The sequence below is a fragment of the Schistocerca nitens genome, chromosome 2 (genome assembly GCF_023898315.1).
Source record: "Schistocerca nitens isolate TAMUIC-IGC-003100 chromosome 2, iqSchNite1.1, whole genome shotgun sequence".
Lineage (NCBI taxonomy): Eukaryota > Metazoa > Arthropoda > Insecta > Orthoptera > Acrididae > Schistocerca > Schistocerca nitens.
The window spans coordinates 407,492,220-407,564,308 of NC_064615.1; positions in this window are offsets into that span (position 1 = coordinate 407,492,220).

Below are 72,089 nucleotides of genomic sequence, written 5' to 3' on the forward strand. Positions count from 1 at the left end.
GTTAGTATTTCGACAAAGCATCGACTCAATGTGGACGCTGCAGCTAGCCTAAGCGAAATAACAATTTTGTTTAATTACTATACATCACGAGTTGTAATTTACCACGTATTACTCGTTGGATGAACCTACTTTCTACTCTGTTTACTGTTGCAGTTTTCGCGTTGTGGCACTAACACTTTTTCATTTATATTTTGCCCAAAAGTAGCGGAGCATCCGCCATGTTTTCGACCGACATCTTTCTTTACATCAGAAAATTACGTCTAAGGCCAAATTTAATTTTACTACAGTTTCTGAAAGTACTGCTAAAGTCAAGCTGGTATATAAATTAAATATTTTTAATTTAAGTTTCTGTCTAAGGAAAGTATTGAGTGCTACTTGCGATTATTTACAAAGTACATTAGTGACTTATTAAATAAACTACTTTGAGTATTGCAAAAAAAGTACACAACGTTTCATATAAAGGAATCAATGTTACATATTTTACTCAGTTCATAAATTTCACATGGTGGACTGACTAACAATGAGTAAAGGTTGAATGGCTCTGAGCACTATGGGACTCAACTTCTGAGGTCATCAGTCCTCTAGAACTTAGAACTACTTAAACCTAACCAACCTAAGGACATCACACACACCCATGCCCGAGGCAGGATTCGAACCTGCGACTGTAGTGGTTGCGCGGTTCCAGACTGTAGCGCCTAGAACCGCTCGGCCACTCCGGCCGGCAATGAGTAAAGGCAGAAAAAGTGACTTAACAAGATTCACACCTACTATATACATTGGATGAACTCACGCAAGGAAAGTAGAAAGTAAGTACGTCTGACGAGTGATGCCAGTTCAGAGCAAGCGAAGTACAGGATTTGAACAAAATTGTTATTTTCCACAAGCCACATTCAGCACTCAAGTTAGAGTCGATGTTTTTGATGATGTGCTTATTGAAGATTGAAATATGTATTACGCCAGTTGAAGATGGTTCAGAGCCTGAAACGCGTATTGGTGTAAACAAAAATACGTAAGTGGTGGACGGTTGCTGTATTCCTTAAAATAATATGTCACTATTTCAAACAAATATCTAAGTTCACAGAACAACTTTTTTGAAATAAAAAGCAGTACCGAACGCAATAATTCTTTGTTTCTTTACTTTGATAACCTGTTCCCGCCTGTAAGATCATCCTCAGACCGAAGGCTCCAGATGACGTGAGCAGCCGGTGCTCGGAGCTATTGTCTACTATCGACTGCCATCCGTCACGACTTAGCTTCCAGGCTCAGCAAATCTGAATGCTTAGCACTGACTGCATTTTCTCTCATTGCATGTTCACTGATTTCGCACCCATGGGTCCAATCCTTTAATTTCAGTGCATTCAATACGTTTCCGGTATATTAAGTGCCGTGGTAAAACAAGGTCCTGCATTGATTCCGTTCTTCCAGTGTTTCTGTTGCCATAAACACCGTAAAATGGTTCAAATGGCTCTGAGCACTATGGGACTCAACTGCTGAGGTCATTAGTCCGCTAGAACTTAGAACTAGTTAAACCTAACTAACCTAAGGACATCACAAACATCCATGCCCGAGGCGGGATTCGAACCTGCGACCGTAGCGGTCTTGCGGTTACGGACTGCAGCGCCTTTAACCGCACGGCCACTTCGGCCGGCTCATAAACACCGTAGAAAAGGTGTCTGGTAGTAATGTTCGAAAATTTATAGGTTGAAACATCAGTGACAATGAAATTTTGAGTTATTCCTGGAGGTGTACTCAGAGAGCCTAATTGTTAACGCCGCAGCTCGCGGTAAACAGAAATCCCATTTCCAGTCCAGTTCTGCCAAAATTATGGATTTTTTACTAAGTATTTTATTATATTGACCAAGCCTGCATCACATAATGCGCAATATGACCATAACTGCTTCTGTGCTTAATAATGGTGTACTAGTAGCGTAACAAAATCAAAGATGAAAAACCAACAAATAAAATATTCACACTTACTTATTATGAAAACTGAATAAAAAGGAGAGAAACAGCCCGTTGTTGTACAAACAAAATTAAAACCATATGGCACGGAAAGACAAAAAAAATCCTGTTTCTAGAAAAAAAAATTCGAAATATAAGGTGCCTATGTTTCCTTCAACACTGAACTTATTATGGTTAACGTCGTATTCCCCCCTTATCTTTTCTTCACTATCTGCCATAATATGGGGAAGCAATACACAAAACACATGAAGTTACATTGCAATATCAAACAAGTAAAAGGAAAGAGAAACAAACAAGGCGAGTAATGGGGAATAAAAGAAGAGGACACACACACACACACACACACACACACACACACACACAGAGAGAGAGAGAGAGAGAGAGAGAGAGAGAGAGAGAGAGAGGATTGAGCAGGTGGGGGAATGGCAGGGGGTCAGAAGGCCAGATAGACACGAAGAGGGAGAAATGGAAGAGCAAAAAGAGGGAAGGATGTATATGGACGAGAGACAAGAAAGGGAGAAGCGGATCTGTGTGTGTGTGTGTGTGTGTGAGAGAGAGAGAGAGAGAGAGAGAGAGAGACGGGGTGGGAAGAAGTGGGTGATATTAAAACAGTAAAATATTCTTTTTTGGGACATCTTTGAATCACGAACCCGCAATCAGAATCTGTGACGGTTTCACCCAGTACGTCTCCAGACGCACTCCAGGTGCCACAGATTCGAAGCGGCCACACTTTGGAAAAGCCTTCTCCGGCGACACCTGCAGCCGACTTGGCTCGTTCACTTGTTCCCAACAAGTTTGCGGGAGCCTGGAGCGAACATGCCGCTGGCAGACAGGCTTAGAAATTTATCGCTGCCACCTGGCGAGCGCGTAATGAAACTGACGAAGCGCAGAACGTGGCTGGTGAGGGGAAGGGAGGGGGGGGGGGGTGAAGAGGGGTGCGGCGTTTGCTTCACAGGCTGCTTGTCCCACAAACGTCACCCACAGGAGCACAACAGCGATTAACTGAGGTCGGCTGCGGCAGTTAATGCAGCTGACGTGCGCCTAATACAATGAAGTGAGCCTACTACACTCCGACCAACTTCAGAGCGAAACGAGCCGTCTAATGCTCCGACAGTATAACTGGCTGACGTTGTACCTTCTCACTTAGCTCTTCATTAAGCAGTTCCCGCGCCCTGCCTCAGCCGGCTGCAACTTGCAAATAGCTATGCATCCAGACGTGCGAGACACACTAGGAGTCCGTACACCTGTGCTCTTAATATTATAAGATATTAGTGCGATTTCTTTCTGTGGCAAGTAAAAGAGTTACTGCAAGCGCGCAATAGACGCTTTATAGCTTTCATTTTTTTTTCTCTTAACTGCAACATCAGGCAACTAAGTAGGAATACACTACTGACCATTAAAATTGCTACACCAAGAAGAAATGATGATGATAAACGGGTACTCATCGGACAAATATATTATACTTGAGCTGACATGTGATTACATTTTCACGCAATTTGGGTGCATAGATCATGAGAAAACAGTACCCCGAACAACCACCTCTGGCCGTAATAACGGCCTTTCTACGCCTGGGCATTGAGTCAAACAGAGCTTGGATGGCGTGTACAGGCACAGCTGCCCACGCAGTTTCAACACGATACCACAGTTCATCAAGAGTAGTGACTGGCGTATTGTGACGTGCCAGTTGCTCGGCCACCATTGACCAGACTTTTTCAATTGGTGAGGGATCTGGAGAATGTGCTGGCCAGGGCAGCAGTCGAACATGTTCTGTATCCAGAAAGGCCCGTACATGACCTGCAATATGCGGTCGTGCTTTATCCTGCTGAAATGTATGGTTTGGCAGGGATCGAAAGAAGGGTAGAGCCACGGGTCGGAACACATCTGAAATGTAACGTCCACTGTTCAAAGAGACGTCAATGCGAACAAGAGGTGACCAAGACGTTAACCAATGGCACCCCATACCATCACACTGGATGATGCGCCAGTATGGCGAAGACGAATACACGCTTCCAATGTGCGTTCACCGCGATGTCGCCAAACACCGATGTGACCATCATGATGCCGGCCGGAGTGGCCGAGCGGTTCTAGGCGCTACGGTCTGGAACCGCGCGACCGCTACGGTCGCAGGTTCGAATCCTGCCTCGGGCATGGCTGTGTGTGATGTCCTTAGGTTAGTTAGGTTTAAGTAGTTCTATGTTCTAGGGGACTGATGACCTCAGAAGTTAAGTCCCATAGTGCTCAGAGCCATTTGAACCATTTTTTTTTTTTTTACCATCATGATGCTGTAAACAGAACCTTGATTCATCGGAAATATGACGTTTTGCCATTCGTGCACCCAGGTTCGTCGTTGAGTACACCATCGCAGGCGCTCCAGTCTGTGATGGAGCGTCAAGGGTAACCGCAGCCGTGGTCTCCGAGCTGATAGTCCATGCTGCTGCAAACGTCGTCGAACTGTTCGTGCAGATGGTTGTTGTCTTGCAAACGTCCCCATCTGTTGGCTCAGGGATCGAGACGTGGCTGCACAATCCGTTACAGCCATGGGGATAAGATGCCTGTCATCTTTACTGCTAGTGATACGAGGCCGTTGGGATCCAGCACGGCGTTCCGTGTTACATTCCTGAACCCACCGATTCCATATTCTGCTAACAGTCATGGGATCTCGACCAATGCGAGCAGCAATGTCGCGGTACGATAAACCGCAATCGCGATAGGCTACAATGAGACCTTTATCAAAGTTGGAAACGTGATGGTACGCATTTCTCCTCCTTACACGACGCATCACAATAACGTTTCACCAGGCAATGCCGGTCAACTGCTGTTTGTGTATGAGAAATCGGTTGGAAACTTTCCTCATGTCAGCACGTTGTAGGTGTCGCCACCGGAGCCAACCTTGTGTGAATGCTCTGAAAAGCTAATCATTTGCATATCATAGCATCTTCTTACTATCGGTTAAATTTCGCGTCTGTAGCACGTCATCGTCGTGGTGTAGCAATTTTAATGGCCAGTCGTGTAGAATATATTTGGCTCTTGTGCTGAACCTTTATGTTTAAAGAAGTAAACTGAGCTTTATCTTCAAATTATTTTAGATGTCGTGAACCAATGTGTATTTTTGGTAATATGTAGCGTTATCAGCTTTCTGGAATAGAGCGCCCTGTCACTTAAGTAGACTCTAGTTCAGTCGCTGTGAAGCTAATATGGTGTACACGAGTGGTGTTCGATAAGTAATGCTACACTTTTTTTCTGAAAGCAGGTTAATTTTTTTTTATAATTCCGACACATCACAGTATTCCTGACTCTTTTGGTTACAAAACCCTACTTTTTATTTCAATCTCCGTACAATGCAACGGCCTTAAGCCGTCGGCTCACGGACCGTGCATCCGAACCTTGAGTGTGCCGAGTTTGACGTCATAGCGTCGAATAGCACGTTCGGGAGTCTTCCCGAACGTGCAGGGCAATATCTAGCAGGTCAGATATTCTGAGCGTGCGGCTGAGCGTTGACCAACGAGATGGCACAACGCCACCTAAGTCACATGCAACCCATCTCCCTTCAGCACAGAGCTGTGATGCGCCATATTGGCATTCGTTTCAAGCCCATACGTGTATATGCAGTTCATGAGTACGATCAAATTGAGAATCACTCGAAATCCCGTTGTTAACTGTGTGATTCGTTGAAAAAAAAAATAAAAAAAAAATAAAATAAAAAAAAGAGAGAGAGAGAGAGAGAAACATCTTATTCGTGTATTATTGTAACTTGCGTGTTATGAGAGTATATCATTTAAAGGCAACGAAACACTGAAGATCCACCAAAAACACATTTTTTCTTGGTACAATTTGTTATAATTAAATTTCAATTAATAGCATAGCTACGATTAGCGCTTTTAGCAACTGGTAATATATTAGGAGTGGGTATGAAAGCTTTCATGTCAGTTTATCGTAGTGAGTAGCATTACCGACTTCTACCTAAACGCAGAAAATGTCGTTGTTTCGCGTCTCGCGCTGTCTAAATTTTTTTTCCCCTCTAACATTCAGGTAATAGGTTCTGATGCATTATTATTAGTTTAATATAAGTATCTACCATAGTATTTGATGTTGCGTAAATATAAGTTCACCTTTTTTTTTTAGGAGGGAGTTTGTTCGATTGGCTTAATCTACAGGACAGCTTGCGCTACTTGTATAACGATATTTTGCTGCTTTTTCTTTAACGTTTCGTAATTCACATGTTGCAAAAATTCTGCTACTGGGTAGGAACAGTGATCAAGTAAGAATGACCTTATGGTTTTACTAAAATATGGGAGTGCTGAAGTAACGCTTATCTTATGTGGAGAACTATTGCAAATTTGTATCACACTGTTTGTAATAGAACTTTTATAAGCCTGTGTTCTTACTTATTTGACATGGTACTTTCCTTTTCGTCTTAAAACATGTACATGGATATTGAAGTTTTTATTTGTGTATATTACATATAGAACTACGTGACTAGCCTATGGGCAATGGAGGAAATGTGCGTTTTGATAGAGCTAATGTGGGAATTTTACACGCACCCATTTAAGTAAACAGTGTGATTTACGAGCTAGAAACATCCCGCAACTGCCTCAGGAGTGCGTTGTGATCGCGTATAGCACGTTGGGGCCCACGTACCGTATGCACAAGTCGCATAGTTTCTGAGCGTTCAGGAGCACGTTGAACTCAGCACGCTCAACGTTGACGTTCGACAGCACGGTCCGTGTGCCGATGGCTTTACGCTAGGTTACTGGTCGACTTCGGAACCAACGTGTAGCTGCGTCAATAACCTCCTCCTCCTCCTCCTCCTCCTCCTCACCGCCATCATCCCCCACATACTGCTTTCTGCGGAGTGCATCCTTAATTCTTTATGGTCTTCTGTTGGGCTGCGAGGAACCCAGCGGGTACAGACCTTAGAGTACCGCAACTCGTGGTCGAGTGTGTCAGCACTACCAACTGAGACACCCAGCTGAGCAGCGAGGTGTTTGTTTCTGATACGTCTATCGCCTCAAATGATAGCAACATATAAGAAATGATAGTGTCCCCACGTCCCAACATCGCAGAAGTCACAGCTGTATATTGCCGGCCGGCGCGTGAGAAAAGGAGTGTTTTATGCGACGGTGCTGGGATGACAAGACGCCTCGCCTAACGGCTCACCGTGCTTTAGTTGACTGCCAGGTCTGAGTAGATATTCTGCAAGCGCCTCTGAATATTTTCCATGCTCTGGTTTTCCACCAAAAGAAACTCTGGAACGCGCCTCAGTGACAGACGCCATTTTGAAGGTTACGAATAGTGCTGCTACCTATCGGAACTTCATGAAACTATTAGGGCTGAAGCGGGAATGTTCCACGATGCCCCACAACAAATTCCGCATCTTTTCAACCGAAATTGGCCGAGAAAAAAAATGTGTTGCATTACTTATAAAAAAAACTGGTACATGTTACTTCTTATCCAACCACCAAGGCAAAACCTTTCAGTGTCAGAGAGAGAGAGAGAGAGAGAGATAGAAGACTTTCTGCTGGCAAAATACTTGTGCCCAATCACAATACCCTTTAGTCACTACAAGCTATCAGTCAACCAGTATACATTTTTCTTCTTTTTTTGTTTATCCATTGTTACATTTGAGTTATCCTTTACGAAGCAGGGCCCTTCCGTCCGTAAATATGTCAGTAAAATCGTTTTATTTTTATGGCTCTGAGCATTATGGGACTTAACATTTTATTTTTATGACTTCCGACAAAGATCTTTAGTCCTTTCCCATCTGCATTGTTGCTGCTGAAGTATAGTCTTGTATACCCTGCCATCTTTTGGAACATCTTATTTCCGTCGCATTAATTCTACTTTTTGCCTTGCTTTTCTTATTCTTGTTTAATTTGTTTCAGCGTACTGGTTATAAAAATTTTATTTGCGTTTACTGCAGAGTCGATACAGAGTTCTTTTAATTGACCATCATATTCATGATAATCAGGCATCTTGTTTTCAATATCACTACAGTAGTTGGTGGTCTAACTTCACATCTGACAAATTTCAAATGCTGTATTCGATGTAGTGTAGCATTATCTGATCATATTTCTTTTTATTCTAGGCGCACACAGCTTTTTGTAATTGCTTTTCGATCATAACTTCGATATTTGTTTTTGACGTATTGCCGCGTCAAACAATGTGAATAGATACCCTATAGTGTCAAGGTTTTGTCTCTCGATATTTTCATACTTGCACAGCGTCTGATGATCCGCTAGGTTCTAAAACTGTCGTGGAAAGAAAGTGATCTTAAAATTCCAGCATCTCCAATTTTGGAGATTTTTCCAGTATTATTCATTTTGTTCCTCGTAAATGGTTCGGTACAATTTTTCCCGTGCACTTTTATTTCATTCGTGGCCGTGGTTTTAACAGTGTGAAGGGAGAAAGTAATTATTGTTCTATATGACGTGCATACTGTGGTGTGTGTGTGTGTGTGTGTGTGTGTGTGTGTGTGTGTGTGTTTTGCCTGACAGAATTCTTCAAAACGACGACTGTTATGGGGAGTACTATGTATTTTAGAACTTCATTGGTGGGCACTTCATTGCAGCACAATTTGATAATTTTCTTTTCAATTATTGCAGGACAAGCACAGTTCTACCATGAGCTGTTTCGTATAAAATTGAACACTAACTGAAACTAGGGAAATTTTCGGTGCTTCAGTTACAACAATACGCCATATTTTTTTAAAAATTTCGGGATAGCTATCGCTTTCCACGGACAATACGAGACTGGAATAGAAGGGAGAACCGACAGAGGTACTCATGGTACCCTCCGCCACACACCGTCAGGTGGCTTGCGGAGTATGGATGTAGATGTAGTAGATGTAGAAGCACTGGAAAGAAGCCCAACGCACTGGGTTATGATGGTATGTCAAAGTGAATATTTAGAACTGTTTGAATGAATTTGAGATGCAGGAAATCGACCGTTATTCACCAAGCTCTTTCTATACTAACAATGCTCATAACATCACGTTCCTTGGTTAAGTTCCTAGGTAAGCAGTAAACTATGGTTGCTCCTGTGCTTCATAGTAATGCAGCACAACAAACCGAATCACGGAAAAATAATCAATGAAATGAACTTATTTATGACGAAAGATAAATAGAAAGTTCAAAAATGGTTAAAATGGCTCTGAGCACTATGGGACTTAACATCTGTGGTCATCAGTCCACTAGAACTTAGAACTACTTAAACCTAACTAACCTAAGGACATCACACACGTCCATGCCCGAGGCAGGATTCGAACCTGCGACCGTAGCAGTCACGCGGTTCCGGACTGAGCGCCTAGAACCGCACGGTCACCGCGGCCGGCGATGTTGGTAGCATCGGTGGAATTTGGCATCTAAACGACGTGCTTTATTTTAAAAAAGTAAATTGATGCTTACTGTATTTCTGTGCCTAAAATTTATATGGAAAAATGTATTAGAAACACAACGCTTCTATCAAATGCCACAACGTCATTTTCAAATTTAAAATATATGTCAAAATACGTAAAGGCTGTTGGTGTTTCTATAGTAAAGTTAGTTGAGGTTATGTTACTCATGGTACAAAGATCGAAATATAAGCACCTGACGTTTTTAAGTAGTTTTTCAGCAATGCTTCACCTCACCAACCACCATTTTAGGGGGAAAGAATATAATGGATGAAGTTCTACTCTATAAAAATATTTCTGATGGCATTTACGGGCTGCAGTTCGAAAATCAGCTTCTAAATAATACTAAAATCTAACCGTAATCTGATAACTGAGATATAAACACACAACATAGCCAAAGACAAATAAATTGACCAAGCATCGTTTTAGGGAGGAACAAGGTGTTTTAATTTGTTGTATCACCTAAACAACATATTTCGCTGTTCACAAATGCAGCTTCATAATGCTCTGAATATGAGCTGTAAACATACCACATGACCAAAGAAAATGTTTGACAAAGGAGGAAAGTTTGATATCTCGAAAATATTATCTTTGATCCAATATAAAATCATTTATCGAAACAAATGCAGGTTGCTTTTCGTAATGCAGAAGTATAATTACAGATCTCTGTGAATGAAAAATCGATCTATGCACCAAATAAAATTATTTATCAAAATAGGTAATGATTACTGATACAAAACACACTTGGTACTACTGTCATAACTTAATCGTTCAATAATATTTTTAAAAAGTAGCATGGCAAGCGAATTAGCATTAGCGAAAAACGTTTCAGGCTAAGCAGCATTTGTCAGTGACTTAAAGTTCAGTACCTGCACCGCATTTTTCAAGGCACAATAGACCCCCAAAAAAACTATTTCTATAACTACTGTGTGTATTATTTGTGCAAATAAATTTCTCATTTACTGACAGACCTGAAATAACTTACAGCGTGAAGTGCACTTGTTGATGAGAATAGTTTGATCTTTATTCCAAAGCAAACGCTGTTATCCCCACATCTAAGTTGTCTGTATTATTTGTCAAAAACATGGCTGTTCAGGCATTTATTATAGTGCCTCTCCCCCCCCCCTCCCCCCCAAGCATTAACTTCATCTGGCAGTAAAAAAGTTTGTCATCTGCTAATACAGTAGTACTAACTTACGCTGTCACACATTGGAAACTAGATAACACTCTGATGAAATAATATACTGAACGTAAGGAATACACATGTGTACAGTTATGAAATGGTGATTGCTATGCTTCTGGCTTCCCACTTTCATAGTCATCCAAACATTATAATTTACTCCACACTATGGTACTAACTTTACCTTCCAGTACAAAACGTTTTTTCTTCTTCTTCTTCTTCTGCTGATGCTGCTAACGCTGCTAACTTATGCTGTTGACATCGAGTGCGCGTATGTTGGTCAGTTTAAAGGGTGGGGCAATGACACTTTACACGGTGGGGCATTGATAGTCAGTTCATAGGGCGAGAACCATTACTCTGGCTACTGCTCGGTGGTGCAACATCACTACGTTTACACAAAAATTTAACAAACTGTGCTATACGTCGGCACCTACGCTAGTTGAGAGTTGTTCTGGTACGCTGCGTCTTGTTTCAATCAGTAAAACGCTTAGCCAGATTAATGATGTCACATGTGCAGGGCAGTACCCCACATTTATGACATCGCAAGCCACACCCCTTTATACTATGATGTTACCACGATGTCGTCCAGATCATTGACTTTGACTGCATGGTGTTGAAATCCAAGATGCAGAATACATGACGTGACAGTCACGTATGTTTTAATAAGCCTTTAAAATTTTGCACTGTTATTGATTATTTTGCTTTCATGGCTGTATAACGCCACCATGACATCATGGGTTTTGTCACTCTGGATTGTGATGTTATGTGGGCAATGGCAAGATCAAGGATAAGTTAGCGTTATCAACAGAAGACAAACGTTTTGTGCTGCAAGATGAAGTTCGTGGCATATTATGAGGGACACTATAGTGTTTGGCTGACTTTTATACTAGTTATAGGCAAACTACGACGATTTTTGTACAAATATTACACATAAATTCGACGTGGGAATAATGGTGTTTACTTTGGGCGAAGATCAACTACCTGTACTTATTCCGGTCGACAAGTGCACTTCATGCTGTAAGCTATATCAGTGGTGCTTATAAGTGAACCAAGAGTATTTTCATAACTAATACAGACAATTCAGATGTGAAAATATTTCATTTGAGGGTTGATTGTGCCCTCCAATGTGTGGAACATACACTGAATATTAGTCACTGAGAAGTGCTGCTTAACCTGTAAGTTTTGCCAGTAGTGCTATTATTTATTTATTTATTTTTATTTTATGGCCTACATTGGACCACTTTAGTGAATATTATGAATTAGGTTCTTCTGTCTCTGTCTCTTTTCATTATGTCATACCGAGCCCTTCTTTCCTCATCCGAGATCACCCTTCTCATTCTCTGTTTGTTGATTATTGGTAGTGTGATACGTTTGTCCTGAAGTATCTTGAGTGGGTCTGTCTTGCCTTTAAAATTCTCCATCGTAATCTGTCATTTCACATCGAGTCCTCCTCTACCTCTGCGATCCATCTAATGCCGCTCTTACTATTCCACAACTTCTAAATTATTCCCTTGCTAATTCTATTTTCTGTTGTCCTCATCAAATGTCCTGGGAAAGAGATCCGTTTCTTTTAGTGCTGTTATGCAAGCTATGCATTTTTTTATTTTATAGAACTAAATTACAGCAGTAGTGCCAGTTGTGTTCTGCACTCAAAATCGTTTTGCCACGCAAGACTATGCTATGGTTATCACCCTGGACTCTCATTCAGGAGGACGAAAGTTCTTGCCTGTGTTCGGCCACCCAGATTTAGATTTTCTGTGGTTTCCCTCAATCGCTCTAGCTAAATGCGAAGGTGGTTGAAAGGGCGTAGTCAATACCCTTCCAAGTCCTTGAAACCTTCTGAGCATGGGCTCCACCTCTGATGACCTAAAAATGATGAGATGTTCAACCCTAATATTCCTCACTTCATTTTCTTCGAAATAGATACGTATTTTGATACACAATTTTATTTTGATGCAAAGATCGGTTTTCCATTCATAGTCGGATTTGTGTAATTATACTTGCGTATTATTATAAGCTGCGTGCATTTGTTTTGATAAAAAAAATTATTTTGGTGAAAAGCTCATATTTTTCAGACCCAGAAGTTTGCTGCCTATGGATGGAAGCTGGTCCATCATTGTCTTTAACCATGTTGTATGCTTATATCTTCATATCCGGAGGATTATTAATTTATTTTTGCATATTAAGTAAATATAAAATTTAAATCAAGTGATACAATGAATTAACGATCCACCAAAATGCCATGTTCCCCTCCCCACTAAATTTATGCTTGGTGAGAAGCATTACCGAAAAACTTCTCAAAACATCGCATCCTCTTAATCTGAGCTTTGTAGCATATGTAATATAGCCGCAAATAAGCCTGCAATGGAAATGCCAGCACATTTTATGTAGCTATGTATTTTGACGTATTTCAGATTTAGAGATAGCAGTGTAACCCTTGTCATGAACTCTACGTTGCTGATGTATTTTTCACATTCATTTTAGGCATGGAAGTATTGTAAGGTAGCACCTTTAGATATTCTTGGTTAGATAGGTATCACTAGACCTGGGATAAAATGTCAGCTACCTACTTAGCATGTTATTTTACAAATGCGCATGTGTTTTGTACGGCTATAGAACAATTTAGTCGTGGTAACACTGTAACTTTGCCCTTTGCGTATTTTAGACATGAAAATAACATTGTGACACTTTACAGAAGCATAGTCCTGCTGATGTATTTTTCACCTACATTTTAAACATTGAAATATTGTAATTGTGCTCTTCACACATTTTTTAAAGAATAATACAGATCGCTTGCATACTTTCAACATACCAGCTTATCCAGATTAGGTGAAATTTACATATGGTGATATTTATAAAACCATTCGGGTACTTTGGAACGTGGATACAAAATTCTGGTATGTTGGAGCATGGGTTTTGTGTGTGTGTGTGTGTGTGTGTGTGTGTGTGTGTGTGTGTGTGTGTAAGCACACGGGTCCATTGTGCTTTTCACCAAGTACAATAAATTAATAGAACTAAGTTCTTTGTCAAGTGCTGTTTAACGTATAAATTGTATCACTAGCGCCAAGTTACACTGGTATTGTAAATATCTTTACGTATTTTTGATAAGTAATCCAGTACTTTTTAACATGACGCCACTTTACGCAAAATTCAAATGAAACACACATATTTTATATGGAAATACTGGTGTCAATATATTTGCACATTACTGAGCATGACAAAAATTTCGGATCATTTTCCGCTACTTTTGAACATGGTGCCATTGTCCCGTCTAGCACACGTGAGCTAGTTCCGCCTATTGCATTTGTTAAATATTTTCATTCCTTTTATTTTTGATTTTTCCAGTAACTCAACTGGGTTCGCTCTGTCAGCTTACATTTTTGAATTTCCCATCACTGCCGTCTTGGATTTCGCTACTGCAGAGCCGAATTATGGCGGCTCCTTGAACTATGTTGCAAAGAGCTGGTAGCTGTAGTCCTAATGACGCTGCCTAGGGAAACGTATCACCAGTGTTTAACTAGAAATGGTTTGCATTTTATATAACATAAATATTATCATTATGCATCACTACATAGCCTGTGGTATCAGTTACAACAAACAACGAGGTGCAACTTCGTGACAGCGGAAGACGCCAGAGTACATCGATTTCTAGCCACCCACTGCCCACTCCCTCTCTCCCATCTCCCATGCGCAAACATGGACATTTGTATTTACATAGGATTTTATTCCAGGTGAAAAGCAGCTGAGGGCACATATACATAATCTATCTCCATGTTACTTTAACACAGAATCAGTAAAGAAAAACAATCCTAAAACTGAAATCAAAACATCTGTCACTGTCATGTGAACCTCAGCATACCACTACTATAAGTTCCAATACTTCATGTACGCTGCGTTACTGCAAGTGATGCTGTATTACATTAATTTTAAGCACTGTGTGAGACGATAGGTTTGTTTTACTAGTTTTGTTAATAATGCGCGTTCTAGTAATGGATCGTTAAAATCACGCCACAGGACGGCGCCCACGAGAAAGACAGGCCGCGGCGAGTACGTGACGTAGTCCTGAACTCGCTCGCTCGCTCGCTCAGCTCAGCAGACAAAATGTGTTTCTAAACCTGTTAACTAGCAGCTGGGCGTGTACGTACTAACGAGAATTGCATCTTCCTCTGGAATCTGCTATTAGGAAGTCTTACTGATTAACAATACTACAGCAAAATTGAATTTAAGATCAATACTCGATACAAATGGTATAACGGCTTGTTTATAGCATTTAGTCTCTTCTGCTTAACAGTACTCATTACTTGCTGGAAGTCGTGCCTTATGCAACTGATAGTCATTTAAACATGATTTTATTTTATTGCACGCCAGTAACAAATTATAAGCAGGCTCATGGACTTCCCATCATTATAGGACTAATAACAGTAAGATTCCATAATAGCGGATTCCAGTAGAAGATTCAGTTTTCGTTTGTACGGACACGCCTAGTTACGAGTTAACAGGGGCAGAAACGTAGTTTGTCTGCTGATCTGAGCGAGCACTACATTCGTGACGCACGAGCCGTGGCCTGTCTTTCTCGTAGGCCTCAGTTCAGGAGATATGACGTCATAAACAATGAGATGCGTGAAAAACGTCCGCATTACTTCTTTACTACTAACTCTATACTCCAACACAGTTTGCAGGCAGTATCCACATGTGCCGCTGAATGCGCCTACAAAATTATATGATTGTATGATACATAGATTAGGAGACATGTCGTCATGAACACTGAGTGCGTGAGAAAATGCAGCATCGTGCATGAAGTCGTAATACACTTATTCTGTACCAGTAAAACATTCCTAATGAAGAGTCAACTTAAGGAATCGCCTGGAACGTGGTAGCGCTTTTGACATCTTTCAACTGCGAAGCGCAAAAGGATGTAGGCGCGAACAATAGCCGTCTATAGAGCTAAGAGGCGTTGCTATAGAGATGTCTACAAAATGACGTTGCAGACACGCAAAGCAGCTGCGCCGAGCGTACAGAAATACTGTTTGTTAATTTGGATACTGTACCTACACATTTGTACATACATATTTCTTTGTAAGTGTGTTTCACAATTGCGAAAGTGTTTTCTCGAATACATGGAAACGAAATTTTTTCGATTTTACACTAATTTTGCATCCATTTCAAATAAAAAATTGGCAAAATGAATACCCGAGCAGTGCCGGATTTGTCAGCTACTATTTTATACGGCACATCAATTTCTACTAGTGTAAACAGCACTTGATACTGTTCAGAGCCTAAATCTCCTCTAAACTCTTTTATGTTATTGTTCGGAACCCGATAGTTCAAAATATGGTTCAAATGGCTCTGAGCACTATGGGACTTAACATCTGAGGTCATCAGTCCCCTAGAACTTAGAACTACTTAAACCTAACTAACCTAAGGACATCACACACATCCATGCCCGAGGCAGGATTCGAACCTGCGACCGTAGCGGTCGCACGGTTCCAGACTGAAGCACCTAGAACCGCTCGGCCACCAAAGGCCGGCCGAACCCAATAGTTCTTAAATTTCAGAGTATATATTGTTGCTCGTCTGAAAGTGGTAAATTTTAACACACAACTTGACATGTGGATTTATAATTTCTTTGGTCCTTTGTCCCCCGCCACGTGGGGTCGGCCTTGTTATTACGGATTTGGCTGTGTTAGTTGCGGAGGGTGGCCGGATGCCCTTCCTGCCGCCCTCCGAACCCCCCGGGATGTAAGTAGCGTACCCCAGCTGTCTGCATCTAGTGTAAGCCATGAAACAGTGCAAAGGTTTTCAAATGTCTGCGAGTCGTGTAACTGAGGCAGAACGTGGGTACCAGCCCGGTATTCTCCTAGCGGGATGTGGAAAACCGCCTAAAAACCACATCCAGGTTGACCGGCATACCGGCCCTCGTAGTTGCTCCGCCGGGCGGATTCGATCTGGGGCCAGCGCGCCTACCTGAGTCCAGGAAGCAACGCATTACTGCTCTCGGCTGCCCTGGCAGGTTCTCAAAAAGCTCCCTCTCTGCATATTAAATTATCAATAACTTCTCTCGTTGGGAACAAATCGCGTCTATAATTTTTCCCATTGTAAATTCATACTTGAAGAACATCTCAGTTTAACTTTTTTTTTGTCTTTCTAATTACTACTGTTACGATTTTCTAACTAGAACCCTGAATGGGCTTTATCCCTGAACTGACCCTTTTGTTATCGCTGTAACCTCGTAAAATCTATTGAATTCACTGCAATTTGGTCCTTCATCGTTTCTTCTCCACAGAATATACTGCTGTATTTTCTACACTGGATGATCTAAGTTTTTCTGTCCTTTAATTCAAAATTTGTATTTTTTTAAAATCTCGAAAACTATTGATAACTTTTACAAATCATGTACATCCTAGTTTTATAAAACGAATATATTCTCAAAATTTTAGCTTTGCGTCTTTTCACACTACCGGATGTCAAATTAAGAAAAATAGCTATTTTCGTGGAAATTACTTATTGGATTTTGCTCAAACGTTGTAATTTTTGCACTCACATCCTCCTACACTACTCTGAACTAATTAAAAATCGTAAGAATATTCAATTTTTGCATTACACAGTTGTGTAACTCTGTCTACTACAAGAACACGCAGAACGTGCGCCTGTCTTAACCTTAGGTCTAGGTAAAAGTGTAAGGGAAGTCCCTCTCTCCAGCTAACTCGTCGCTATTACCATGCAGCAGAAGTGCCTGTTTCCCCATACGTGGTTAAAAGGAATTCCTGAAAGGCTGCAATGGTATTCCTGTCACAAGGTTCAAGATGGTCTGCCGCTTTGTTGTTATGTTTTCAGACTGAAAATATCTACATTTATATGTCTACTCTGTAATTCACATTTACCTGCCTGGCAGAGGGCTCAGCGAAGCACATTCACACTATATCTCTAACGTTCCACTCTCGGACAGCGCACGGGGAAAACGAACACGTAAATCTCTCGATGCAAGCTCTGATTTCCATTTCTTTGTTACGATGATCATTTCTTCCTTTGTACGAGGTGTGCCTATAAAGTCATGAAACAATTGCTGTAGAACATTTCATTTCAGAAACATGCATAGTCCTATTTAGTTATTGTCTCCCTCAATATAACCCCCTCCTCTGTCCCCACAAGACTCCATTCGAATTTTCCGTTGCTGGAAACAGTGCTGGAAGTCTTAGTCTGTGATATCCTTCACGATGCGTGCAGCTTTTTCTTTCAGTGCTTCAGCGGCCTGAAATTTTGTTCCTTTTAATGCAGATTCGACCTAGGGGATTAGATAAAAGTGAGATGGCGCTAGGTCAGGCAGATACGGTGGTAGGTCTAACAGTGGGATGCTGTACTTCGCTAAAAACCTCTTAACAGACAATGCGGTGTAAGCCGATGCGCCGTCTTCAAGACTTGCTCGTCCACAATACGGATTTTGTTTTTATTTTTATTTTCTCATGCAGTTGGGGAAGAACCTAAAGGTAGTATTGTTGATTAATAGTGCGGACCTGACCTTCAAGAACCTAGTCAAGATAGTTTTTTTTCAGATATTCATGAAATTTTGTATCATGATCGCTTTGAGAGTTGATTTGCTCATTCGAGCTTCTTTCGCTCTCGGTGAAGTTGAGCCCTCCCATTTCATGAACAGGCGATTTGTTTCTGGATCATAAGTGAAAACCAGTATTTGCCACATGTTAGCACACTTTCCAAGAAATCAGTATCATTTTCAATGCTCTTCAAAGTGTCAGTTCAGTACAAATATTTCAAAAGCTTCTTTTTGTTCGATCTTGAGAATTTTTGACACCAGTTCTGCACAAATTCTTCTCATGTACAAATGGTTATGTAAAATTTGCGATATCTACTTTTCCCACATATTCATCCGTTTTGGATGTTGAAAGGCGTCCCAGGCGTCTTCAAAGTCTTCTCGGGCTTTTGTTAATGCCTGAACAACTCAAAAGCTGGAGTACGTGATAAAGACTCTTCACCATACACTTCTTTTAGTAGAAGATACGTTTCAGTAGTAGTTTTTCCAAATTTTAATGTGAAACACTTGGTTGTTCTATTATTACACTTTTTTCCAAGCAAAACTAAATAACAGCTCTTACATGAACGAAGACAACGGCCACAATGATTTGTCCACTAATACCAGAGATGACACGTTCGATTGAGAAGGCCTCACGCTTCACAGCTATTTGTTGTTAATCTTTAGCTTACTTATTGTGTGACAGCATCAGTACCATTACTTTACAGCCACACGTCGTCTGTGGGCGGCAACAAAATATTTTCGCATTCGGAAGAGACAGTTGGAGATTCAAATGTATTGAAAAGACCTCGCCGCATCGAGAAACGCCCTTGCTGTAATGATTGCCACTCCAGTTCACTTATCATATCAGTTACACACTATCCCCTATTTCGCGACAGTACAAAACGAGCTGCCCTTCTTTGAACCGTTCCAATGTTCTTCGGAAATTCTGTCTGGCAACAATCCCATACAGCATAGCAATACACAGGAAAAACCCGGACAAGGGTAATTAAGGCAGTTCTTCAGTGGATTTGTTGCATCTTCTAAGCGTTCTGCCAATAAAACTAAGACTTTGGTTCGCTTCCCCATAACGTGATCGTTCCAATTTGAAATTTAGTAACTGTTATCCGCAGGTATTTAGTTGAACTGACAGCCTTTAGATTTGTGGAATTTGTTGCGTAACCGAAATTTAACGGATTCCTTTTAGTACTCATGGGATAACCTCACACTTCTCATTATTTACATTTTGGCATGGTTTGATGCCACTCTCTGCTATCCTGCATCTGCGTCATACTCTGCAAGCCACCTAATGGTGTGTGCGGAGGGTACTTTCGGTACCACTATCTGATCTGTCCAATCCTGTTCCACTCGCGAATAGTGCGTGGGAAGAATGATTGTCGGTAATCCTCTGTAAATTGGATCTAATTTCTCGAATTTTCTCCTAATGATCAATACGCGAATGTATGTGGTGGTGAGGAGTAATGTTCTCCGACTCCTGCTGTAAAAGTGCTGTCCCGAAATTTCAATAGTTAATCTCTCCGTATAGAGATGTACAACGTCTCTCTTGCTGTGTAGCTGTACAGTAGTGGATTTCTTTTCCTATGTATGCGTAATATTTTACATTTATTTAGGCTCAGGGTCAACTGCCAGAGTCTGCACCATTCATTTAGTTCTCTACAGGCGTTCTGCAAATTCTTACTACCTTCTGGCGTTGCTACTTTAGTATAAACAACTGCAACTTCATCTCTGCGTAACTACAGCAAACTACATACTTGTCAAACTGCTTACTGCAATCAAACCGTCGCTCTCCACTAATTTTAACCCCCACGTAAGCATACACACTTCCCTCCACTAATAGAAAGACGAGGTTGCGCAAACCTCTCCAATCTCCTGTCTGCCGACCGGCCGCACACAGCTGTGACTCCTACAATGTTGGAACGTACGGACACTTTCATTCGAGGTGATCGACGGCTCACAACCCACTGCACAACTGGACGTCTCTGTTGGTAGTGCTAACACCCTCGTCCACAAGTTAGAGTACTCAAAGCTGTGTGCCCGCTAGGTTCCTCGTAACCTAACAGAAGACCGTAAAGTCCAACGAAGGACCATCTGTGCGGAACTGCTTGCGCATTATGAGACTGATCGTGACAATTTTTTGACGAACAATATCACAGGTGATGAAACATGGGTTCAGCACTTCGAACCGGAAACAAAATTGGGATCCGTCGAGTAGCGCCAAACCACTTCTCCTCCCTAGAAAAACTTCAAAGCCACATCCTGAGCCGCTAAAGTTGCAATGACCAATTCGGAAGTGAGTCATGGTACTGTCAGGAAACTGAAGAACGTGCTTTAGCCTGTTCATCGCCACAAAAATGCGAACGTACTTCTCCTTCTCCATGACAACGCAAGGCCTCACACAAATCTGCGCACTAGGAATTCAAAAAAACGTCATTACGAGGTGTGGCTAGAAAAAAACCGGACTAGTACTGGTGAAACAATAAAACGAATGCAATAAGGCTGAAAGTCGCGTGGCCTGTCACGTGACTCTCGCTCCGCCTACCGCTCGAGTTTCATCTGCCTCCTGCACTCAGTCTGCCCGTGGCGTCTGTTTTAAGTATTTGACGTTTTGTCTGTGCGTCGGAAAATGTTGAGTGTACAGAAAGAACAGCGTCTTAACATCAAATTTTGTTTCAAACTAGGAAAATCTGCAAGTGAAACGTTTGTAATGTTATAACAAGTGTACGGCGATGATTGTTTATCGCGAACACAAGTGTTTGAGTGGTTTAAACGATTTAAAGATGGCCGCGAAGACACCATGATGACACTCGCACTGGCAGACCATTGTCAGCAAAAACTGATGCAAACATTGAAAAAATCGGTAAACTTGTTCGACACTTTCCTTGTCAACTCCTGTTAACTCAGACACTGCTCTGATTGTTAAACGGCGATCTTGTCGAACAAGTTTACCGATTTTTTCAATGTTTGCATCAGTTTTTGTTGACAATGGTCTGCCAGTGCGAGTGTCATCCCTGGTGTCTTCGCGGCAATCTTTTAATCGTTTAAACCACTCAAACACTTGTGTTCGCGATAAACAATCATTGCCGTACACTTGTTATAACATTACAAACGTTTCACTTGCAGATTTTCCTAGTTTGAAACAAAATTTGATGTTAAGACGCTGTTCTTTCTGTACACTCAACATTTTCCGACGCACAGACGAAACGTCAACTACTTAAAACAGACGCCACGGGCAGACTGAGTGCAGGAGGCAGATGAAACTCGAGCAGTAGGCGGAGCGAGAGTCACGTGACAGGCCACGCGACTTTCAGCCTTATTGCATTCGTTTTATTGTTTCACCAGTACTAGTCCGGTTTTTTTCTAGCCACACCTCGTACACTGTTCTTCTTCGTCCACCGAAGAGCCCGGGTCTTGCGCCTTCAGACATCCATTTGGCCCAGTGAAGAATGCTCTCCGTGGGAAGCAGTAGGTGAACGAAGGGGAGGTTATCGATGGCTCCGACATTAACCATTACAGTCGTACATGCGGACATACTGACCCTGCTAGTATGGTGGCGTAGGACTGTCACACTGAAAGGAGATTATGTTGAGAAACAGGGTTTTGTAACGAAAGTAATGGGGAATAATATACTGTATTGGAATCCAGAATAAAACCAAACTGCTTTTAGTAAAAAAAAGTGTTCCGTTACTTATTGAAGAGCCCTCACATTTCTGCTATCAGACAAGTCTCCACCGTCCGGTGTGTCCGCTGGACACTATGGGCCGCCGATATAGCCGTGTACTGTTCAATCACGCATGCAGTTTTTGAAGGAAGCAGTTTTAATAGTGTACCTGGTGAGCCCGTCTGCACAGTTGACGCTGTCGGCAAAATTACAGTGGAAAGAGGTGATGCGTTAGTTTATGGAACATCTGGCACAGCAGGCGGTAAGCTGTTAAGCTGGCTCGAATCCTGCTCCGAGCTGTGTCCATCGACAACCGCAACCGCAGCCCTGCATATTCTCTCCCCACTGCAGCTGATCGCCACATAACGGCAGACTATGCAAGCGTGCCGATATTGCAGTTTTTACCGTTGAGCTCCCACATACACTATGTGACCATAGTACCCGGGTGGACACCCCCAAAAAACATACGTTTTTCATATTAGGTGCATTATGCTGCCACCTACGGCCAGGTACTCCATAGTAGAGACCTCAGTTGTCATTAGACATCATGAGAGAGCAGAATAGGGCGCTCCACGGAACTGACGGACTTCGAACGTGGTCAGGTGACTGGGTGTTACTTGTGTCATACGTCTGTACGTGAGATTTCCACCCTCCTAAACATCCCTAGGTTCATTGTTTCCGATGTGAGGTGGAAACGTGAAGGGACACGTACAGCACAAAAGCGTATAGGCCGATCTCGTCTGTTGACTGACAGATACCGCAGACAGTTGAAGAGGGTCGATCCAGAACATCACCCAGGAATTCCAAACTGCATCAGGATCCACTGCAAGTAATGTGACAGTTCGGTGGGAGGTGAGAAAATATGGATTTCATGGTCGAGCAGCTGCTCATAGGCCACACATCACGTCGGTAAATGCCAAACGACGCCTCGCTTGGTGTAAGGAGCGTGAACAGTGGACGATTGGACAGTGGAAAAACGTTTTGTGTAATGACGAATCAAGGTACACAATGTGGCGATTCTATGGCAGGGTGTGGATATGGTGAATGCCCGGAGAACGTCATCAGCCAGCGTGAGTAGCACCAACAGTAAAATTCGGAGGCGGTGGTGTTATGGTGTGGTCGTGTTTATCATGGACGGGCTTGCACCCCATGTTGTTTAGTGCGGCACTATCACAGCACAGTCCTACACTGATGTTTTAAGAACCTTCTTGTTTCCCGCTGCTGAAGAGCAATTCGGGGATGGCGTTTGTATTTTTCACCACGATCGAGCAGCTGTTCATAATGCACGGTCTGTGACGGAGTGGTTACACGACAATAACATGTCTGTAATGGACTGGCATGCACAGAGTCCTGACCTGAATCCTATAGAATACCACCTTTATGATGTTTTTGAACTCCGACTTCGTGCCAGGCCTCACCGACCGACATCGATCTCTCTTCTCAGCGCAGCACTCCGTGAAGAATGGGCTGCCATTCCCCAAGAAACCTTCCAGCACCTGATTGAACGTATTCCTGCCAGAGTGGAAGCTGTCATCAAGGCTAAGAGCGGGCCAACACCGTATTGAATTCCAGCGTCACCGATGGAGGGTGCCATGAAATTTTAAGTCATTTTCAGCCGGATGTCCAGATACTTTTGATCACATAGTATATATTTACGTTTCCATGGGCACAGTAAAATTCGCACGTGTGTAGTGCACCAGCACTCTTGCCAGCTAACTTGCTCGTGTAAACGCCATAGTGACTTTCTGTCATGTCAGGTACCGTGAGAGAACAGCTAAAAACCGTTAACTTAACAGCCTCGTGCGGTTGCCACTACCAACGTCCAAGCGCGTCAGCAACTGTCGCTTGGAGAATCTACTCTCATCTGCTTTCGATCGTTCGACATCATGAATTTTGAGTCGTTCAAAAAAATGTCTCTGAGCACTATGGGACTTAACTTCTGAGGTCATCAGTACCCTAGAACTTAGAACTACTTAAACCTAACTAACCTAAGGACATCACACACATCCATGCCCGAAGCAGGATTCGAACCTGCGACCGTAGCTGTCGCGCAATTCGAGACTGTAGTACGTAGAACCGCACGGCCTCCCCGGCCGGCTTGTGTCGTTCATTGGTGGGCTTAGTTAGTGGGATGGCAAATAAAGTATCAATAAATGCTTTGTAAATTGACAAAGCAAGCGATGCTGAGGGAATCAGATTGGTGAATGAGACGCTGAAAATAAATGAATTTTGTGATATGACGATGTAGAGAGGATGTAAAGTGCTGACTCGAAATAGGAAGGAAAGCATTACTCAGAGAGAGAAATTTCTTAACGTCGAATATTAATTTATTAGGAAGTCTTATCCCTCGTCCAAAGACTCACGTGCTTTTGTTCGCTGCCATGTCACCGTAGACATTCTGCAAGCGCCTGTGAATATCTGAAATGCTCTGATTTTCCTCGGAAAGAAACTCTTTTTGGAACGCAGCTCTGTTACAGACGCCATTTTAAGGCTACCCATCGGAACTTCATGAAACTACAGGGGCTGAAACGGGAATATTTCACCATGTCCCACAACAAATGTCGCTTTCTCTTTCAACTGAAATCGGCAGAGAAAAATTGTGTTCCGTTATTTATTGAACACCTCTCTTATTTTTCGCGCTGGACGCTATGAACTGGCTGCAGACTAGACTATCAACTAATAGACTACGCCAGGGGAAATTGGAAACTATTAATTCCAATAGTGTATGACATAATTTGCTCTTCTCCATAGGGCGTGTGGTCCACCTCGTCCACGGAAAAACTAGTCGTCCGGGTCGGGCTCTCATCAGGTAAGATGAAATCAAGAAGTACAGAAGATCCAAAGAAGAGCGCACGTAGTGTGGATTACAGTTACAATCACTAACGTTACTAGAAGAATCAGGTAATATATTGGTTCTCTCTGAACATACAGATGTTGAAAAAATATGTAAATACCACAAAAGCAACACATTAACATGCCCTAATACTGTGTAGGAGAAGCGTTGGCATTCAAAACAGCTACCAGTACTATCTGAATCGGTAAATACAGATCGTTCATGGTCTTCAAAGGAATGTTATACCATTCTTTCTACAAAATAGTGGCAATTTTGCTAACGAAGGTGAAGGTATACAGCGATCGCACGCCCTTCTCCCCAACGTAAAAGGCTAGTGTGGTGCACAGGGGAGATGCGAAACGTCATCCTCGTCCGTACAGACTAGTCCTGCACGGTGCGAGCTGTGTAAACAGGGGCCCTGTCGTCTTGGAATAAAGCATCATCTTTGAGTAACAGAAGTTGTACTACGGGATGGACCTGATCAGCCAAAATAGTCACATAGTCCTGGGCCGCAATGTGACATTGCAGAGTACCTATGAGGCCCATGGAATACCACTATACGGCTGCCAGAATCTGTGCCGAAACCGCGTCATATCCCACTCTTGGGACTAAAGTTAGAAACAGATTGAAACAAGATTCATCCGACCAAATGACTTTCTTTTATTCGTCTAAAGCCTAGGTTTTATGGCTCCGGCACCATCACTGATGTGCGGTTTTGGAATTCCAGCTCGTCCCCCAACTTATGGAGCCTGTTTCGTGTTGCTTTGGTTCTGACAGGGTTTCGAAGTGCGAGATTCAGTTCCTCAATCAGTTTTGTAACTGTCATCCTCTTATGTTTCGTTACAATCCCCTTCAGTGGCTGTCTGCCACGATCACTCGGCTACCTTCGTTACAGTCTGCAGACGGGTCAGTTCTCAGAATATACGATTTTCAGTTTACAAACAAAGACAAAACACCACAAATTTTTGGCATATAACAAGTTAATATTTACAGATACAGAAACGGTGCTATTTGTAACATACTTTGTTTCATACGTAAGCAATTCTTCTTAGTTAGACGGGAAAAGATCTAGAAACAAGAACTAAACACGACACAAATGCTGTCACTCAATTACCAATTCCCGGGTTCGATTCCCGGCGGGGTCAAGGATTTTCTCTGCCTCGTGATGACTGGGTGTTGTGTGATGTCCTTAGGTTAGTTAGGTTTAAGTAGTTCTAAGTTCTAGGGGACTGATGACCGTAGATGTTAAGTCCCATAGTGCTCAGAGCGTTTTTTTTTCAATTACCAAAATAAACCAACACCAGCAAAACAATGTTTATAAATGTTATCGACACGAACACAGGTGCTGAAATACTCCAGAAAAGTAATGAAGGCCACAAAATTTTCTGAAACAGTTTACAAAACGAAAAAAGAGTTAAGTGGCAGCGCATCATCGAACATTTTGCATCTCCCCCAGATCACTCCCTCTGAATGAGTCGACTCTATTGTCACAGAATTACTGTTATCTCAAGAAAAATGTCCCTTCCTTTACGGAAAATGTTGACAGAGTGTCGAGCATTTCCATAAAAGACGCCGGACAGAGAAAGGCGCTGTATATGGAATAATTAATCTACACAAAAATAGAATTAAAGCGCTGCAATGAAACTGGCCTCTACAAAAAAAATAATGCGGGTGATCCCTCACGTGTAACGAGAAAATGCAGCTTCGTCACAAAGAGAAAGAGGAAGACTGCGCAGGAAATTGCGAACGTAGATCACGCGACCAGCCGACAATGAGAGCGCAGCACGCTGCAAGGTGAGGTACTAGGCGAGACGCAGCTTTGACAAATGGCCCGGCCTGGCGACGTGTGCGAGTAGCTACCTGGACAGAAACAAACGAGCTATGCTTCAAAGAGGAACGGGGAAGGGAAAAAAGACTGTTATATTCTGTAGTACTATTAGTGCCCTGTGCCCCAGTATATTGTCACTGATCACAGTGAGGTGTCTTGGGCCAAACACACACAATCCTAGCTGGTGCTATTGTCTCAGTGATTTGTTACGCTGTGATTTAACTGGATCAGACTTTCTGATTGCCAGAGGTAGTACTGCTCAACAAACTAAGTATTTTATTATTCTTGCTACTGATCTTCATGGAACAACCCAAACACCTACCTGAAGATCAAAACTTTCTCATTTTTATCTTTGTCATTATTTTCCAATCAGCTCCTCAATTTTGTCTTATGTAACTTCCAAAAATCAAATTTAACGTGTCCTAAGAGCGTCTGTACTACGAATCACGGTAAATCCTCACCCATAAAGACTACAATGGCGGTAGATGGTAATTATAATTACGATGGGATTAAGGTCTTCGGAGGACATATCGAGTGAACATATTGAAACACGAGTGTGGATAAAAGCGGCAACCAAGAAATTTTTGAGTGGTGTACGTACGCAAGCACGCACACACACACACACTCGTCCACAGATTGCGTAGTGGTAAAGCGACCGCTCGTGATAAGTGGGGTATCTGGAATCGAGTCTCGGTCCGGTACAAATTTTCATACGCCTCCAATGGACAGAACATCAGTACCTAATACAGCTGACGCCAAGTTATTCGCATTCAGCGAATTTATTTCGATAGAACTTCGACAGACTGTCAATCATCATCAATACTTCCATTTTAGAAAGAAAGTGCAACGAAAATCCTTGTGAAGTTCCTACGTAATGTAGGAGCGATGATCAGCAGCTTGGACTACTAAATCCTGATTTTTCCAGTATCTGTCACAGTTGCATTAAAAAACTTTTTTTTCTTGTGGTGACTAGTTTCACATTACATTTCCATTCTCAAAGCATAACCCACAAACAACAGATAGTTGTTAATTTACAAAAAAAAATAAAATTTTTACACACCGGAAAACGAAACAACTCAATAATGTAATTAACGTCACACACCGTCACTGTAAATGTTTACGTATATTTTCAGCAGTGCCCACACATGTACTAGCCATAATTAGGATTCCTACACAAGTATAAAACAGCAAAAAAATGGTTCAAATGGCTCGGAGCACTATGGGACTTAACTGCTGTGGTCATCAGTCCCCTAGAACTTAGAACTACTTAAACCTAACTAACCTAAGGACATCACACACATCCATGCCCGAGGCAGGATTCGAACCTGCGACCGTAGCGGTAACGCGGTTCCAGACTGTAGCGCCTAGAACCGCACGGCCACACCGGCCGGCTATAAAACAGCAGTGCTTATAGAGAGCCACTAACTTAAAGACCAAAAATGACAGTTTCCTCCAACCGTCCGTAGTATAGTGATGATCCATGTTATGACCGCGTTGAAAGGACTTGATACATGTCACTAGCGTCTTCATACGGTATCCCTCCGTGCCGGGAAGCTTTACATGCTTCATGCTTCTACAGCGATAATCTTCCCCTGTATCAAGCAGTACAAACCCAAGTATGTATTTTACGGCACCTGATACACACTACTGAACAGTTAACATACTATTTAAAATCCTAAGCGAGGAAAATTAAAATTACAACGCCATAATGAGGAGTGCTCCAACATTTAATGTGGTTATAAGCGGTGGCCAAAACTTAACTTCAAACCCATGAAGTAGCAATTGGCACACGATCGGTAATGAGTAACTGACGCGTTGAAATACTTCGTACTAATGGGACACTATTTTTGTGCTGTGGGTAGCACTCCTTGCACTGTTCTGTTTCGCTCCTGGTGTCAACTACAGGCTTCCTACGACGAAATTACTTATTGGATAAGGACTTTTTATTTTTTCAATAGGTGATATCGTGACCCTGTGTCGCCACACCGCAGGTACATAACTGTCTTCTAATCAGGAACCAACAAATCCCATCAGTCTCACTTCCGCGCGGGATTAGCCGAGCGCTCTGGGGCGCTGCAGTCATGGACTGTGCGGTTGGTCCCGGCAGAGGTTCGAGTCCTCCCTCGGGCATGGGTGTGTGTGTTTGTCCTTAGGATAATTTAGGTTACGTAGTGTGTAAGCTTAGGGACTGACCTTAGCAGTTAAGTCCCATAAGATTTCATACACACAGGCTCACTTTCGTGTTTAGCAAGGTCCTTGAGTCCATTCTATGCTGACGTATCCATAAACACGTACAACAACAGCTACCCATACGAACTTCCGGTATGCTGGAGTAGCTTGGGTCAGCTACTTCTGTTAACCAATAGAACGAAAAACCAGTCGAAGTTGCAAATATTTTATTTTTCCATTCAATGACTAATTTCGGGCTGAGACCCATTTTCAAATCAGCCTGCAGGGCAGACAACTAAATTTACACTCATGTGTAATACAGTTATTGCCAAATTCTTAAGCATATGCAAAAGATACAGAATATATCGTTTTAAACTTACATAACGAAGTCGATAATGGCTTTTCCGAAGATGTCAAAAAATGTATAATGTACATGTACATTGCGTACAGATAACTGGAGTTTTCTCCTTCCTTTGTCACAAGGAAACCTCGGGAAAGGAGCGCCCTGTCAGGATATAGGAAACCTTTTTATTTATTAAATCATTCTCCAACCATCAAGAATACAACAATTCATACGAAAACCGTACCAGTCTACAATAAAATTAATACGGCTTATAATCTTTACCGAAAAGAGTCAAATAGTTAAAATCACCGACCAGCAATACTCGTACACAGCAGCGCCACTCCCCTACCCGCATCCTCTGCGGACATATCAAATTCCCCAACCTACTCTTCCACTTTGAACACCTCCTAATATCCTTTGTTACCTGTAAGCTTGAAGCTATCCCCCACCTAGTTTCGCTGGTGGTAATTGATCCTGGAACTCTGCCACGTTGGTTCCACCACATTCCCCCAACACCCTTCATATCCTCCACACCATTCACATCCCCTCCCAATGAAACTTTAATCGCCTCCCGTTACCCAACCATGAAATCCACCCTACCACCCACCCTCGTCAGGGCTCCTTTCCCCTCCAGTCCTCTCCACAAACTTCCTAAGTCTTGGTTCGGAACCGCATACCTCTCCAGTCTTCCCCCATCCCTTCTCCAAATATCCACCTACACACTCCCTCCTATGCCCAACCTCTAAATGCTACGTTCCCCTGATACCCTTCTATCTGGAAGTATATTTCAACTCATCTCTTCATTCATCCATATATCTCTTTTAATAAGTCGTACATCGGCCTTTCAGTTTTATCTTATGCAACTGCCTGTCTCCTTTTATATATTCTGTGTAACACTCATTTCCCATTCATCTGTGTCTATGTTTTAATTAATCGCCGAATCAACATTTTATATTTTAACTTATGCAGCTGACGACCTGTCTTCTTATCGTACAAAACATTTATTTTGTCAAATGCCCTATCCAGTTTTTGTGTCGGGCGGGGGTCTTAGACCCAGAAGAAGGCCGCTGCTATCGTGTCCGAAACGTTGGCTTTTCTATAGCAGCAGTAGTTTTTACATTATGACGCGGTACCAAACCCAGAAAACTTTTATGTCAAATTTAATAGTTAATTATATCAATTTTTGCCACAGTTTTTAATCGATTTGGAAAATTCTAGAGTTTTGCATTATGGAGTTTGTGTTTAATAAGCTTACCTAGTTTGAAAGTAATAGGATATTTATTTTGAACGTTACACGTACCTAAGTACAGAAATTTGTGTTTTGCAGAAAATGGCCATTGAAGTTTCTGCTTGTATTTGGCATTCCTTTAGAAAAGTCCAGCACCATCACCAGGTTCTTTTTCATTTTCTAAATCAGTTTTATTCCTTTTCACATTCCTGTGATTCACTCTTCTTGATTTTATCACCTCCAAAAATTATTTATCTGCTTTCACTACACACTTTCTACCACACACCAAGCTTTGTTGCAGTTCATTCTGGGCCTGATTCCCATTTTCTCTAAAACATTTTTCCTGCTTTGCACACTATCATTAAAACATGAAACTGTATCATAAACACCAATATCAAGTGCACATCTTCCCGCAAAAATGGTTTTTGGCAATCTTTCCCATACACATTGGTTAAAACTTTCATTTTGGTTTTGGGTGCCATCAAGAAGACATCTCTTCAATTAGTTTTCATTTGCAAGGTCCTGAATATAGGTTTGATGGATTCCATTACAGCAGTTGGTAGAAAATCCTGTGATGATATTCTTCACCATCAGCAACTGACCTTGGTAGCCACACCATGATTCACTTCCTTTTGGGCACAAATTGTGGATACAGTTATTGTCTGTGGACATTTTGTGGAAGTGTAAGGCCCAAACTGCTTGCTTCATGTTTTTCAAGTCCCTTGTATTCCTTCTTATTGTCAAGCCATTATATGTCTGTAGCTTGTCAATTTTTGTATCCGTCAGTCGCCCTCTCCATTTTATTCCCTTCCCATCAGATAAATTTTTCGTGACAAATCTTCTCTAAGCCTTGTAAGTCTAGTGCCAAGTCTTTTCTGTACATGTCCCACATATTCTAACTTCTACATAGTAGTCGCAGCTCCATATGGAACACATTTTTGAACCTGAAGGAAAGCTTTACTATCACTATCACCATCACCAAGGTACTTCACATATCACAGGCCATGGGAGGCAACAGATCTGGTAAACAAGCTGACAACTCCCTGCACTTCCATACCTCCACTTGAGCCTTCATAGTTCATATTACATTTATGATCTGGAATCCTTTTCACACAACTAGAGCAAATGTTGTCAAACACGTCGACATCTAGTACTTTGTCAGTGTCAACAGATGTTGTTGCTGTAACTACATCATTCAATGAAGTGTGCCATCTTTTTTGACAGGTACCAACAAAAACGACCACTATCTCCCTGCCACCATCATTTTCGATAATAGATTCTTCTGCAGCACTTTTCATTGATGATTCGGCAACTTCTTTTATAGCCCCTAGCAATAAGCCATAATATCTCCCATATTTTGCTGGAGGAGGTGGAAGATTCATCACTGCACAAAGTGTTCCTGTTGCTTTCTGGCCCCTGCCAATACAGCACATGCCAAATGCTACCCTAAAATTCACATCATAATCTTTGCTTACGATTTTAGATGTCGTGCAAGACCCACCAACGTTGCATTTGCTGCATATCACAGACAAGTTCGTAGCAAGGCCTTCCCTGGCACTTTCGTCTTCCACCACAGAAACACACTGCACACCAAAGCAATGCTTGCACATCACATTGTCCAATATTAACTGTGACCGTATGTTAAAATCAACAATAATATTGCACGAACCTTCAGATTTACAGCCTCCATTTTCATTAGCACCAAGAACACGTTTCCTTCTTGAAGCATTGGGCGATGGTTTGTTAACCGGCTCTGAGAGGTTGCAGTCTTCAGCCACTGGTGTAACATTTGTTGTAGCGCCTTTACTGTGTATCTGTTGCCCTGATGAAGTCTTTCACGGTTGAAGCAACGAATTTTAGCCATCTTGTGCGATAATATTCGACAAACGAACACAAAACAACACAGCCAAATGAAAATTGTTTCTAAATTCACAACACCACACTGCAAGCCTTTCAAAACAAAGAACAAACAAAATCAGTGATCAAAACAACGCACGTCGATAGCAGCAGAGAAAGTATCGATAGAAATAGTTCTTTGTTTCACTGGCGCAAATATAAACATTTGAATCCTATAGAGCGAAATACACTTACTATGACAGAAGAATGCTGTGTAAAGGGATGTGGCGCTGCATATTGGTACACTTAAGACCAAATAACGGGTCTTATAATCTCTCAAATATATATGTTTTGTACATCAAACTATTCAGAAAGATGTGTGCTACAAAATAAGCACATTTTTGAAAAGTCTAATTTCTTTAAATTTTTGACGTCCTACTCCCCTGAAGTTCAAAAATTTATGTAGCTCCCTAATAAGACATCAGTCACCTCTGAGCTATCCCAGTAATTCTTCAGACTCTTTCTTGACTACTAACAATCACCATTAGACACAGATCTGACAGAACACAAAGTTTAATGTTCACTGCTTGGAATAAAATTCAGTAGTGGTAGAAATTTTATTGTTGTTGTTGTTGTTGTGGTCTTCAGTCCTGAGACTGGTTTGATGCAGCTCTCCATGCTACTCTATCCTGTGCATGCTTCTTCATCTCAAAGTACTTACTGCAACCTACATCCTTCTGAATCTGCTTAGTGTATTGACCTCTTGGTCTCCCTCTACGATTTTTACCCTCCACGCTGCCCTCCAATGCTAAATTTGTGATCCCTTGATGCCTCAAAACATGTCCTACCAACCGAACCCTTCTTCTAGTCAAGTTGTGCCACAAACTTCTCTTCGCCCCAATCCTATTCAATACCTCCTCATTAGTTACGTGATCTACCCACCTTATCTTCAGCATTCTTCTGTAGCACCACATTTCGAAAGCTTCTATTCTCTTCTTGTCCAAACTGGTTATCGTCCATGTTTCACTTCCATACATGGCTACACTCCATACAAATACTTTCAGAAACGACTTCCTGATACTTAAATCTATACTCGATGTTAACAAATTTCTCTTCTTGAGAAACGCTTTCCTTGCCATTGCCAGTCTACATTTTATATCCTCTCTACTTCGACCATCATCAGTTATTTTACTCCCTAAATAGCAAAACTCCTTTACTACTTTAAGTGTCTCATTTCCTAATCTAATCCCCTCAGCATCACCCGATTTAATTTGACTACATTCCATTATCCTCGTTTTGCTTTTGTTGATGTTCATCTTATATCCTCCTTTCAAGACACTGTCCATTCCGTTCAGCTGCTCTTCCAAGTCCTTTGCTGTCTCTGACAGAATTATAATGTCATCGGCGAACCTCAAAGTTTTTACTTCTTCTCCATGAATTTTAATACCTACTCCGAACTTTTCTTTTGTTTCCTTTACTGCTTGCTCAATATACAGATTGAATAACATCGGGGAGAGGCTACAACCCTGTCTCACTCCCTTCCAACCACTGCTTCCCTTTCATGCCCCTCGACTCTTATAACTGCCATCTGGTTTCTGTACAAATTGTAAATAGCCTTTCGCTCCTTGTATTTTACCCCTGCCACCTACAGAATTTGAAAGAGAGTATTCCAGTTAACGTTGTCAAAAGCTTTCTCTAAGTCTACAAATGATAGAAACGTAGGTTTGCCTTTTCTTAATCTTTCTTCTAAGATAAGTCGTAAGGTTAGTATTGCCTCACGTGTTCCAACATTTCTACGGAATCCAAACTGATCTTCCCCGACGTCCGCTTCTACCAGTTTTTCCATTCGTCTGTAAAGAATTCGCGTTAGTATTTTGCAGCTGTGGCTTATTAAACTGATAGTTCGGTAATTTTCACATCTGTCAACACCTGCTTTCTTTGGGATTGGAATTATTATATTCTTCTTGAAGTCTGTGGGTATTTCGCCTGTCTCATACATCTTGCTCACCAGATGGTAGAGTTTTGTCATGACTGGCTCTCCCAAGGCCATCAGTAGTTCTAATGGAATGTTGTCTACTCCCGGGGCCTTGTTTCGACTCAGGTCTTTCAGTGCTCTGTCAAACTCTTCACGCAGTATCTTATCTCCCATTTCATCTTCATCTACATCCTCTTCCATTTCCATAATATTGTCCTCAAGTACATCGCCCTTGTGTAAACCCTCTATATACTCCTTCCACCTTTCTGCCTTCCCTTCTTTGCTTAGAACTGGGTTGCCATCTGAGCTCTTGATATTCATACAAGTGGTTCTCTTCTCTCCAAAGGTCTCTTTAATTTTCCTGTAGGCAGTATCTATCTTACCCCTAGTGAGACAAGCCTCTACATCCTTACATTTGTCCTCTAGCCATCCCTGCTTAGCCATTTTGCACTTTCTGTCGATCTCATTTTTGAGACGTTTGTATTCACTTTTGCCTGCTTCATTTACTGCATTTTTATATTTTCTCCTTTCATCAATTAAATTCAATATTTCTTCTGTTACCCAAGGATTTCTATTAGCCCTCGTCTTTTTACCTACTTGATCCTCTGCTGCCTTCACTACTTCATCCCTCAGAGCTACCCATTCTTCTTCTACTGTATTTCTTTCCCCCATTCCTGTCAATTGTTCCCTTATGCTCTCCCTGAAACTCTCTACAACCTCTGGTTCTTTCAGTTTATCCAGGTCCCGTCTCCTTAAATTCCCACCTTTTTGCAGTTTCTTCAGTTTCAATCTGCAGTTCATAACCAATAGATTGTGGTCAGAATCCACATCTGCCCCTGGAAATGTCTTACAATTTAAAACCTGGTTCCTAAATCTCTGTCTTACCATTATATAATCTATCTGATACCTATTAGTATCTCCAGGATTCTTCCAGGTATACAACCTTCTTTTATGATTCTTGAACCAAGTGTTAGCTATGATTAAGTTATGCTCTGTGCAAAATTCTACAAGGCGGCTTCCTCTTTCATTTCTTCCCCCCAATCCATATTCACCTACTATGTTTCCTTCTCTCCCTTTTCCTACTGACGAATTCCAGTCACCCATGACTATTAAATTTTCGTCTCCCTTCACTACCTGAATAATTTCTTTTATCTCGTCATACATTTCATCAATTTCTTCATCATCTGCAGAGCTAGTTGGCATATAAACTTGTACTACTGTAGTAGGCATGGGCTTTGTGTCTATCTTGGCCACAATAATGCGTTTACTATGCTGTTTGTAGTAGCTAACCCGCACTCCTATTTTTTTATTCATTATTAAACCTACTCCTGCATTACCCCTATTTGATTTTGTATTTATAACCCTGTAATCACCTGACCAAAAGTCTTGTTCCTCCTGCCACCGAACTTCACTAATTCCCACTATATCTAACTTTAACCTATCCATTTCCCTTTTTAAATTTTCTAACCTACCTGCCCGATTAAGGGATCTGACATTCCACGCTCCGATCCGTAGAATGCCAGTTTTCTTTCTCCTGATAACGACGTCCTCTTGAGTAGTCCCCGCCCGGAGATCCGAATGGGGGACTATTTTACCTCCGGAATATTTTACCCAAGAGGACGCCATCATCATTTAATCATACAGTAAAGCTGCATGTCCTCGGGAAAAATTACGGCTGTAGTTTCCCCTTGCTTTCAGCCGTTCGCAGTACCAGCACAGCAAGACCGTTTTGGTTAATGTTTCAAGGCCAGATCAGTCAATCATCCAGACTGTTGCCCCTGTAATAATTTTATTATCAAGGCATATTAATACTGTATATACGGGTCTGCACAATGTCTTCCAGGTCGACTGCAACCCGCCGGCTTTTTGTTGGACTCCAATAGCGCCCTATGTACCTACTGTCGCGTCGCGAACTCTGCACTTCAGCACCTTGTCTGGGCTCGATCGCAGAACATAACACAATCAACACAACATAATATTTTAATACAACAGTTCATTAAATTTTATAGTGCAAATAAGCCACATATTCATACTTTCCAGGCGTCGCTCAGCGGAAGATACCAGTTTTTCAAACGATTATCGTAAACACTTTTTTAAAAAAATTCAATTTTAAAATTACAGTTATATGGAAAATAATTAAGTAAAAATGATAGTCCGTTTCCTATACACAACAGTAACAGTTCACGATAAGTGAGTCACATGCACTTACTTTAAATTAGATTAAATTCCTTTTCTGAAAAGAGCAAAGTAGCCATTATATTTAAACTCACACTGCTCATTTAGTATTTTATTAAGTTCCTTAACTTTACGAATATCAAGCTTCAATCCTTTGGGAGCTTATACGTAATGTTTTCATAGAACTTCCGATGCTTCTGGCAACATTATCCGTGTTGCGTAGCTGCGGACCCAAGGCTGTTCTATTGTTAGGGCCAATATGCTCCTTAAACCTTGTCACGAAGAGGCCCTCTTTGGCCTTCACCTAAACGATCGCATGAACCACACTTCAGTTTATACGCATCTGGCGCATCGTATTTTTTTCCATTATTTATTTTATCTTTGTTACTAATTTGTTCCAGCCTGATTCCCAAATTCGTTGCTGTCTCAAAAACTATTCTGAAATTCTTGGGGAAGGCAGGTGCCAATTTTTCAGTAAGCTGAACATGATACTGTGAGGTAATAATTTTTTTTTTTTTTTTATGATTTGGTACGTTTGCGTCTCCTAAAAATTTGTGTACCCATTTGTGTTGCCAACTGTTTGAGCATTCTAAGTTCTCACTGTACCTCAGGGTCTTCCAGTGGTGGTTCACTAAGACGTTCTACCACTGCATGGAAGAATGGTTTTACGCTGAGAAGTATCACTGGAATTTGCCCTTATCATATCTGACAGCGTTGTTTTACGGTAAATGGAAGAATCTATTTTCTCACCCGTCTAGTGACCGTTAGATCCAAGAAATTTATTTTTATATACTTCCTCCTCTTGTGTATATATTTTAAATTCTCTTGCAATTTATTAAATACAGACTGGAGGACTGCTAAATCAGTATCTCCGAGTGTATCACAAACAGGTCATCGACAAACACCGACAAAAATTTTCGGTGCAAACATTTGTTTGTAACTAATTTATGAAAATGTCTGCAAATAGCCCTAATCATGCGCCAGCTTATATTGTTATTTTATGTTTTTAATGTTTGGATTTGACCACAGCTTACAGCCACTTTAAATGTTGGATAATATCTTATAACGACTTAATTTTAATGCTTCCTGGCTTAGGATAGTTTCAATTAGTGCATCAACTGCTTAGTAGCTTGTATCATATGCCGTACAATTTGTACTTTGATTATTGGTACTTGATTCAGCGGAAGATGACCACTGTAGAAGCATGAAGCATGTAGATCTTCGCAGCGCAAAGGGATATCACGTAGCCGCTCGCGAACTCTATCGAATCACTTCGACATGGTCATAATATGGACCTTCAGTATACCACGGAAAGTTGTACGGATCTGTTATTTCTGGTCTTTGTGAAATTATTGCACCTTGCATAAGAATTACTTTTTTATCTTTATGTAGGAATTCCAGCTATGGCTATTTCAAGTTTGTGCACTAGTGGAAATTTATGTTACTGTAAACAGAAAAATTGTGTAATGTTAGTTACACTAATGAGAGTTGTTTGATTTCCTCGTATGAATTTTTTTAAAAAAATTGTATAAGTATTATATTAAAGACTATCTATTGTTTGTAGCTATGGTTTAGGCAATGGAAAATATAAATCGATAGTCACCAGAAATGTAAAAATTTTGTGGATGTAGCTGTAACAGATATGAGAAAAAAGAGCACTCCGTCTTCAGGCCACGAGTGGCCTACCGGGACCATCCGACCGCCGTGTCAGCCTCAGTGGGGATGCGGATAGGAGGGGCGTGGGGTCAGCACACCGCTCTCCCGGTAGTTATGATGGTATTCTTGACCGAAGCCGCTACTATTCGGTCACGAGGCTGAGTGCCACTCGAAAAATGGCAACAGCGAGTGGCAGCCTGGATGGTCACCCATCCAAGTGCCGACCACGCCCGACAGCGCTTAACTTCGGTGATCTCACGAGAACCGGTGTATCCACTGCGGCAAGGCCGTTGTCCAACAGATAAGAGAAAGAATATGAAAATTTCAAAATCTTCGTGTTAACAGACGTGGGAATGACTTGTGAAGAACATATTCTTCCAGTCGTCCATGGTGCAATCTCGCTCACGCTGAACCGTAATTAGCAGGCCCATCTCTTCACTGACATGAACTGTACGAACGTAAACACACACACACACACACACACACACACTCGCACTCTCACACACACACACACACACTCTCACACACACACATACACTCTCACACACTCTCTGTCTCACACACACACACACACACACACACACACACACACACAAACTCTCTCTCTCTCTCTCTCTCTCTCTCTCTCTCTCTCTCTCACACACACACACACACACACACACTCCCTCTCTCTCTCTCTCTCTCTCTCACACACACACACACACACACACACTGCCGGACTTTTCGTACAGGAACCATCGACTCGTGTTTTATATACAGTTTGTCTAGAAATTGTGATTAGTAAGGCCACAGAGCATACGTCACAACACATGACACTGCAAGTCTTACAAGTGGAGAGTGAGTAATTATTTCAGACGAGTTTAATAAAACAAGTGTCACGTCACACGTTCGTTGTGGGGCCCGTGTTCCTCGTAGGCCGAACGCGGGCCCGAGTGATGTCAGATGGCACGAGGGGTCGGCGTGGTGGTGTCATCGCAAGGCACCACTCGTGCGCTGGCCGTCAAAAGCCAGTTAGCGCCAGCTTCAGTATCTGTGGACCCCGAGGGGTGGCGCCACCGTAGCTGAATACATAACTCAGGCGCCGCACCTCCCCTCTCCGGGATGACAACACGACACCACCGTCCTCTCCGGCGCTGGCATTAAGGACACCGACGACAGCGCTAAGGGGACCAGTTCGTCAGCGCAGATTGTCTCCTTAGTTCGACAGTTCAGCTCCACCGGACAGCGGCTCCCGAAATCATAGTTAGGTCTGCGAGAACCAGCGCAGTTAGAAAGATAGTTTACTGTTGAGTTGACAATAGACTTTATTCGGAGATTGGAAATGTTTATTAAGTTTTACATGATTGTTCCTCAAAAGATAAGTAAACGTGCTTGATTATTCAGTTATAGCACTGTCTATTTATGTTCTGAAGCGTGGTCATCAACCATAGTCTATCTCCTGTTTCCTAGTCTACGAACTACTGTGAACAGCCGAAATACAACTGCCGCCACGTCTGAAACTGTCGCTCCTCCCTCCGTACAAGCGTCAAGCCTCCGTCTTTGCTTTGCCCTTAGTAGGGAATGAGGGCGGACTTTGGACATCGATCTAAAGCAAAGACGGAGGCTTGACACTTGTTGGGAGGCAGCGATGGCAGTTTCAAACGTGCCACTTTACGTCACTCGGTCCGACGGCGGGACATAGCTGTTATGAGGTCCTCATCTTGTCTTCTGCTCATTTGTCACTTTGGCCCTCTCTGGTTGGTTCAGATGGCTCTGTGCACTATGGGACTCAACATCTGAGGTCATCAGTCCCCTAGAACTTAGAACTACATTACTTAAACCTAACTAACCTAAGGACACCACACACATCCATGCCCGAGGCAGGATTCGAACCTGCGACCCTAGAGTCGCGCGGTTGCAGACTGAAGCGCCTATAACCGCTCGGCCACAGCGGCCGGCTTTGGCCCTCTCTGAAAGGTTCCAGACGGTACTATTGCATCTATATAAGCAGAACGCAGTGCCACCGCCGGCACTCAGTGTTGTAACTCCTGATAATGATGGAGGAGACAGCTGGTGAAAAATCGAGTGTTGTATTCGAACAGACGCAGCATGTAAAACGAGAAGATTTTATTACAGCCAAATACTGTTTCCCTTGCCGACTGTTTACCCTTTGGCAAAATTTTTCCAGTGACTCGCAAGCTTTGCAACGCCTTGAAATGACTGAGCAATTTATACCTCTCTAACGTGGTAGAAGAAGTCAGAGGATTCAATCCTCTAACAGAGGGTACAAATGGCATTTTGTGTCATTAACTCGTAAGGTTGACTAAGAAGCTTTCCAGGAAGAATGTACAGTTCTGGAACCAATGCGCTGTTTTTCGTAATGTTTGAATCGCATGCCTTTCTCAAGCAGAGTGCTCTTCTTTGCTACACAAACAGAAAAATTCCAGCCATTTACAATGATTGCTCGTGTTCTGTTTTTCTCTTTACCAATTACATGTAACTTATGTATTCTACAATAGAACAATGAAGTGCATCACTAAGTTTTGCTAGTTAAACAATTTTTTTGCATAATACAGTAGCTTCTAGTTTGCAACGTGTTTTAACACTAAATTGCCTGCATACTGCAAAGAATGAGAAATACCAGGGGACCTCTTAATGTAAGTTATACGTTATTACTGCAGGCCAAGTAACGTTTATTGAGTACTGCACTGCACTTCAAAGTGGCACAGATATATTACACTATTTTTCAACATAATCAACAAGCCTCTGTAAACAATGGTCGGAAAGTCTTAACAACCGTGGAGCTCGTTGACGATAGAAGTCCGCTCCTTGGTCACGGAGCCGTTCGAGAACCGATGTGTGAAAGTCTTCACCGTTGGCAAATATATTGCCCCCAGCTTACCGGAAAGAGGGAAATCGCATGGTGTAACACCTGGACTTCCTGATCAGCAAGACCTACGTCTGTCTGAACGTGGTCAAACTGACGGCACCATTTCATAACAGCTCGATGCGAAATTGCATTTAGTCCACATACCACCAAAAAGCCACGGTGAATTTTAGTGCACTTTACACGTTTTGCGCACAAGAAGCGTACTGTTCAGCGTACTTCAATTCTAGAGTACGTTTCCCGTTACCACGCCAGATGACTCACCCACGCGATGCACCTATTATCTGCACCTCAACAGAACTGTGTTGTTGGAAACCCGGACCATGTACTCCCTCTTGACAATACTCCAACCTTGTTGCGTAATGGTCATAGCGTGGAGCGACACGTGCAGCGTACTTTCTAAAGTCCCTAATCTTGTCCTAGACTTCGACACACTTCAGTTGGTCTTAGATTGATACTTCGGTGAGGGTAATTAGGTGGGCACCACTCTGTTTCATTGAGTCGCTGGACGGAGGTGGTGTTCGGCCCTTGTAACACCGAAAATGCAGATAAAATATCTTCTGCAACATCGAAAACTTTTCGGTATTTAATATCCGTTTGAAACGTGTACTGTACTTCTAATTCTCCATCTGTAGGCTTTATTACTGAAACTATAATATACAATCGATGTATTACTGTATTTGTTTCTGAATGTATATAGTTGATCGTTATTATAATGTAAATATTGTAAATTGCTGGGCAACAGCCAGAGGAACCTTCATTTTGAATTTATCGAGAGCAAGGACGAAAAGGCAGTAGCTGTTCCGTTGGTCATATTTGCGAAAGGAGTCTCTGTCGTGCTGCGAGCATAGAGTAATCAGAGCAGCTCGAGTCATGAAAGAGTGGGAAGTGTTTGTTGGGCGCTTCTGCAGACACGCTGTGGAGCTATGATCGCACCTGGGTAGGCGCACCTAATTCGTTAAGTCGCGAGTATTTGGAGTACGGTAGGAGCGGACACGTGGAAGAAGCTGCAATTCCAACTATTGCCTGTCCCATAATTGTCCGTGGCTCTGGAGACAAGTCGTGGTTCTCAACCAGCAGCAGCAACTCAGCATTGTCGTCTACTACATTCTTTGTCGTTCGCAGAGCTACTCCATCGTAAGACTGGTGACTGAAAAAATATAATTAGTATTGTAGAAACATTACCCACTGATATTTCTTTCACAAAGCACGACTAACCTGAATAACATCCTGTAATAGTTCAAACTTGTAGAACACTTGCGTTGACATTTTCCTCGCCCATTATTACCAAGCAGGGTCCGTTTCCTTTCCGTGCAATCGCCTAGCGCCGTAAGAATATGAAAACTGATTAGATACTTCCTGGCACTTTTGTTTGTTTGCTAATGACCTGTTTCTGTCTAAATTCTCTGCCTCAGTAACTGTTTATTCTTGTGTTGCATAACAGAGACTTAACTAATACGCAATTTTGAGTATTAACTTCATTCACTTGCAGTAGAATAAAATTTCACTGGCAAAAGCTAATAGCAAACGATACAGCACAAATTAAGAGCGCGCAGTTTCATTTATTCGGCATTTAGCTTAGCGAGTGACGTTTGCTGGATTGCTATGTATTTTATTCTTGTTATATTAAAAGAAAAATCTATTGCTCATTTGTTTAACGTATATTGAATTCAATCTTTCAATAATCAAAAGCAAATTGCCTGTATTTTTCTAAACTTTGCATTACGTTACACTGAGGTTACTGAAAGTCATTTATTACGTAACGAAGTTTAAGGTACAGCCAGTCATTTATTTGAGCAGAAACTTCATTTAATTTTACCTTCAAAATTTAGTATTTCAGAATAAGTAACTGCGAACTCAGTGCTTCCTGATTAATTTCTTTTCCCGTGAACTGTTGTGGTGTGGAAAAGCGGACAACCTTTTGTTGCCATGCCAGAGATTGTTTGCTTAAATTTCTTTGCCATGACCTTTCTTAAGATTGTGGATATTCATTGCCCCACTGGGATGGCGACCGTTTAATTATCCCTGTTTTGCTAATCAGTGTTTTTTGTATTATCAATATTTTTTTATATTAAAATATTACTTGGTACCCTTGGTTCATGAGCAACTGCACTAAATTCCACCCATTTCAAAATTATTATCGGTATTTAGAATAGGTTTAGAACAGATTTTTCCTTCATGTCTGTTGTACACTTTCCTCCTACTAACGGGTGTTATTTTCCTTCGGTGACGATGCCTTAATGACTGAAATTTCATTAGGCATACGCGATCACGCTCAGTTATATGGCAGTGCAGAAGGGCGATTAGTAAGGGGGAGGTTACACCCTCTGGCGAGAAACGGCGATATATTGCAGCTCTGCACGTCTCCAAAGGACTTTTCTGCAAGCCGAGCAGCAGAGATCAGAAATGAGCTTAGTTTTAAACTCGGCAGTGAGTCCTGTGACGTAATTTCCGAACTGGCCGTCTCCGTGTGTCCGTAGACTTGACTCATGAGACTCCGACGCAGCCCAGTCGTCAGCTGAGTCTGTTGCCGGATCCAAGTGGGCTCGACCCGCTCAGAAAGGAGAGCGAATACACGAGTTCGCAAGCATAACCACGGACTCGCGGCATAACCATCTGCGGACGCAACCGTTTTGAAAGAAATTTCAGCCATTATACTTTAAATTACTGTCCATTTGTTTCACACACGGCATCAGCAGTGGAGGTACCACGTGTCGTGTCGTTCAAAGTACAGACTTTGCGTTTTGGAACGTGTGGCTCGGTGGTGGTGTGTGGGCAGTTCTGGCTGTAAGTTCTCGCATGTTGAACAAGGAACCTTATTGTGACCCTCCCAGCTGCATGTGTTTAGTGTCCGCTGGAGAGGTGTGCTTCTATCAGGTACTGCAAACTGGTGTTTTTCTGTACCTGTCCTCGCTCAAACACAACAATGGCGACACTTTGGTTCCATGGAAACTGATGTCATTTGTTTTTTATGTCCTGGGCAGGTTACAAGCCGCATGTTACAAGCCGCAGGTTGACTTGAATGTCAATCGGAGCAATTTTCCGGATCAGTTGTTCAAATCTACTTCAGCTGATGCTGCAACGTGTTGTTTTGATCTTGTGGGTAATGCTGTATTTTTCAGGTTAATGTTTTAGTGATTAATTTTGATATAAACTATATATGCTGATAACGACTGATGGTTCACCAGTCTGTATGTGTAATGGAACCAGATGGACGTTAATAGCAGCCAGTTCGACCAGATTGTAAGGGATTTAAACCTGTAACTGGCGAAAAATTGTTGAAATAGTTTCTATTCTAAGAATAAAACTGCACAACAGAAATATAATTCGTGAACTGCAGAATGACCGATCAGGGTTTACGCTTTAGTAAGCATTTAGAGTAATTTTCTTTCACAGCGTACATGAGGTTCGAGATTACAGCCGAAAGGAAGCTGTCCCTGTATGCACGTTGTGACGAAGTTTAACGAAGTGAGTAGCTGCATAATTAACATTTACTTGACAGATGGAATTTACTCCTGAAACTGCATTAAATGGGACACACACAAATACTAATCCTATGGCTCCATATGAGCAAATGATAATACAGTACTGACGATAATTCGTCAGCAAGGATTGGATGGATAAGGAATCGCAACATGAACACGCAACTGCTCATGCACGGAGATTCAAGATCAGCGAGTAATTGAAAGCAAGTTCACCGCCTTTCATTAGTAAATGACTCGTCAGAGCTAGCTCGCAACTCCCAGAGAGAATAATCATGGAAGTTAACTGGGCACACGATATATGAACTGAATTGTGTCCGATTAAACACCGAGTTCGGTTTCATTTGAATTTGAGGAACTCCCACCCAAAAACCATTATTCGTTTGTGTACAGAAACAACACGTCATACTCAATCAGGGAGCAGCGACTGTTTGCTGCGACTGGACCCGTCCGTGCCCTGGTAAGTTCTCCCTAATATCCGAACTGCCTTACCTATGTGTACAGAGAGTGAACATGTAAGTAGGCTGTTTAGGTTTTCTTATTGGTAACGCCACGTAGCGCTCTGTAAGAAAATCACTGGCTGTGCTGTGTGCAGTCTGTGGCTAGTTTGCATTGTTGTCTGCCATTGTAGTGTTGGGCAGCTGGATGTTAACAGCGCGTAGCGTTGCGCAGTTGGAGGTGAGCCGCTAGCAGTGGTGGATGTGGGGAGAGAAATGGCGGAGTGTTGAGAGCGGATGATCTGGACGTGTGTCCATCAGAGACAGTAAATTTGTAAGAATGGATGTCATGAACTGCTATATATATTATGACTTTTGAACACTATTAAGGTAAATACATTGTTTGTTCTCTATCAGAATCTTTCATTTGCTAACTATGCATATCAGTACTTAGTGCATTCAGTAGTTTGAATCTTTTATTTAGCTGGCAGTAGTGGCGCTCGTTGTATTGCAGTAGCTTGAGTAACGAAGATTTTTGTGAGGTAAGTGATTTGTGAAAGGTATAGGTTAATGTTAGTCAGGGCCATTCTTTTGTAGGGATTTTTGAAAGTCAGATTGCGTTGCGCTAAAAATATTGTGTGTCAGTTTAAACACAGTCATGTATAATTTTTCTAAGGGGACGTTTCATATGTCTACCCTTAGCCGAGGGTTCCTCACTGGAATATTCTGATTTTTTCTTGTAGTTTGTGTAATTAGTGCACCCTTTGTTTATTGCTAGTGCGTAATTGTAGAGAGAATTTCCTTTGTAGTTGTAGTTTTTCATTCTTGTACAGTAAAACAGTTGTGGCATGCATGTAGATCTGCACCAAGGATTTCGCAGCTGCACTTGCAATTAACGAGATATTATTTTCAATGCTATGTTAATGTGTTTTCTCATTTTGCTCTTCAAATTGTGCTTTTCTGTGTTGTCGTGTGAAATACTGTGACAATAATGGCGTGTGAAAAACGTAATACTAGGCTCCAAAGTAAACTGAGAAATGACAGTGAAGACGAAAGCAGTGTGTTAGCGCCGCCGAGTAATGAATTAATTAATGTTCAAAGTAGTAATGTGGTAATTGTGCATAGGGAAATGGAGCGGGCTGCAAATAATGGTGTAGGCCATGAAACAATTAGTGAACAGGGAAGCGTTATCGATCGATCGGTCGGCAACAGCTCGCCTCAGGAATCCGAAATGACAGAACACAATATTGCAAATACTGTAGACTCAGGTTTTGGGTCCTCACCGTTTTCTCAAATGAGTCAAGACACATTTTCTGTTTGTCAAAATGTGAATGTTGCCGGTGAAAACGCACTGCCAAAAAGCATAGAGAAACAGGTTCCAGACACTAATACATTATTATTGCAATTATTGCAACAAATGGAACAAAATCAGAGACAAACACAGCAAAAGCTTCAAAAGTTAGACACCACACTTGAACAAACACGTGAAGATTTAACTGCTGAGTTACATAACATTGAATCGAAATGTCAAAAAGTCTGTAATGACGTAAAAACACAAATTTGTGAGCATTTTCAACCTATTTTTTCGCGGCATGAAAATGCATTACAGAATCAGGAAGCAGCCATAAAAGAACTACAAACTATTGTTCATCAAAATCATGAGACCCTGCAAGCTAAAATTGACTCAGTTGCATCTACCGATTCGGTTACGCAACTTGCAAAAACTCAAGAAAACTTAAAGGACACAGTAGATACTCTGAAAATTGGTTCTGAAAGACACATGGAGGAAATTAGTTCATTATCAGAGAAAGTAGTTGATCAGCTAAATAATTTATCTACGAAGGTAGATGATAATCTGAATGACACAAAATCGGTAGTCTTGAATGACACAGAAGAGAGCGAACAAATTAGGAAACTGAAACAAAATCTGAATCAAATTAATACGCAACACCAAAGAGAAATCCGGGCAGTACAAGATCAGCTGACACAGGTAATACAAGAATTACGTATTTCAGAGGACACTCGCGCTCCAACACGGGAAGAGGGACTTAGAAATACGGAAAAGACGCAAAATAATAACACAGGGCATTTCGGAAGTTATGAAAGAAATTGGCAATGTGCACCGAATTTTGAGATGGAACGGCCAACACGACCTAACAATGACCGATATGCGACTCGCCGACATGATGATTTTGACTATAAGCTGTTCATTACTACACGTAAATTCAAAACATTTAAGAATTCTGGCAACGACATTCATCCACAAGCATGGCTCCATCAATTCTCTCATTGTTTTCCTCCCAACTGGTCGTTAGAACACAGATTAGAATTTATGTGTGGCTACTTAGAGAATGAACCAGCCGTAAGAATGCGATCGGTCATTCACGATTGCCACAGTGAAGGAGAATTTTACCATGCCTTCCTCTCAGCATATTGGTCTCAAGCCACACAAGACCAAGTAAAACATGGCATCATAATGATGAACAATCTGAATTTTCCAGTCTTGTGAAATATTTTGAAGACATGTTGCACAAGAATCAGTACCTGTCAAACCCATACAGCCCTTCAAACTCATCCGCATTTGCTTAATGAAATTACCTGAACATTTAAGAAATATTATTTTAGCAGGACGTTGCAAAGAAGACATTGAGGCTTTTCAGGGACTGTTACAAGAACTAGAAATTGACACAGACAGTCGCGGGATGCTAAAACAGGAAAACAATCACTACAGGTCACATCCGTCACAATTCCGTGACGACAGAAATAATAACTGGACACGACAAGGCTATTCTTACAACGCAAATCGTGACCAAAACAGACACCACCCGTATGACAACCGTTGGCAGAGTAAAAATAATTACAGAGAAAGATCGCATTTCCATAGTAATGACTATCACAGAGACTACCAGAGAAACAGACAATATGGGAACCAAAATAATTATTATCAAGGGAGACAGAATAACTTCAGACGCAACAGTTCAGCGCGCAGTTACGATTCAGGAAGAAATTCTCCACCACATGACCGACAAGAAAGAAATTATGAAATCTACCGACATGACGACAGACGAGATAATCATAACGGCAGACCTGAATTTCATCAGAACTGGCGGGATTCAAACAGAGCAGGGCATTTTCGATAACGTGAATTTGTAGAAGTTAGGTCTCCAAATCCCAGTAACGACGCGCGCCAACAAAGATACAATAGACAATGACTCATACCGCTGTCAGCCACAAAACGTACGTATGAAACTGACGACGCAGCTGGCGTAGCTAGTAATTACCTAAAAATGGAAAACATTAGGGACATCTTACTCCAGGAACACGACGTAAAACATAACATTCCATATCCTGTGATTCACATTACAGTAAATGACGTACAATTTACGGCAGTACTTGACTCTGGCAGTCCCATTTCAGTAATTAGTGAAACAGCCTTTAGCAAATGCAACAAATCGAACGATTGCCCCACACTTTCGTTACATAAGATTAAATTACAAGGTTCCATCTTTGGAAAAAGTGTAGATGTACGCCAACAAACCAACTTAGTATTCTTTTGTCAAAGCCACAGTTTCTCTATGAACTTTCTTATTGTTCCATTATTGTCGACGGAAATTATACTGGGAGTAGACTTTTTGAATGAATACAAAGCAATCTTAAACTTTCACGATGCTGAAATAAGTTTAGAGAAAGAAGGTAAGTCAATAGCTTGGAAATTTGAAGATTGGCTCTCAAACCATGACGAGGAAATTAATCGGCTTTACCTTCTGTTAGAGAACAGTTCGGAATTTTCTACGGAACTAGACACTAACAATCACTCTGCAAGTACTGACAGGAATGATATCGACGGCATATTTGATACTAATGAGTTAATCCAGAATAAAATTCAAACAATTGAGAACTGTAATGAAATTGATAGGCAGGACCTTTTTGAGATTTTACAAGCACATTCCACAGTTTTTACTCACAAAACAGGAACAATCAAGGGATTTCAATACCAATTTCGTGTTCGTGAGCATACTAAATTTTGTGTTAGACCATACGTAATTCCAGCACATTATAGGGACCGTGTTAGAACAGAAATACAATCTATGCTTGACGAAGGCATTATTGAGCCTGCAGTAAGCTCATACAACAATCCATTACATGTTTTTGAGAAGAAAAATGGATCGATCAGGCTTGTCTTAGATTCGAGACAAATCAATACTATCATCATTCCTGAAACAGACAGGCCGCAAACGATGGAAGAACTTCTTCAAAATTTTAATGGAGTAAAAGTGTTGTCTTCTATTGATCTCAGATACAGCTTTTATCAGATCGAACTTCATCCAGAATGTAGAAAATACACAGCTTTCCTTTGTTTCGGCGTTTGTTATCAGTTTCGGAAACTTCCTTTTGGTTTGAACATTTCTTCGGCAGCATTCATTCGCGGGCTAAATTCCATATTACCTGAGTTCATAAAACGTCACATCACCTTATACGTGGATGATATTCTAATAGCAGAAGCCTCATGGGAACAACATAATCGCATCCTCAATAGTTTGTTACGTATTTTTGCAGAATCTGGAATTACAGTTAACTTGTAAGAGTCTGAATTCGGTAGGTCAAAGGTGAGGTTTTTGGGACATATTATTTCTTCTGAAGGCATTCAACCGGATCCTGAAAAGTTAGAAGCAATCAGAGCCATTCCAGTTCCATCCACAAAAAGACAAGTCCGTAGTTTTCTAGGTCTCGTAAATTTTTACCGTCGTTTTCTGAATATGCAAATTCTAGTTACACCAAAACTTTGTTCTCTCACTGGAAAAAATACTATTTGGAACTGGCACGAACAAGCACAGTTGGAATTCAATTCTTTGAAAGAATCGCTACTTAACGCGCCAATACTAGCTCATCCGGATCTCTCACAAGATTTTTGCCTTACCACGGATTCTTCTAAAGTCGGTCTTGGTGCCCATTTATTTCAAGAAGCTATAGAAAATGACACTACTGTTCAGAAAAACATTGCTTTTGCTAGCCAAGTGCTAACAAAATATGAAAAAAATTATTCCGTTACTGAATTAGAAGCTTTAGCTATCGTTTGGGCATTTAACAAATTCCGTTTCTTGCTTTCTGGTAAGCACGTAAAAGTATACAGTGATAATCGTGCATTACAATTTCTTATGTCTTCAAAATTAAATCATGACAGGTTAAAACGTTGGGCATTGTTTCTGCAAGAATTCCACTTCACAATAGTCTACATTCCCGGCAAGGAGAACATTGTTGCAGACGCACTGTCACGCGCACCGGCTGGGCTTGAGAAAAGTAACACAGAAAGCAACCTCGAGAAAAATTTCAGTATTCTTTACATTCAGAAAGTCGTCTTTGAAAACTTCATCACCACATCTTTAAAGGACATTGCTCATGAACAAGATAAAGATCCGATTTGGAAAGACATCAAAAGCAAATGGCATGAAAAGCCGCACACTCAGATTCGGCGTTATTATCTGATTAGAAACAACACACACTTCAAACGCTGCACTGTTGATGACAAGCTATGGGTATTTTGCATTCCAGACGATTTTGTTAATAAGCTCATTTGGTACATTCATTTCAGCTATGCACATTTTGGTCCACGAAAATGTTATCATATTCTTCGAACGACTTGTTATTTTAACAATATGGAAAAGAGAATTCGAAGAGTCTTGTATATTTGTAAACTTTGTCAAAAGGCGAAACCATCTACTATCTCACATCGCGCTCAATTGTTTCCTATCATTCCTTCTAAATTAAAAGAATTTGCTGCTGTTGATCTCTTGGGACCTCTTGTCAGAACATCGAATGGATTTTCGTACGTTCTAGTCGCTGTTGAACTTACTTCAAAATTTGTTTCTTTCACACCGTTACGTAAAGCCACTGGACGGTCTGTATCCAACGCCTTTGTTAAAAATTTCTTACGTGAAGTTGGACACGTTAGTAAAGTTATTTCAGATAACGGGCCGCAATTCAGATCTGGTGTTTGGTCACGCATGCTTCGGAACCATAAAATCAAACCTGTTTTTATTTCATTTTACGCACCACATTGTAACCCGTCTGAACGGATTATGAAAGAAATCAATAAGCTTTTCAGACTTTATTGTCACAGAAAGCATCAGCATTGGGACAGATATTTACACTTATTTCAAAACGTGCTGAATGAAATGCCTCATGACTCCACTGCTTTACCACCTATTCTTGTACTGAAGAATGAAGAACCACCGAACAGAATGAGAGAGCTTGTACCTTTTCCAAATACACGTAAACTTCGACACAAAGACATAATTGATTTGGCTATTAAAAATATAAATTCTGCAGCAGACAAAAGGAGAAAACTACATGGTAAAGCAAATGCAAAGAAATTATATATTGGTCAGAAAGTCCTCATTAAAGCACATTCATTGTCACATAAGAAGAAACACTTGAGTCACAAATTCTTTCTGATTTACAATGGACCTTACAGAATCCTTCGTATACCACATGATAATTGCGTTGAAGTTGAAACTCTGCGTACTAGGAAGAGTAAAGGTTTACACCACATTTCACATGTAAAACCGTTTATTGAAAGATAATCTGCTTTTTAACTTTGTCTTTGTCATAAAACTTTTCACTTCACGTTGTATGCGTTGTCACACTTTGAAACTGTTATCATGCAACAATGTTTTGAAGTTAACTATCCAGTCTAGATCCTAGGGAACATATTTAGACAGTAATTACCACTGCATTGTGATAGTGAACAGAGGACACAGCGTTACTGTGTGTGTACATTCTTGCTTGTTAGTTGCACGATTACGTAACGAGTATAAGGCTTACATACTTAGAACATATACTGCTAATGAGATTTTAATGCAACATTTTGGTTTACTTGGAAAGACATTCCTTATTTGAAGTAGTTTTTGTGAGATTAAAGATGACTTTGTATTTGGTTTCTTTGACAGCTACACGATTATATCATGACGCTACTAATGTGTGACACAATTTACATTGTTGCTTTTGTGCTGTATCTGTTTTATATCCGCTCAGTTTTTCTGAATTCTTCTGGAAAGTAAAACATGTTTTAGTAGTAACATTTGTGGTATAGCTACAATGAGACAGCTTTTTTGTAGCACAACAATAAGTTACAGTGTAGTACTTTCTTGATCACGGTAATGTACGTAATAACTAAGATATCTATACGCAAAGCATTTCACTTTTGTTTATGATGAGGTAAGTACATTGACTTCTGCAGAACTTAGATTTCGGAGGACGATAACTACCACACTTCCACAGAATTATCTTACAGCAAGACGCACATTTAGCGCTAAAGGACACGTATTTGAGTAATTAATTTTGTACTTAAAACATTTATTTTTAAAAATTTTTGAATTACAATGATACAAAGGTTTTCCCTGATACATTTCATTCCATTGCTGTAATCTGTAACACCTGAGGGTATAATTACATTAATCCTCAGGGGGTACACGCCTACATTGTGTACTGTGTGTCTGGCAAGCACAAGGAGCCCTAGCTAATATGGTATTTGCTTATACAACTTTGCACATCGGTACCATATTTCTCTAACACATAAATTACACAGCTATCTGATCATTTAACTGAGAGACAAACATTTTTTTTGGTACATCAGTGACACATGTTTACGCAATTACACAGTTGGATAACTTCACACTTATGAAACTGTATTTTGTCTGCACTTTGTGAACTGTTCATATTTTTTCGGAACCATTGTGATATTATGAGAGCTTTGAATGATGTGTTTGGTATGGGATCATGATTTTAAAGTACGTTTGAGGTAGATGACACTATTGAAATGAGCAGAGAATTTTTTTAGGTTTTGAAATTATTTTAGAAAGCTACGACGTTTTTGAGATTTGGCTGAGTTTTTATGATATTATTACGATGACAATGTGTATTATGCTGTTGAGGTATGTTATGGTCCATAAGCTGATGCTATATGAGGAATTTTGATTATGCTACGTATTTATTATTAATATTGAAGAAGTGTCTATGAATATGTATATGTGTAATAAAATAAGGAATAATGAGTAGTGGTTAGGGACTCTGGTTGTGAAAAAGGATGTTGGAAACCGAGAATCGTACTTTAAGAGTTATGAAATGAAATGTGTGTATATGCTTGAATTTATCACAATGCCGGCGAAAATTTTTTGGACACTGTTATATTTACAGGATTTTGTTTCTACACATTTGTAACGCAAATTCTCGACCTGTGAAATGTTTATATGAGACTTGACGTAATGCGTTTTGGGCGCCCAGCTGAGAGATAGTCGTCTGACAAAAGAAAGCCATTAGGTGGAGAAAAAAAGAGGCCATTATCCTCGCTATTGACATTCCTTTGTAGAAAGCATCGCAAATACGACACGCTCATTATTTGGAAAGATACTTACATCTGCACACCCGATTATGACAAGCGTCTTTCTACGAGAGTTGAGAGAATTTCTACTAACTTATGAAATGTCACATGACTATTGAATGATATTTTTATGCTTTGCTTTTCATAGTTGCTTATTTCATTTGATATCTGTTTTCCAGCTGTGTTGCAGCATTGGTTATATAAAATAAAATTAAATGCATTTGCTAATGTGAACACTTTCTGTCAACAGATCTATTAAATAATAATTTTATGATCCACGTTCTTCGAAAAAGGAGCACTTGGAAAGGAAAGAACAATAAGAAGGGATTAATAACAGTTACTGCATACAAAATTTTCTTTTCAAGTACTTGGTAATTTTTTGGTAGAATAACTTCTTGTGGTGCACCACTTTAATGACAGATATTAAGATGTGAATAGACATTTCCCTTTTCTGCATTGTTGTCTTTAGTGTAATATTTTTTCTGCTTGAGCTTTGTCACGTTTAGGTATAAGTTATAGCATTTGCTGCTGCTGTTTGCCAGGCATAGTGTTACTGAATTTGACTTTGTATTACTCTGTTAAGCCAGTTTTACTATTGATTTATTTTTCTTGTTTGCTGCACAGTGCCTTATATTAGTTGTAATATTGCAATTGCTTTGCTAATTTATAGCATTTGCAGCTTGCTTTGCCAATTTGCAGCTTGCTTTGCCAATTTGCATTTTTTGTCATTGCTGTTTGTGTTAATTGTTTGTGCTGCTGCATTGCCTCGTCCCTTAGTTTAGTATCTGTGCTCCGTAGATTTTAGTTAACTTAAGAAAGGGTAGGATATATAAGAGAACGAGTTGTGATGAATTGGAAGAAATGCATTGAGAAGCTATAAGAAAATGGTTTGGCCAAAAAAGTATTTTGAAAGAGGATATGAACAAAAAAGTAGGGTTTAAAGACAACAGGTTTAGGTAGGATTTTCTTGGAAATAAATGATGAAGTAAGATAATGGAAAATAAATAATGAGGTAAGAAATATGTGAACATATAAATACAGAAAGCATGCTTGGATAGGATTTTTTTGGTGGAAACAAATGTTGAAATAAGACGAAAGATATATGGAATGAAGTTTTGGGTTGGACTGCAGTACCAAATGTTACACAGAAAACAAACCCTGCACTTTCCTCTTGTGTTATTCTGCTATGTGTTTGTGTACCCTTGTTTATTTGTGTTTTTCCTGTCTTTATGTGTTTAGCTGATGAGAGTTATGTTGTAGAAATTTTTCTAATACTATGTTATTTACTTTGTAAAGATGTTTAGATATTATTTATCTATTCTGTTTTGTTGCTCATGTGTGAAGTTGATTTTTCAAAAGGTGTTCTGATCTTTTATGTATGTACTTATGTCATAATTCCTGTAACACTGATGTATATGTTATTGCGATTCTTTTGTAAAGCCGGTATTACTACAAATGTTATCTGTATTGTTATGTTGTTTAATGATGTATTTTGTACCTTTGTTATTGTATTCTCATGTTGTAAAATTGTAATTGACACCAGTTCATCAAATTAAGTAACTTGTAAGCATTCATTTCACTGCACATATTTCTGTTGGTCATAATATATGCACTATATATATTTTGTACCTTTGTTATTGTATTCTCATGTTATAAAATTGTAATTGACACCAGTTCATCAAATTAAGTAACTTGTAAGCATTCATTTCACTGCACATATTTCTGTTGGTCATAATATATGCACCATATGTGAAATAAAAGAGGACTGTTAGTGTTTGGACGTGTGTTAATAATTCAGCAAGGGACTGGTTAACAGCATTGCTGGTTCTAAGGACAATTCCAAAAACTTTGTGAGTGTACAAGTGGTGGTTTTTGGACTTGCTATATTGTCCGCAAGACTCTTTGATGGCGATTGTGCACCTGCACAGTTGCTGGCCGTCTCTACAAGGACTACAGTGGGTCTGCATCTTTGATGGCCCACCAATACCATTATTTCAACAAGGACCGCAGTGGGTCTGCACCTCGGATGGCCCACCACTACCATAATCTCTACTAGGACTACAGTGGGTCTGCTCTGTGGTGACCTACCTACCAATATTCTTCAAAACTTCGACTGACTCTGTGGTGCGTTTGCTCCGTTGTGGCCCATTACCCGTCTGCATGTCAAGAGTCAGCACTGTCTTTTCGTTAGAAGGACAACACTACTTCTTCAAGACTGCATGGAAATTCACTACTTCCGTGTGAATTTTCTTTTACTGCTTAGACTTGGAGAAAAACACTGCTATTTTACTGTGATGAAAGATCAGGACTGTCTTTATGGACTGTGAGAAAATTTTAGCTTTTGACCAACATTGTATCAATAAGTGTGTGCATTTGATTTCTCTGTTATTGTAATTGTGAAAAATTTTTAACAAATATGTATTGGCCAGTGCCCAAAACAATTTGTAAAATTTTTTGTGGGGAACATGGGGGCAATGTAAGTAGGCTGTTTAGGTTTTCTTATTGGTAACGCCACGTAGCGCTCTGTATGAAAATCATTGGCTGTGCTGTGTGCAGTCTGTGGCTAGTTTGCATTGTTGTCTGCCATTGTAGTGTTGGGCAGATGGATGTTAACAGCGCCTAGCGTTGCGCAGTTGGACGTGAGCCGCGAGCAGTGGTGGATGTGGGGAGAGAAATGGCGGAGTGTTGAGAGCGGATGATCTGGACGTGTGTCCATCAGAGACAGTAAATTTGTAAGAATGGATGTCATGAACTGCTATATATATTATGACTTTTGAACACTATTAAGGTAAATACAGTGTTTGTTCTCTATCAGAATCTTTCATTTGCTAACTATGCATATCAGTACTTAGTGCATTCAGTAGTTTGAATCTTTTATTTAGCTGGCAGTAGTGGCGCTCGCTGTACTGCAGTAGTTTGAGTAACGAAGATTTTTGTGAGGTAAGTGATTTGTGAAAGGTATAGGTTAATGTTAGTCAGGGCTATTCTTTTGTAGGGATTTTTGAAAGTCAGATTGCGTTGCGCTAAAAGTATTGTGTATCAGTTTAAACACAGTCATGTATAATTTTTCTAAGGGGACGTTTCAAACACACTTGATGGGGGGCGCACTGACCAAGATGAGTTTTTCAGTAAGAGCAGGTGTCTCCCTCTATCAAAAGACAGCAGAGACAACACGTGGCATTCTATTGTTCCTGATCTATATTAACGACATAGGAGACAATCTGGGTAGCCATATTAGATTGTTTGCAGATTATTCTGTCATTTACCGTCTTTTAAAGTCATCAGATGATCAAAACGACTTGCAAAATGATTTAGATAAGATATCGGTGTGGTGCGAAAAGTGGCAATCGACCCTGATTAAGGAAAAGTGTGAAGTTATTCACATGAGTACTAAAAGAATCAGCTAAATTTCGATTACGCGATAAGTCACACAAATCTTAAGGTTGTAAATTCAACTAAATACTTAGGGATTACAATGACAAATAACCTAAACTGGAAATCCACATAGGTAATATTGTGGATAGAGCAAACCGAAGACTGCGATTCATTGGCAGAACACTTAGAAGGTGCAACAGGTCTACTAAAGAGACTGCTTACACCACGCTTGTCCGCCCTATTCTGGAGTATTGCTGTGCGGTGTGGGATCCGCATCGGGTGGGACTGACGGATGACATCGGAAAAGTACAAAGAAGGGCAGCTCGTTTTGTATTATGGCGAAATAGGGGAGATAGTGCCACATACATGATATGTGAATTGGAGTGGCAATCATTAAAACAAAGGCGTTTTTCGTTGCGACGGGATCTTCTCATGAAATTTCAATCACCAGTTTTCCCCTGCGATTGCGAAAACATTGTTGGCACCCACCTAAATTGGGATAAATGAGCATCACGATAAAATAATTTAAGTGCTCGTTTTTCCCCATTGCCGTTCGAGAGTGGAACGGTATAGAGACAGTTTGAAGGTGGTTCGTTGAACCGTCTGCCAGGCACTTTATTGTGAATAGCAAAGTAATCACGTATTTGCAGATGTAGATGTCTTTCGGTTTAAGATATTACATTCCATTCAAGGTACGAAATTCTGAAGACGGCATCCCCACTCGGACTCTAAAGGCCCAATAGCGTGGCCGTATGTCTAGGTACGCCCAGCGGAGTGTGACGACATAGTGCCCAACAGCCTGTCCCCGCCGGAGCTGTCTTCAAAGATTACACTCAAATATCTTCCCGAGGCTGATAATGAAAATTTAAGCCAAGAGTTTACAGATGAATTTGCCTGCTTGCATACGTTTGTTGTTACACCCACATTCATTCAGTCCACAGATCATTGGTACAGGTGGTCACAGGTACATGTTGTACTATCAGTTATAATGAAGGTGACAAACACACAAGATTAAGGTGCCGTGGGTGATCTTCCTCCATGGCATGCGAACTACGAGAAAATTCAGGCAGAAAAAAAAATACCTTGGGTAAAGCAAAACCACAGAATGAGAGGCGGACGAGTTGACGCCTTTCAGCACAAATGTTGTTTATTTTTAACTCAGTCATTCAGTCACAGCCCTCAGTCCTACTGCCCATTAGGCGCCACAATACTGAACAATTTCTCGACTCGTCTGCTGTCATACATCAAATTTATGCTTCAATTGAAGGAGACAATATTACAGTATACACTGCCAGCGATGAGTCTAAATATCTGTAAGGATGGTATTGGCTTTGATTCGATAGCACATTCTCCTGGGGGGTGGTAGATATACTGACAATGGTTCAGCAAAATGTGCCAGCAGATGGCGTTGTGTCATCGCTACTAGAGTGCCTTTAAAAGGGAACCCCATGACAGAGCAAGCAGGCATCATGCCACGGAGCTGCACTCGTGCTACCTACAGCTAGCTTAGCGAGATTGAGGGGGCTCAATTTTTGGCCGTCTGAGTGACGGGATGTTCATTTCGGAGAACTGCCACATAAATTTGACGTGTCACAACAGTTGTGCAGTTATTCTGGCAACGGTGAATACGTAAGCATTCCCACACTCAGAGACAGTTGTAGACAGCCAGGCAGCACAGATGCCCAGAAAGAGCGGGGTATTGTAAGGTCAATAATTGAAGACCATACAGACCCCTCGGCACAGACTAGGGCATATGTGACTCCACAAATGTTACGATCTGTGGGACTATGGGCACACACGCCTCCAGCCCGTCTTCTCCTCACGCCGCTGCATCGATGTGCGCTGCTCAGATAGTGTCGTCAGAGGACCACCTGGAGAACGGAATGACCACCACAGTCTTCGGTAATGGAAGCATATCCTGCCTGCATGCCAGTAATGGTTGTCCACGCAAATAAAGTTGGTCGATGCTGTCTCAAAAAGTGAATTCGTCCGAGACACACTGATCCCATGCAGGCCTTGTCGTCTGGGACGCGATAAATTACAAACTGTTCATCTTTGGTGTTTGCGGAGGGAACGCTGAGCAGTGCACGATCGTGCAACATGTTGTTCTACAGTTGTTCTACAATTCTTGCAACTGTAAGATGATGTGCTCGTCCACGTACTGCCCCCGAAACTCAACATTCATTGGCCAGCACGATCACCAGACATCTCTCCAATTGAGCACAATGGGTTTTTTTATACTCATACCAGGGAATTTTAATTAATTAGTTCAACTGTTTTTGCAGAAGACCGTTTGAACACTTACTATGGGGTACAGACACTGGGACTGGCTGTCAGCTTGCTCGTAGGCAGGCGCTGCCAGTATAGGCTACCAACCAAGTAGCGCTATTGCACGTCTTCTGCCGGCACCATCTAAATAAGGGGATGCTGGTTCTGCGCACGAGTGTTATCACTTGGCTACACCCGTCCACGGACTTTAGGCCAGAGCAGTAGGGTCACGTGCGTTACAAACCAGCAACCAACGTCATACCTGCTTGTCCGCAGCTGTCCCCCGCTACCCGCTGACACACGGCAGTCTGCTGGGGGCAAATCGATCTAGAACAGCCCCTTAGTAGCCTCAGAACGAACCCGCCACATAGATACTCTGGGTGAGTAATGTTGTGACATGCATTACGTATTCTTGCCAACGTAAACGATCTTGTGCTCTGGTGATATGAAAACTTCCGTTTTGAAGCTGCTATACTGTAGAGCAATGTTTGAAGTAGGTAATTACAAACCTGTAATTGTCTCAGCATATACCCAATGAAGTACGTTTTCAAAAATAATGTGTGCAACTTTTGTTTGACTGACACGTTCCACTTCATAACATTTATCATGAATATGATCTATGATAACTTACTGTTAACTCATTGCGTCCTTGCACTACTTCATTTTTGATGTGACTGTAATTTGGCATTTGCAAGCCGTAGTAAACAACGATGATACGTTTGACGTGCTTGGAATGTGAATAGTATTATACGTATGTAGTCTATAATGGCTCTGACCTTTTAGGCTAAACTTGTTAGCAGCGTAATTTTATAAAACAAGGACAGAAATTTCCCTTCCTTTGAGTATACCTTGTATAGGACCACCACTTTAGTTTCTAGAGAATAGGGCGAAGCAAATATATCTTACGTTTAAACAGGCCAGCGCAAAACACCAATAGGAGAGCAAACCTGAGACCAGAAATTCCTCCAGTATCATACTCACCTGTACCAACAGCAGCGTAAGGCTGCATTAAAAGTATAGTTACCTGAAAAGTTATAAATCTGCAAATTGCATGCGCTCTGGTAATTATTTTTTCAACATGCAGATTTTCGTTCAGGCGCCGAAACCTTACCTCACCCTGATCGCCTCTACAGTTTTCACAAAAACCAGTGTCGGGTGCAAACCTGCAGGGTAAAGCGCTTATTGCTTGACAATGCATACCAGCCCCAACGCAACGAATTAATCCTTGTTTCGACAGTGAAATTTTCACTCTACAGCGGCGTGTGCGCTGATATGAAACTTTCTGGGATATTAAAACTGTGTGCCTGACCGAGACTCGAATTCGGGACATTTGCGTTTTGCAGGCAGGAGAACGTCTGTGAAGTTTGAAAGGTAGGAATCGAGGTAATGGCGGGAGTCAAGCTGTGAGGACGGGTAGAGAGTCGTGCTTTAGTAGCTCAGTCGATAGAGCCCTAGCCCGCGAAAGGCAAAGGTCCCGATTTCGAGTCACAGTGCAGCACACAGTTCTAATTTACCAGAAAGTTCCAAATAAATCCTCGTTTTTTGTCTCCTTCTCACTGTGAACTCACACCAGGGAACGACGAAACGAACTGGATCGTGCCGCATCCGATATGACCGTTTGGGAAAACACGCTTAATGTATCACGGTATCGAATAACTGCAGCGGACGCTGCGTCGAACATTTAACGAGCGAACTGTTTGCTGAACGATCCAGCCGGTTAATCCGTCTCTATCAGTCGTTGTAACACACGCAGCCAAGCGATGGCCCGCTGCTCCCGCAGTTACATTCTGACGATACTGTTTTGACTGTCTCATTGTGCACTTCCAGCTCTGTTTCTGTTTACCTTATTAGTTTATCTGCATTTGCACAGTTATCGATACTTAATTTCAAATGCGCCAATTTATACCACACGAACTAAATATGCTTAAACCACTGATAATATCTGTGTATAGTTCACCGGGCAGCAGATTCATCTGTCCATTGCAAATATACAAATAGCGTGACTGCAGCCGCCCCCCCCCCCTCTCTCTCTCTCTCTCTCTCTCTCTCACTCACTCACTCACTCACTCTTCTGCTTGCGCCCATTGTTTACATTATTTTCTGTATCAGTACGTCATGGGCGTTCGCTCATGTACGATTCAGTATTATTTTCGCTCATGCACAATTCCGTATTATTTTGTTTTTGCGGCCGGGTGTCTTAATGCATTAACACTTCATACTCGGGTGGTACAAGGTTCAAATGGTTCAAATGGCTCTGAGCACTATGGGACTTAACATCTATGGTCATCAGTCCCCTAGAACTTAGAACTACTTAAACCTAACTAACCTAAGGACAGCACACAACACCCAGTCATCACGAGGCAGAGAAAATCCCTGACTCCGCCGGGAATCGAACCCGGGAACCCGGGCGTGGGAAGCGAGAACGCTACCGCACGACCACGAGCTGCGGACGGTGGTACAAGGGTTGCGTACGTCATTTGTATGAGAATCGTGTATATTTCGTAACAAAATTTTCGTGTTGAAACTGCCTGTTTCTGATTAAGAAGGAAATTTCCCTTAAACGTACATCTAAGCTGTCGTGTCCTGCCCACTCATCTAATATAGAGTGCCTAGGAAGCTGTTTTCTTGGATAGCTAGACAATTCAAAAAGATCTTATTAATGGTGTTTATTACAGTAAATTAAATTGACAATACTTAACTTGACGTATTTACACAGAGGGGTCGCAAGCAAATGGCGACATGCAAATAATCAATGTCCTTCGATGCATACAATTTCCAAGGAATCAAATAATACAGTTCACAAGTCAGGGCTAAAGCGTTGGATCACGGTTCGTCTTCTAATGCGAAAGCTGCTAGGTGGAGCGGCGCTTATATTCAATTTGTATAGGGGCCGCTCCTGTCGTGGTGCGGTCCTAGTAAGCGTATTATTGGCAGACGCCTTCTCACAGCCTTCTCTGCTGTTACATTCCAAGCCGACGTGCCGGCGCTTTATGTTACGCCCGGACACAAGTAGGTCGGTCAACGAGACCGAAAGTCATATAATCTGACGCTTAGACACCACCAAGGTCTTGATAATTAACACTTTTCTCAGAATACATCATTCTAAGCGATATTCGACGAGGTTTTCAAGAAGTAAAGCAACACATTTTTTGAACTTATTAATGCAGTTTATTACAGTAAATTAAACTGACAATACTTAACTTGGCGTATTTATACAAATGGGTTGCAAGCAAATGGTTTTATTCAGGATTCCAACGTACTATTTCCCACTCTTTTAGCTACTTTGCAACATGTACTCCTTTCATTGTGACAGCTTATGCTACCTTACTGGGAGGGACTGCATGGTTCCACTCCACTTGCCGAGGTAGGAGGCAACGTCTTGCTGTATCTATAACCTCATCATCATCATCATCCACGTACGGCTGCCCGCGGAGTTCATCCTTCGTTGGGGCAAACAGATGAAAGTCAGAAGGTGCGAGATTGCGAGTTGCAGGCTGGAGGGTGGATGAAGAACCCAGCGGACACAGACCTTTGGATACCCCAAGCACTACCAATAGGGACACGTCGTGTTGTGCAACGAGGCATTTGATTGTGATCCGTAGACAAACTCGATGAGAGTGTCCGCACGTTCCAACATTGCGCGAGTCCCAGCTGAGTGCGGCCGGCAGACGCGAGATCTGACAGGTTCGCGGTATCTTTTTGCGATGATGAGAGATTCCTCGCCTAACGACTCACCGTCCTTTTGTTCACCACTGGTCTCTGTAGACATTCCGCAAGCGCCTCTGAATATCTGCGATGCTCTGGTTTTCCGACAAAAGAAACGCAATGACAGCTCTCTGCTTCGAACGCATCTCTATTAAGAGGCCATTTTGAAGGCTACGTATAGCCCCGCCACCTATCGAAACTTCATGAATCCATAGTGGCTCAAGTAGAAATATACCGCCATGTCCGACAACAAATTCCGCATTTTTTCAGCCGAAACTGGCAGAGAAAAAAATGTGTTGCCGTACTTACTGATCGCCCCTCTTGTAGATAACCCTAAGAACAAAAAGAAGCACTCATGTTTCTATGTTTCTAACGGTAAAAATTGGAGCTGAAATCACCCGAAATAAGGCCGTGGTCCGACATCAGATCATAAACACAGGGTGCGTTACAAATGGGGGCAAATATTCCGAGAAACGCAAGTTGCTACGCGAAAGTCAAGACCGGTTGTTATTCCAAGACTTACTGCATATAAAATGTAGGAAAAAAATAATTTAAGGGAACTCTTGCGAACCTCAAGCTCTGGACATGTAATTCTTACACAGAAGCGTTACATTGAACACCGAAGTCCTGATTTGTATCAGAGTTGGGAAGAAATGGGAAGAAATTGCTCACTCTGTGAGTACGAACAATCGCTTAGGAACATCTGAACCATTTGTCGACAGTGACAGAATTGAAAGTCTGATGTCTCTTAAAGCTTGATCTGTAAACGGAAAGAGCTGTCGATATATCAGTGCAAACTTTTAACAAGAGCTGCAGATGTTCTCCACTCATGAGCAATCCCTGCTCTAGGAGTTAAAATTTGTTCCAAACAGAAAATATGAAGTACCATTGTCCTTATGGTTTGTTGAGAATAATCATTTTTGCTGTACTGCAGCATACAACTCGGGGAAGTGTTCCAATTGTGTCAACGTTTCCTCGCAACTTATGCAAGAGTACATGAATACTGTAAAGTTCTCTCCAAATTTTTCGATTTGGTTGTCTTGCCACTTATTCACATTGGAACATGGGAGAAACAATGTTATGTTTGCAGTTCAGTGTATGACACTATGAAAGAAGTTCACTGGTGACAAAGCATTATAACCAATGCTCACCGATAGAAAGAACGCCCCCTGGTGGCGTTGCGTTCACACGTCGTAGTAAGAACAGTATATACGCAGAGACGAATGGGAAGTCATTCTAGCGACGATACGAGCCACAAATGGGAAATCCACGGACATGAACGACTTCGTCAAAGCCCGGAGCCTGGGAACGAGCTTCTCGGAAATGGTCAAGCTAGTCACCTGGTCGCATCTACTGTCGTGAGAATCTATGAGAAGTGGTTGAAGGGCGGTGAAACCACGAGTATGTGACTAAGTGTTGGATGTCCAAGTCTCATCACAAAATATGTACGATGGACTAAGATTTTTGGCTAATCAGACGATAGAATACGAAGCTGGTGGAGACAAGTGTTTCGGAGCACATCGTTCAGCACTCATTTTTTAATATGGGCCGCTATAGGAGACTGTCCCTACACTTTCCCATACTGACCCAACGAAATCGTCTATTACCACTGCAAAGGACGAGGAGCATCGAAAGCGGAAATGTGTCCCCCTGCCCTGATGAATTACACTACTGGCCATTAAAATTGCTACACCAAGAAGAAATGATGATGATAAACGGGTATTCATCGGACAAATGTATTATACTAGAACTGACATGTGATTACATTTTCACGCAATTTGGGTGCACAGATCCTCAGCAATCAGTACCCAGAACAACCAACTCTGGCCGTAATAACGGCCTCGATACGCCACGGCATTGAGTCAAACAGAGCTTGGATGGCGTATACAGGTACAGCTGCCCATGCAGCTTCAACAAGATACCACAGTTCACCAAGAGTAGTGATTGGCGTATTGTGACGAGCCAGTTGCTCGGCCACCATTGACCAGATGTTTTCAGTTGGTGAGAGATCTGGAGAACGTGCTGGCCAGGGCAGCAGTCGAACATTTTCTGTATCCAGAAAGACCTGTACAGGGACTGCAATATGTGGTCGTGCATTATCCAGCTGAAATGTAGGGTATCGCAGGGATCGAATGAAGAGTAGAGTCACAGGTCGTAACACATCTGAAATGTAATGTCCACTGTTCAAAGTGCCGTCAGTGCGAACAAGAGGTGACCGAGACGTGTAACCAATGGCACCCCATACCATCACGCCGGGTGATACGCCAGTATGGCGATGACGAATACACGCTTCCAATGTGCGTTCACCGCGATGTCGCCAAACATTGATGCGACCATCATGATGCTGTAAACAGAACCTGGATTCATACGAAAAATGACGTTTAGCATTCGTGCACCCAGGTTCGTAGTTGAGTACACCATCGCAGGCACTCCTGTCTGTGATGCAGCGTCAAGGGTAACCACAGCCATGGTCTCCGAGCTGATAGTCCATGCTGCAGATGGTTGTTATCTTGCAAACGTCCCCATCTGTTGACTCAGGGATCGAGACGTGGCTGCACGATCCGTTACATCCATGCGGATAAGATGCCTGTCATCTCGACTGCTAGTAATACGAGGCCGTTGGGATCCAGCACGGCGTTCCGTATTACCCTCCTGAACCCACCGATTCCATATTCTGCTAAAGTCATTGGATCTCGACCAAAGTGAGCAGCAATGTCGCGATACGATAAACCCCAATCGCGATAGGCTATAATGCGACCTTTATCAAAGTCGGAAACGTGGTAGTACGCATTTCCCCTCCTTAAACGAGGCATCACAACAACGTTTCACCAGGCAACGCCGGTCAACTGCTGTTTTTATATGAGAAATCAGTTGGAAACTTTCCTCATGTCAGCACGTTGTAGGTGTCGCCACCGGCACCAACCTTGTGTGAATGCTCTGAAAAGCTAATCATTTGCATATCACAGCATCTTCTTCCTGTCGGTTAAATTTCGCGTCTGTAGCACGTCATCTTCGTGGTGTAGCAATTTGAATGGCCAGTAGTGTACGTTCCTGTCCTGGTGCGCCATCGTCCAGGTGAGCAGGTGCTCGAAACATGCACCGCACCAGGCTGGTGAGGGCAATACTTCACTATGAGTGTCATTTATCTGGGCATTCATGGGACCTATGGCAGTAATATAAGGGATCATGACTGCTATGAACCACATAAACACTACTGCGGGCCACCTACATCCCTTCATTGTTAGATGTCTTCCCCGACGACGACACTCTCTGTGCCAAGACCAAGACGTGCTACAGTGGTCTGAGAAGCGTGATAGTCAACTTACATTAATGAATTAGCACCAGATTAGCCTTATCTATATCTGACGGAGCGTATCTTGGACGCTATCGGGCGCCAGCACCGTGCCCACCAACAGGCCCGTAATTTACGAAAATTGCGTGACCTACGCCTGGGTCAGGGTTTCCCCGTGTTCCACGCAGTACAGTTGTAGGAAGGAGCATATTACTGAGCTCCTCAAACAACTGAGTTCAGTTACTTTTGATCTTCGTGTGATTGCTCTAACACGTATCAACCTCCTGAAGTATTATCATATCTCCACTCAAAATGTCGTACAGAATAATTTTCTGGGGTAATTCATTACTTAGACACTAAGTGCTGGTTGCATAAAGCGAGCAGTAAGAATAATATAAGGTCTTCACCCACGGACGTCATGTAGGTTCCTCATCAAGGAGGTATGCATTTTAACTGTGCCGTCAGAATACATTTTATTGCTGACGAAATTTGTCATAAATAACCCATGAAAGTCGAGAAGAACAATGCTGTACATACCAACAACGTAGAAGGTGAAACGACCTTCATTACCCACTGTTAAGGCTGTCAGTGACAGAGAGGAGTTCAATATGCAGCAATAAAAATTTTTGATCATTTGGCCAATAACATAAAATGTCTCACAGGTGGCGAAGCAAGCTTTAAAAAATCTAATTTCAGATCGTTCCTCCTGGTCAACTCCATCCCCTTGACGAATTTCTGCTTAAAAACTAGTAGCCAGTTAAAAAAAAAAGAAAAAGAAAAACCTTGTCTCTAAGTGTAGCTGCACGGGTAGGAACAAAATGATTATGTTTTCATTAACTGTAAGAGTAATCATGAATACATATCCTGCAAACTGATTCGTTCCACATCGTTTCGATAGAAGAATCGTTCAGATGATATATGTAACAAGTAACTATCTAACTAACCGGCCGCTTGAATTTTTTAATTTTGAGAGTACTGAAGGCACGATCTGTTTTACTTGCTAAAATATATTTAACAGCCTAGATAGCATGAAATATTTCTTTATTTAAGACAACCAGTTCCGACAGACTTCGCTTAAGATTTTTAAGACCTGAAGATGACAAAATCTGTCGAAACCGGTTGTCCTAAATAAAGAAATATTTTATGCGAGCTTGGTTGTTGAATAGCGCGCGGGATTAGCCGAGCTGCAGGCGTGGACTGTGCGGATGGCCCCGGCGGAGGTTAGAGTCCTCCCTCGGGTGTGTGTGTGTGTGTGTGTGTGTGTGTGTGTGTGTGTGTCCTTAGGATAATTTAGGTTAAGTAGTGTGTAAGCTTAGGGATTGATGACCTTAGCAGTTAAGTCCCATAAGATTTCAGACACATTCGAGCATTTTATTTATTTTTTTTTTTTTTGGGGGGGGGGGGTTGTTGAATGTTTTCAGTAGCCGAAAAAACGTCATGCAAGCGTGATTACCAATAACATTAGGCAATTCTTCCCGTTGATATTCTTCGTGGCAACAGCTTCCACCGTGCCTCCGCCGTTATCTTGATCCCTTGCTGTTACTGAAAATGGTCGGTAGAAGTTGGAAGTAGACATTGTTGGAACAACTACCAACCTATGCAACTTAATGTGGTCACACATGTTGGCTGCCTACCTGCCCGCCTGCATGTTAAATACATATTCAGAATGTTATCCCTCTTCTATTCAAAAACAGTAACAGCTCAAACGCCCTCCATACAACTCACTTCATGATCATTACGACAAACCAGCACCTTGTTTCGGCAAGAACTTTTCCGTAATGCGCTTTCGCAACACCCATCTCACGTGTATGGGTCGCTTTTGTTGTGGACACTGGAGGAAAATGGTGAAAAGTCGTTTCATCGCACCTCCGACCCACTCAACAATTCCGATCGCTTTGGTTCCCACTCATCTGTTGCCAGAGTTCTGCTCAGCAAAGCGTTAGTTATCACTGCAGCACAATACTGTTGACAGTATTGCTGATCAGTCTTCATAAATCTGATTAAAATACATCTGTGAAACATTTGTCACTGCAAGGAAAGAGTGTTACAGTTTTTAATACAACAGAAACAAAACAAACAGAAAATTGCATCTTTTAGAACAAATAGGAATTTTGGATTTCTTCAGTTCAAGAAAACTGATTTTAACTGCTTTCCAGCTTCACCGAAAAGAGTTTTCAAAAACATGAAGTTTCTCAGTAATTTATGTAACATTTACATGACTTGGGAAAACTCTTCTGCAATATTTTCCAAAGATTACTGAAGACAGTTCCTAATTTCGAAATAGGTTTGCCGTAACAGTCAGCCAGAAGACCTAATTGCAAGAGACTATGAAAAACTAAGTGACTTAATAAGTGACTAACAGTTACACGGAAAGCACAAAAATGAGCCATTATATAATTTCTGGGCGAAGAATATTGGAGTTTACCAAAAGAAGCTATTTTGTTTGTCTTCCGTTTACCACCACATATTTATGTGAAGCGGTGTTTTCTTATTGTGCTGTAACGAATATAAAGTTCAGGAACAAGTTGACGTCGCCCCAGGTAAGAATTCAAGTTTCTACTATTGTACCTGATACCAAGGAGATTTGTAATTTAAGAACCCAAAATCACTGGAGCTTTTGGAAACTTTGTTCCACGTTGTTGTTATGTGTTAAGGAAGCAAAGAATTACTAAAAACATCTGAAATCAATAATTGTTTACTTTTTAAATATTTATTATGATTTCTGTATTATCAGTTATGATTCAAAACTGAAGAAATCACTGGCTAAAACAAGCTTTTCTAAATTTTTTAAAATTTTGTTAACCCTCAAAATAAAGGTGTTCCATCAAAGTACAAAGGTTCTCAAAATGTTCGGCCAGAGGAAAAGTTCGGGAACCGCTGGCGTAGATAACTGGTGCCAAGTACTCCCAGAAACCTGCCACACACAGTCACCGCGGTATTGCTTTCCAAAGCTGGACCAACATCTCATTACGCAGGTGCTTTGGCTCGTAAGTGTGTGTGTATGTTTTCATAAAAAATATGCTCCATATTTTGAGTATTTTGAGAGGTGTTACTACAGATCAAGGCAAGAAAAATGCCGAGTCAACATACATATCATAAGAGCTGCAAGCTGTTTTTCATCTCCGCTACTGTGGAAGACGCATCTTCTACTGCAAGCTCTGTACTATTAAGAACGACGTACAACATGCAATTAACAGATGAGAACACGGTCCTCTGTTATTGGCCATTATACAGCATGCAGTAAACATCCGTCAGTATTATTACTATAAAACATGATCACAGTTCTGGGTAAGTGCAGCGTTTATATTAGTTCTAATGGAACCAGTTTCTGTTTTGATAAGTTTGTGAAATTCTTTTACATTGTATAGTATATATATTTGCGCTTGCCAATATAATGGATGACTACTATCCCGCACGGGAAACATCAGTTACGATCTTCTGTTATGGTCTAGACTATAGCAAATAGAATAAACCGTTGATCCGGAACCGTTATTCAGCCGACTTTTCAAATGGTTCAAATGGCTCTGAGCACTATGGGACGTAACATCTGTGGTCATCAGTCCCCTAGAACTTAGAAATACTTAAACCTAACTAACCTAAGGACATCACACACATCCATGCCCGAGGCAGGATTCGAACCTGCGACCGTAGCAGTCGCGCGGTTCCGGACTGAGTGTCTAGAACCGCTAGACCACCGCGGCCGGCTGGCTGACTTTTCGAGTGAGTAGTTGACTCTGGTTCCGTAGATCCAAAAACGGCGATTCGTAGCAGGCCTCACACCATTCGTGCTCCAGCTTCTTCGGGGAAGAAGATCCTGGAACTTGTGTACGTATTATTTCACATACATCGAGATTAACCATCCTCTAGTCTGGGCGACCCTCCGTGAACAGTTGCTACACCCATATCATGTACAGAATGTCAAAGCCCTTCCACCACAAGATCAGCCTATCAGAATGTAGTTGTGTCAATACCTCCTGCAAAGACATGGAGGACTACTTTTCACAATAAAGATACTGTTCACAGTCGAGGCTGTTTTCACACGAGATGGGATTACCAATCTTCATAACCATCATATGTGGACTGATGCAAATACACCTGTAGCAGCAGAAAGGCATCAGCGCCAGTTTTTAATTAATCTATGGGTACGAAATATATGCAATAGACAAATAGGACTAATAGGATTGGTCAGGGAGGTCCAGTACGTTTGCAAGGTCGTCCTCCCCTTATCTCAACTGTCCTGTTAGAGGAGATAGCATGCCAACAATGACCGAATAAATGGTTCACGCATGATCGGGTAACCAAACCATTTCCTGAGAGATGTCACAGATCACCCTACACAGACGTTGACTGGGGAAAGGATTGGCCAATGAGCTCCAGTACGTTGGCATGGTCGTTCCCTCTGATCTTGATCTCTTGGATTTTTGGTTGCGGTAACACTTGCAACCTTTGGCATATGCGAAGTTCATTAATGATGTACAGTCATACTCAAAAGTATCCGAACGACCTGAATTGCATTTCGCCTGATTCGCATGCAACCGGTATAACGCGGCAGTCTAGCAGGTCCTCTAATCGCTCCTTGGTACAGTCGTTTGACTATTGAAGATGGTTCCAACAAGTCACCACTAGAAAACACTGCTCTGTATCGCAGTAACTCATGATGTAAAGTAATACCACGATACTGCAAATATCAGGGAACACGTTATCACAGATAAGAGTGTCGTTAAGTCTTATAAGCTCACATTTATTACAATAAATGACATACCTGAAATGTTACCACTCTCATTATTACGTCAGATAGGTAATGCACGTCATAAGTTCGTCGTATACATGATTTCCCCTTCAAAGTATCATACAGTACTTATTATTTAACACAAAATGATATTAAAAATTTAAGTTATCCACGAGCAGCTAGTTGAGAATATGTATGAACTTCAAATGACACGACGAACCGTCTCGTTCTGCATATGGATTCAAACCCAGGTCAGGCAGACTAAGCAAAGATTTCGTGACTGACGTAAACTAACAGACATTCCTGATTAGGCATACAGAGATTGGTATATCTCGCTTTTAGACAGTATCAGTTAGCAAATGTCAACTTTGAATTACATAACGCAAACATTTTTAACGGACGCGAATTCCTCCCCAGCATCTCTTGTCCCTGTTAACGAACTACGAGAGATGTTAAATATTGCTTCTTCACAAGTAACTTACTTGAACTGCCGTGAGGTAAAGTTTTGTGTTGGACAGGGATTCGAACCCAGAACCTAATCGGAATGATATCGAAACACAACCAACTGTGACATATCGGATTTCCTTGGCAGTAGCTAGATGTTTTAACTGAAATGACGAGACGAAACATTAATTTTTTCCTTCCCAGGACTCCAACTCGGCACCTATCGCTGTTATATTCTAGAGAAAACGAACGTTAAATATGGGTTTGTTGCACCAGCAGCGACATGTGAGCATCTTTGAACTAGAAATAATATGACGAAGAGTACAGTGCTCACTGGGAATAGAGCCCCACACATATCGTTGTTGACTACACACAAAGAGACGTCAGCTACCGAATTTTTCTCCACCAGCAGCTCGGAATAAAATCTTGAACTTACAGTGATCTCGCAAATATTTCTGTGACCGAGCGAGGTGTCGCAGTGGTTAGACACTGGACTCGCATTCGGGAGGACGACGGTTCAATCCCGCGTCCGGCCATCCTGATTTAGGTTTTCCGTGATTTCCCTAAATCGCTCCAGGCAAATGCCGGGATGGTTCCTTTCAAAGGGCACGGCCGACTTCCTTCCCCATTCTTTCCCAATCCGATGAGACCGATGACCTCGCTGTCTGGTCTCCTTCCCCAAAGCAACCAACCAAATATTTCTGTGTCCCACTGGGAGTCAAAAAGTCAGATATCGTTAGTGTTGACAACGAATGAAAAAACATTAAAAATCAAAATAATTATCCACCAGCAGATAGTGTTCTCATGCTAGAGCTTGATAATACATAATGAAATCTTTAGTGCCGGGCCAGGATTCGAACCCATTCACACGTAATATGTGGAGATGTTGAGGAATCTGCAGTTTTGAACAAACAACAAATTGTAGCCGAGCTGTATTGCCACGAAGGGATCAAATTCTGCGTTAAGCAAACAGAAATACAGTCGCCAGTAAACTCACTTACAGTAGAAAATTTTATATTCTTTGATGAACCGATAGCCATTTAAAGGAACAGGTCTCTTATTTTACTTGTACTTGATTGAACTAGAGACGTTGAAAAATTTGGTGCTGGACAGTGATTCGAATTCGTATCTCCTCTTTCGAGGATCTGAATATCTCAGAACAGTATAGTTCAATCATTTCGTTCCTTTTCCCAAGACTGCAATCTTCTCTAGGTCTCCTCCAAAGGATCCAGCACAAAAATATTCATAATTTCATTTCAAGCCCTATCAAGTGCTAGTGAAAATTAACGTGCATTTTTAATGTCTGTTCACGTGATGCCAACAATCGCAAAAGGT